At 35.1% G+C, this 72,089-nt stretch overlaps 3 protein-coding genes, 1 long non-coding RNA gene and 3 other non-coding genes across 11 annotated transcripts in view; 6 read left to right on the forward strand and 1 right to left on the reverse strand.

Annotated features, from left to right (window-relative positions):
* The first annotated feature begins 5,549 nt into the window (after positions 1 to 5,549).
* Positions 5,550 to 5,656, forward strand: LOC133792887 (small nucleolar RNA R71). The gene has a single exon (XR_009874358.1). It is a non-coding gene; the product is annotated as a small nucleolar RNA R71 (small nucleolar RNA).
* A 5,630-nt stretch (positions 5,657 to 11,286) lies between these two features.
* LOC133790133 (uncharacterized) lies at positions 11,287 to 15,880 on the reverse strand. Of its 2 annotated transcripts, none has more exons than XM_062227674.1 (7): positions 15,731 to 15,880; positions 15,299 to 15,413; positions 15,050 to 15,123; positions 14,728 to 14,837; positions 14,491 to 14,596; positions 13,215 to 13,276; positions 11,287 to 11,634 (listed from the first exon to the last, which is right to left on the reverse strand). In XM_062227674.1, exons 1-7 carry the CDS (start codon positions 15,804 to 15,806, stop codon positions 11,536 to 11,538), a joined length of 642 nt encoding a protein of 213 aa, XP_062083658.1. In that variant the 5' UTR covers positions 15,807 to 15,880; the 3' UTR covers positions 11,287 to 11,535. The 2 variants fall into 2 exon arrangements, with proteins under 2 accessions (XP_062083658.1, XP_062083659.1); XM_062227675.1 differs by having other exon boundaries at positions 15,299 to 15,410; positions 15,731 to 15,859.
* A 17,102-nt stretch (positions 15,881 to 32,982) lies between these two features.
* On the forward strand, positions 32,983 to 33,060 carry LOC133792899 (small nucleolar RNA Z199). The gene has a single exon (XR_009874369.1). It is a non-coding gene; the product is annotated as a small nucleolar RNA Z199 (small nucleolar RNA).
* A 197-nt stretch (positions 33,061 to 33,257) lies between these two features.
* LOC133792947 (small nucleolar RNA SNORD18) lies at positions 33,258 to 33,332 on the forward strand. The gene has a single exon (XR_009874407.1). It is a non-coding gene; the product is annotated as a small nucleolar RNA SNORD18 (small nucleolar RNA).
* Positions 33,333 to 35,489: 2,157 nt separating this feature from the next.
* LOC133792589 (uncharacterized) lies at positions 35,490 to 38,915 on the forward strand. The gene is made up of 6 exons (XM_062230498.1): positions 35,490 to 36,595; positions 36,749 to 37,325; positions 37,418 to 37,442; positions 37,726 to 37,870; positions 37,992 to 38,082; positions 38,166 to 38,915. The coding sequence occupies exons 1-6, from the start codon at positions 35,490 to 35,492 to the stop codon at positions 38,913 to 38,915; spliced, it is 2,694 nt and encodes an 897-aa protein (XP_062086482.1).
* A 28,487-nt stretch (positions 38,916 to 67,402) lies between these two features.
* On the forward strand, positions 67,403 to 68,280 carry LOC133790134 (uncharacterized). The gene is made up of 3 exons (XR_009873926.1): positions 67,403 to 67,573; positions 67,817 to 67,970; positions 68,054 to 68,280. It is a non-coding gene; the product is annotated as an uncharacterized LOC133790134 (long non-coding RNA).
* A 915-nt stretch (positions 68,281 to 69,195) lies between these two features.
* The window catches only part of LOC133789119 (protein MOR1-like), a 3,578-nt gene continuing 684 nt past the window's right edge, over positions 69,196 to 72,089 (forward strand). The window contains exons 1-9 of one of the 4 annotated variants that reach the window (XM_062226840.1): positions 69,196 to 69,334; positions 69,955 to 70,062; positions 70,167 to 70,272; positions 70,404 to 70,489; positions 70,572 to 70,718; positions 70,848 to 70,923; positions 71,046 to 71,127; positions 71,297 to 71,362; positions 71,445 to 71,560. In XM_062226840.1, the coding sequence (XP_062082824.1) occupies positions 70,015 to 70,062; positions 70,167 to 70,272; positions 70,404 to 70,489; positions 70,572 to 70,718; positions 70,848 to 70,923; positions 71,046 to 71,110 (528 nt within the window). In that variant the 5' untranslated portion in view covers positions 69,196 to 69,334; positions 69,955 to 70,014 and the 3' untranslated portion in view covers positions 71,111 to 71,127; positions 71,297 to 71,362; positions 71,445 to 71,560. Of the gene's footprint in view, positions 69,335 to 69,714; positions 70,063 to 70,166; positions 70,273 to 70,403; positions 70,490 to 70,571; positions 70,719 to 70,847; positions 70,924 to 71,045; positions 71,128 to 71,296; positions 71,363 to 71,444; positions 71,561 to 72,089 lie in introns of those variants that run through there. The other 3 variants (XM_062226841.1, XM_062226839.1, XM_062226842.1) reach the window with 3 other exon arrangements.

A 72,089-nucleotide genomic window follows, 5' to 3' on the forward strand; every position in this document is an offset into this window, starting at 1 on the left:
ATAGCAGAAAAGTGACATATGAATAGATATATATATAATAAAATAAAAGTAAAAGTAACCTCTATATATATATTGTTATGATTAGAGAAATATTTATATATACATATTCAGTATACCCTCAATGTGACGCTATGTCAGGTGCATTTGTGGGCTAATGTGAGGTGGATGGGTTGACTACACATGGGGGCCCAGTTGACTTACTCAGAAAGCCCAATAAAATAAGAGAGATAAATGGACCCTTTCCCATGTAAATCTGCTCGGCTTGCTGGGTCCACAAAGAGCCAAAAAGATTAAAGGCCAAATGATTGGCTGGAATACTAGGAACATGCCCAATGATTGCCCAAGTATTTTTTCTATTTCAGCACGTGCCAGCTTCTCACTTTTCGGACCAACCAGCCTCGATGAAACCCCGATACTTCTATTTTTTTTTTTTTAAGACTCATTTAGTTTCTGCCCAGTGATGCTGACTGGTTGCTATAGCAACTGAGCAGCAACTCTTTCCCTGCGACCCTGCGAAATGCTGAAGCAATGATATATCAGTCCATCATCCCAGAAAAATAACACCTCTGCCCAGACTTCTATTCTCAGCCTATTCCCAGCTTTATCAACTCTTGGCTGACCTGCTACTTGATGCTCTATTATTAATTTTTTTTTTTCAAGGGGTAATACACCCCAAACTTAGTTACATCCATTATTTATGTACAACTGTCTCTTTCACTCATGGGTTGCCCAAATGTGCCACAAGAAATGCATGGCAACCCATAGCCTTTCTCCTTCAAGCATCCTTCAGATGGACGGAGGTCTTTTCTCTGTCAACCTCCCCACCAAAATAATGTTTCAGCCGCTGTCCGTTAACTGTGAACTCCCTCCCAGACTGATCTTCGCGAATTAAAACAGCTCCAAAGGGGTAGACTTTAGTCACTGTGAAGGGGCCCGACCAACGGGATTTTAGCTTGCCAGGAAACAGTTTCAACCTGGAATTAAACAACAAAACCTTCTGGTTCTTTTCAAACACCCGCTCCTTAATTCTTTGATCATGCCACCTCTTCGTTTTCTCTTTATATAGCTTGGCGTTTTCATAAGCAAACAGCCGCATCTCATCTAATTCATTCAGTTGCAACTTTCTTGCTTCTCCAGCCACTACAAGATCCAAATTTAACTTCTTCAAAGCCCAAAACGCCTTATGCTCTAATTCTACAGGAAGATGACATGCCTTCCCATAAACTAGGCGATAAGGGGACATGCCTAGTGGAGTTTTATAAGCTGTCCAGTAAGCCCAAAGTGCATCGTCTAGGCGCTGGGACCAATCCTTTCTGCTTGGATTTACAACTTTCTCCAAAATGCCTTTAATTTCTCGATTTGATATTTCAGCTTGCCCGTTGGTCTGTGGGTGATAGGCAGTGGCAATTTTATGTTTAACACTGTACTTTGCCAAGAGAGCAGCCAATACTTTGTTCACAAAGTGTGTTCCCTCATCGCTAATTAAGGCTCTAGGTGTCCCAAACCTTGTAAACACATGATTATGAAGGAACTTCATAACCACTCTAGCATCATTTGTCGGACTAGCAATTGCCTCTACCCATTTCGATACATAATCCACCGCCACTAGAATGTAGAGATTCCCAAAAGATTGCGGGAAGGGACCCATAAAGTCGATACCCCACACGTCAAACAATTCCACCTCCAAAATGCAATTAAGAGGCATTTCATTCCTAGCGGAGATATTGCCCACTCGCTGGCAGCGATCACAATGTTGAACAAAATTATGGGCATCCTTGAAAATAGAAGGCCAATAGTATCCTGACTGAAATATTTTGGCAGCAGTTCGTTGCCCACCAAAATGACCACCATAAGGGGCTGAATGGCAGCTCTCTAGGATGCTGGAAACTTCACTTTCTGGGACACATCTTCGCATTATTCGATCTGGGCACTGTTTATATAAGTAAGGTTCATCCCAACAGTAAAATCTGACATCATGTAGGAACTTTTTGAGCTGCTGTTTGGTAAAATCTGGTGGATACACGCCCCCAACTAAAAAGTTCACGATGTCCGCATACCATGGTACTTCCTCTTGTTCCACAGCCAGCAATTGCTCATCAGGAAAGGTGTCTTGAATCTGCAATTTTTCCTCTGAATTGCTGCTGTAAGTGCTTGATTCCAGCCTTGATAAATGGTCCGCTACTTGATTTTCAGTGCCTTTCCTATCTCGGATTTCTAAATCGAATTCTTGCAGCAAGAGAACCCAACGTATAAGCCTCGGTTTAGAATCCTTTTTGGCTATCAAATACTTGATAGCGGAGTGGTCCGTGTACACAATAACTTTAGTCCCCACAAGATAGGAGCGAAATTTTTCAAAGGCAAAGATCACGGCCAGCAGCTCTTTTTCTGTTGTAGTGTAATTAATCTGGGCATCCACCAATGTTTTGCTTGCATAGTAAATAGAATGAAAAATTTTGTTCTTCCGCTGCCCAAGAACAGCCCCAATAGCGAAGTCGCTAGCATCGCACATAAGTTCAAAAGGTAGAGACCAATCAGGAGCTGTGATCACTGGTGCTGTAACAAGGGCTGACTTCAATCTCAGAAATGCCTCTTGACATTCATCAGTAAAATCAAAAGGCCTATTTTGCTCCAGCAAGCTGCATAAAGGTTTGGACACCTTCGAAAAATCCTTGATAAAACGCCTGTAAAAGCCAGCATGACCGAGGAAACTTCTAATGCCTTTTACTGTGGTAGGGGCTGGTAGTTTCTCAATAACTTCCAGTTTATCCTTGTCAACCTCTATCCCCTTGCTAGACACTTTATGCCCCAACACAATGCCTTCTTGCACCATGAAATGGCATTTTTCCCAGTTCAACACTAGATGAGTTTCTTCACACCTCTTTAAGACTTTTTCTAAATTCTCCAAGCAACCTTCAAATGAATCCCCATAGACAGAGAAATCTTCCATGAATATCTCCAAAATACTCTCAGCCATATCTGAAAAAATCGCCATCATGCACCGCTGAAATGTGGCCGGTGCATTGCACAAACCGAAGGGCATTCTTCTAAAAGCGAATGTGCCGTATGGACAGGTGAAAGTGGTCTTCTCTTGGTCCTCCGGCGCTATAGAAATCTGATTATACCCAGAATACCCGTCAAGAAAACAGAAGAACTCCTTTCCCGCCAAGCGGTCCAACATTTGGTCGATGAAGGGCAAAGGGAAATGATCCTTTCTAGTGGCCTTGTTGAGTTTTCTGTAATCCATGCAAACCCGCCATCCGGTGACTGTACGAGTGGGAATAAGCTCATTGTTGTCATTAGTAACTACTGTAACGCCCCCTTTCTTCGGAACACATTGGACAGGACTTACCCACTTGCTGTCAGAAATGGGATAAATAATCCCATAGTCAAGCCACTTAATGACTTCTTTTCTAACCACGTCCTTCATTACTGGATTCAACCTCCTTTGCTGCTCCACAGAGTGAGTACAATCAGATTCCAGCAAGATCTTGTGCATACAAAGCGCTGGACTGATCCCTTGAATGTCAGCCATTGTCCATCCAATCGCCCTTTTATGCTGCTTCAGCAATTTCAGCAATGACTCCTCAGCAACAGACTCCAGACAACTAGATATTATCACAGGTAAAGTGTCATTTTCGCCCAAGTATACATACTTTAAATGGCTTGGCAGCGGCTTTAACTCCAGCTGAGGTGGTTCTTCAACAGATGGTTTAGGGGCCTGAAAGTGCTTTTCTGGCAGATTTAGAGCTTCAAACACCTTACTAAATTTCTTGGTTGGTTGGCAAGAATCTACCCATGTAAGCATCTCCTCATCTTCACTGCTATACTCCTCCTCATCTCCAAAAATCTGAGTTTCCATAGCAGCTTTTTCCACCCTTTCATTGAACTTCTCAGCTACCAAAGCATCAACAACGTCAACTCTAGAGCATTCTTCCACTTCATCCGGGAATTTCATAGCTTTAAACACACTAAAGGTGATTTGTTGGTCATTCACCCTCATGGTAAGTTCACCATTCTGCACGTCAATAAGAGTACGCCCTGTAGCAAGAAAAGGCCTACCCAAGATTATAGGTACCTCTCTATCCGCTTCATAGTCTAAAATGATGAAATCCGCCGGGAATATAAATTTATCCACTTGAACTAACACATCTTCAATCTTGCCCTCGGGATGAGCCATAGATCTGTCTGCAAGTTGTAAAGTAACAGTAGTGGGTCGTGCCTCACCAATACCCAGCTTCTTGAAAATTGACATAGGCATAAGGTTGATACTAGCGCCTAAATCGCATAATGCTCTTCCCACATCTCTACCTCCAATAGAACACGGAATCGTGAAACTGCCAGGATCTTTTAACTTAGGAGGGATCTTGCTTTTCAACATCGCGCTACATCCTTCTGTGAGAGCCACAGTCTCAAACTCCCCCAATCGCCTTTTCTTTGTCAAAATATCCTTTAAGAACTTGACATAATTCGGCATTTGCTCCAATGCTTCGACCAAGGGGATGTTAATGTGCAACTGTTTCAGTACATCCAAAAACTTTCTGAACTGACCATCCTGTTGTTGTTTGCAAAATCGCTGCGGAAATGGAAGGGGCGGTTTAGGACCAGAATTTACTGGAGCAGTTTGCTGACCCTTTGCTGTAGCAACTGGGCCAGTTTCAGCAATTTCCTGGGCAGTTTTGTTACTTGTTTCTCCTTCACTTTGGATTGAAGTGGGCTCTCCACTACCCTGTATCTCCTCAAAATTTCCCAGATTTTTACCATTCCGCAGCTGAATAGCTTTACAGTGTTCTTTCCCATCTCTCCTTGGATTTTCTGTATCACTAGGCAAAGATCCTTGCGGCCTAGTTTTCATTTCATTGGCTAGCTGGCCGAGCTGCATCTCAAGATTACGAAGAGAAGCTGCTTGGCTCTGTATTACTGCATCATTCTTAGCCATATACTCCCTCATTAGATTCTCCAAAGAGTTCGGCTGGGAGTTTTGAACATGTTGTGAAGGTCTTGGCTGCTGTGAAAAACCTGGTGGATATGCTTGTCTTCCTTGTGCTGGTGTTGTGCTTGAACTTGCTCCTTGACCCCCCCATGACAGATTAGGATGATTCTTCCATGCTGGATTGTAAGTGTTCGAATATGGGTTGTTGTTGCGGTTGAAATTCTGATTTCCCACATAACAAACTGAGGCTGGATTTGAAGGGCAATTCTCAAAAGTATGCCCGTCCCCACAATACACGCATGACACTTCTGCACTTTGAATGGCAGCAGCTGGCTGAATACTTCCTCCCAAACTCATATTCTTCAAGATGTTGGTCATTGAGGCCATTTGAGCTGTTAGAGCCGTTAATGCATCTACTTCAAGAACTCCCGCCACCTTCCTACTTGTAGGAGCTCTAGTGTTTGACCATTGATAGTTATTACTTGCGATCCTTTCCAAAATCTCAAATGCTTCGTTGTAAGACTTGGAAAGAATGGCTCCATTGGCTGAAGCGTCCAAGACCATTCGAGAGGCTGCATTGAGACCATTGTAGAATGTCTCCATTTGTATACAGTGTGGGATACCGTGGTGTGGGCACTTCCGCAAAAGCTCCTTAAATCTCTCCCATGCATCACTGGTTGATTCATCTTCAAGCTGCTGGAATGACATGATTTCACTTCGAAATTTTGCATTTCTGGTAGGAGGGAAATATTTGCGCAGAAACTTTTCAGCAAGATCATTCCAATTTGTGACGGAATCAGGAGGCAAAGTGTTGAGCCATGATCTAGCTCGGTCTCTTAATGAGAATGGAAATAGCTTCAGCCTTAATGCTTCTTCACTCACTCCTTGAAGCTTAAAAGAATCGCTCACCTCCAAGAATGAACGAAGATGGAGATGAGGATCCTCCGTTGGCATCCCGCTGAACTGCCCCACAGTTTGGAGCATTTGAAACATCACTGGCTTGAGCTCGAATTGAGCTGCTTGTATTTCTGGCCTCACAATGCCTGGATTTAGCTCATTAAACATGGGGGCAGCGTATTCTCGTATTGCTCTGGCTCTGTCATCCGCCAAAACAATGGGATTAGTAACTTGCTGGCCATCCCCCTCATCTTCAACACGTTCAGCCATAGTGCCTCGGCTTTTAGCCTTTTGATCTTTTCTCCTTTTTCTGAAAGTGCGTTCGATCTCGGGGTCAATAGGAGCAAGTTCACTGTCCTCTTGCTGGTTCATAAACTGTAGGTACCTGAGATTGCGCAACCCGAACCAACAAGATTAAAAACAATGAAAATAAACTGTAAAATAGTTGATAAAACAGAATTTAATTTTAAAGTCCCCGGCAACGGCGCCAAAAACTTGTTGTAGAAATTAATATGATTAAAATATGCGCAAGTATACACAATCGACAACAAGTAATACAGTGATAATGTATCAAAGTTCGTCTCCACAGGGACTTTTCAACTAAAGTAATGTAAAATCAACCAAAAACAGTTTATAATACAGTAACCAAATCAAGAGAAAGGTTGTGTAATTAATTATGAAAATAAATGTAAATGAGCAAATTAATTCAAATAAAAATCAGAGATTGAAATGAAAGAATTCTGGGTGGATTTCAGATATGAGAAAAATAGATTTAGGTGGTTAATTCCCCTCGGTTCGTTCCAGTTGCTACAGCAATGGGTCAGCAATTTATGTCACAGTTAACAGATTTCGTAAAACCCAGTGAGTTTTTCCCAAAACTTACTATCTGTTGTTTATAACCCCCCTCAATACATTCCTGCATTAAAACAGACTATAAACAATCCATCAAGCACCAAATCTTGAAGTTATACAAGGCAGCAAAATAGTCCTATTCCACTACTAAAAATCACCTAAAAATAGATGAATCTCTTGCATCAATTGAATGGGTTCAGCTAGACTTCCCTTTTCCAAGTTAGATCTAACTTAATAAATGCTAAATATGGCCAGTAATTAACATTCAATTAACATTACAGCACATTCAATTGAACTATGACATAAACAACTTCACCATGCATTTAGAAATTTAGTTCATACATAAGGGTTCATAACCACCCAAATCTTTAGAGTGTTAGTTCATAGCTGAAATTGTAAACATAAAACCAGTACAGAATATTTCCATGGAGTTTGAGCAGAAATTGAGATGAGAAAATAATACAAAATTAAAGAGAAATAGAGATTAGAGAGAATTGAGTGTTGAGCTCTAGTCCCCCTTAGGCGTCTGTCTTCTTTTTCTTCTCCTATTTCGTACTCCCTTCTTCTTCTTTCTTTCTGCTTCTCTCTGTACTTTGCTTAGTGAAAAATATTCAGAATTCTCCAAAATGATCCGTCCTCTTCCATATTTCGGCTGGGCTCTCTTTAAGGGTACTTGGTTTACCCTAATTAGCAAGTCAAAGTCAATCTTGCCCCCCTGTCCTTTGCCACACCATCCAGCTGACTTAATTGTACAATATTCTCGCCACCTCAGCGCCACTTATGTCTCATTAAGTCCAACTGGCATTTGTCACGTTTTCTTCCTGGGCTCTGCCAATTGCTACGGTAGGTTTGCTACAGCATTAAGAGTACAGCAACATGCTCTTTCCAGAATTTTTCCTCTTCATGATCCAAAGTTCCCAATCACCTGTTTTAGTCTCCTTTCCTGATTAACATAAACACGAAACTACATAAATCACTAAGAAAAATATGATAATACAGATACACAGTCCCTTGATACAAATATACACTAAATGGACACAATTACACTACCTACAACTCATTACTCTTTTGTTTTGGCTTGAAAATTAAGTTTAAAGATGTGAAAATAACTCTAAATCCTAGAGTTATCATGGTGTCTCTTTTTGAAATGTTTTTTCGAATGGGTCCCGGTTTCTTGTAAGGCACACTAGAGCTTGTGGCCTGATAAACCTCTCCCCGAGACTCGACGAGGGCAGTGTAGTTAGTGAACCTAGGTTCATAACGATTACCCTTGGCTCGTTTGTTGTCGAAGGTGGAAGGCTCGTTATACGGCCGTTTCCCACCATTTTTCCCATTACCGTTGCCGTTTCCGTGGCCTTTGTCGTTGCCATTAGGTTTGGAACCATTGGCGGCTTTGGCAGGCTCGGCGGCCTTCTTACCCTTGTTCGAGGGTTTCCCATCATCAGCAATGGCTTCCTCGAGCTTGATGTAACGATCAGCTCGGTCCAAGAACTCCTGGGTCGTTTTAACTCCTTCCTTTCGGAGACTCTTACAGAGGGGAGAGCAACGCTTTACCCCTGCGGTAATGGCCATCATCTTGCCTTCGTCTCCTACCGTTTTCGCTCCAGCCGCCGCTCACATAAAGCGCTGGACGTAATCCTTCACTGACTCTCCGTCCTACTGGTGAATCTCGACCAGCTGGTTTGCTTTGGTTGGGTGCACACGACCCGCATAGAACTTCCCGTAGAACTCCCTTACGAACATTTCCCAAGATACTATGCTTGCAGGCGGGAACTTAAAAAATCACTCCTGCGCTGCTTCAGAAAGTGTTGCAGGGAAGATCCTGCACCGAGCGTCTTCGGACACTTTCTGAATGTCCATCTGAATTTCAAATTTATTTACATGCGAGACTGGGTCCCCATATCCATCAAAGTTCGGGAGCGTAGGAATTTTGAACTTGCTGGGAGTTTCGGCGTTAGCTATCCTCTGGACGAAAGGAGTACCTTTCCTCCTGTCGTGGTCGATATAAGTAGTTCTTCCTCCGACCAGCTGCTGCACAACCTGATTGAGTGCGTCTATCTGGGCTTGCACTGCGGCAGGAATTGCGGTGGCCTCTGTGGCTGGGGGGAGGTTTTCGCCGTGCCTCTCGTGACGATCGTTGAGTACATCTCTCAGGTCCTCTTCTCTTCTTCGCTGCTCGCTACCTCCGAGCCGGTTGAAGACATTATTTTGTCTGAGCTACCCCCCAGCATCTTGTCTATTTGGCTGGTCACCTTGAGGTACTTGGCTCCTGCCTTTACCTCTTTCTCCATTCTTCCCAGCAGCATTTCCCTTGCCTGAGTCGGCCTCATTGTATCGGTGGCCATCTCTGAACCTTGACTGGCTGTGGTGAGACTGACTGTTCCCCCTATTCCCGTCTCTGGCAGAAATGCCCCAAGCGTTAGAGGGTGGCCTGCGCTGGTCGCAGTGCCCCCGTGCATTATCATGCCGTGGGGGTCCACGAACCGCAGAGCCTAGCTCCGAGTCTCTCCTGTTACCAGGAGGGTAGTGACCTCTGTTCGCTTGGTTTGGCCCATCATTCTCATGGCGTCTAGGACTACGAGGCTGACGGTCGGCCCTATTCTGCCTTTGCTGCGGGGGATTACCCCGAGCAGCTTGGGATGGTGGATTTGCCTCAGGGTCCAACGGGACATCATCATGGGGTGTCTGAGGCTGCTCGGGCCTTTGAGGACTTGAAGGCTGAATTGGTGGGCTAGGATTGGGACCCCTCTGGGGTGGCCCATTCGCGGGTTGGTCAGGCTGCGAGGCAGGTGCGGCCTGATTTCTAGCCAACAGCAAGGCTGCTTCGAGGGCGACCATGGCTTCGGTCTGGCGGCGATCCACCTCCGCCTGTCTCTCGCTCAATTCCACACGCTGCCGATCAATCTCCTGCTGCTGACGCACCATAACTTCTGCGGCAGTTTCTTGATTGGCCTTCAGACTAGCCAATTCTTCCTGCAATGCACCCAGGGTGCTCTTCAGCGTCGCATCGTCCATTTCCTCCTCTTCAAAATCTAGTTGCGGCTCATCTTCCGCCATGCTTGCAGGGGGAGGAGGAGGTGGTGGATTCGACGGTGCAGCGGCGGTTGCCTGCCCAGTTTTCCTTCCTGCTTTCGCCATAGGTTTTCTTAACAGCAACAAATCAATCTCTCAATGAAATCACCAGAATGTTGACCCAAGATTTGGCCAACTGACACGGAGTCAAAACATGATTGATATGGATGAATGTATAGAGAAGAACGCAATGACAAAAGTAAAGAAAACAAAGTAATTTATAGTAGTTCGGCCCCAGGATCTGGTAATGACCTGCGTCCACTTAGAATAATATTGATATAAAATCAGAAGGGTGATCAAAGAACCAGGGTTCAATGAGTTTCACTCTTCTCTAAAGAACAATACAGATTTACTTGGAGACTTACTCTCGTTTCCTACGATTCGAAAGCTCAAAAAAAAAAAAAGGTCCCCCTCCTTTGAGCTATCTCTTCTTATTTATAGGCTCAAGGAGGGTTACAAGAGATTGTTACAGATATTCTTCCCTGAATAATCGGATATCCAGAAGATTGTATGAGATAAATTCGGGATTCATAAAGATCTTCCCATAAATGTTGCCTTGTACGCGGAACTACCGACCAGACTGGTCGCGGGTAAGACAGGCTTACCCTGCTTCTACTGTGTCTCCTGGTCGATACTCTAGTAGATGCTTCCAGGTATCAGCCACGTGTCAAGAGATTATTTGCCACGTCACCAATGCTAATTTATTGGATAACAACATTAATTTCGAATTTAGTTATTTTTTTTTTTTGCCATAATTAATGTTGTTTCCAACCAATGAGAGACACTAACTATATTTTAAAAATTGACATGCATTTAAAAAATGAAAAGTTTACAATATTATATTTTTATAATAAATACATGTTTTTCATCAGGTAACCCTTCCAAAAATTTGAAAAGATTAAATTTTATATTTAGAAATATTAATTAATAACTATAAATATGGACCATTGATTTTAATCCAATGGTTAATATTAAAGTAACCATTCATGGGTAGTAACCATTAAAAGTGCACCTATATATATATATATATATAGATATTTTTTTTTTGGATAGAAGTAGATTATGTAATCTTGATGAGCTGAGCTGAATTTGTTGTAACTGAAAAGTTGTTATACCTGTCATTTTGTTGATTCTATTTGAGTGAGTTGAGACTTAATGTAAGGACTTGATATTTTAACATTTTCAGTATAAAAAATTTGGTATATGTGTAAATAAAAGTTTACACATTATTTTTGTAAATAACGTTCAAATCACATCGAGGGATGTAATTATTCTTTTATTTATTTATTGTAGTGATTGTTCCATTAGTATTTTTATCATTTTTTTTAACTTATATCTTGTGATTATTCAATTAATTTACTGAGGGAAAGGCCAACCCTGTGTGCATCTCTACCACCACACCTAGATTCTGTGTTACATTGTATAAATATATAAAAATTTACTATACAAATATAAATTATTACTGCATATATGAAAGTATTTTGATTTCTTTCCTTCAAAAATCCAAGTTCCAAACTGCATTTCCAACATACCTATACATGAATTTGTTTTCTATTGGACAACAATGTCAAATTCTACATTACACTAAAAGTTCTACAACTTATTATTTATTTTAAAAAGAAGGATTATACTTATTCAACTTATTATTGAGACAACACTTACTAATACTTATTCATCACTCTAAAATACTTCGCCCAAGGAAAAAGAAAAATGAAAAAAGAAAAAGAAAAGTAGTGCTTAAATAAATGACAGTACATGAAGCATTACCACTTTATTTGAAATATCTACCCCAAAATTTTAACTAATGTTACATCACAAACTATGTACTTCTGCTTACTGCCAAAACCGGTCTTCGGCTTCCTTGATCCAGTCGGCCAAAGATTCTGAACAACACACCAATACATAGCTCCATTAAACATGTATATCTTTATATATATTATAAATTTGAGTTTAACATAAATTGTTAATTTCTGTTTGATTTAACACTTTTTTTTTTTTTATTGTTGTCTAATACCGTCATTTTTAAAGTAATCTAAATATAAGGTAAATAAAAATAATAATAGTCATTTAAATAAATAAATTGAAAATGAAAATAATAATAATAATAGATGAGTTGTAATAATTTCTCATCACATATTTTAAAATTTCATAGTGAAGTATTTAAATTAATCTATCAATTATATTTTCAAACCTATACCTGAAAAATATTTATGTGCTTAATTTTTTTTCTTGTATTAATTATTTATTTTGTCATTTAATGTATTTTGTTTATTCAACCATATATGTAATATTGATATAAGACATAATATACACACTTCTTATTTTTTAGTTTAGATTTTTTTTTATAATTAGAAATTACTTATTTTAATTGCTCTATATATTAATTAAATAATATATATATATATAAATTTTTGTTGGCATTAAATTGTTTTAATCAAATAATTAAAATTTGATTAAATAAACTTTTTCAATTCATGGGTTTAATTTAGATTTTTTGAATATTTTATTAAATTAAATATTTTTTCTAAAAAAGATTAGAAAAAATATTTAATTTTAAAACTAGAATCACCAGATATAATGTATTAATCAAAACATAAAAAATTCCAATTTATCACTTGTATTTGAAAAGAAAATATATTATTTTTTTATTATTTAATCTAATTTATATAAATATATATTAAATAACAACAAACATTATGAATACATTATATATAGGAGTTGTGTGTATACAAATAATATAAGAAATTAGAATAATATTATAAACTTATTTTCCAATCATTGATGTATGATTTGAATAATATTATGAATGTTTTGTATCTTAAATATGATGGTTTATGATCTAAAATGTTATCATATTATTTTTTTTTAAAAATAAACCATATATAATATTTTGGTTTAATTTTTCTTTTAACATGTCTATGTCATTCTTTTATATATAATATTGTTTATTTATTTAAAATTTATATGACAATCATAAAAATTTAATAAATATAATTAATAATTTAAAAAAAAAACTAAACAAACGTATATTGCACGTTGCTTGCACCTAGTGTATATATACATGCGTGAATAAGTGAAAATTATTATACATAAATTTAAATAAAATTAATATTAATTAATTGAGCAAAAAACGTTGTAATTATTATTCCTAGCTTACCATCATCATTGTTATTTGTTGGTAATATAGTTAGAATAGTAACAATTTGACATTAATTAATAATATTACACCTCTAATAATAATTTAATAAGTTTTGTAAAAATGACTTAATTCATTATATATACTAAATATAGTTATAAATCGATGATCAACAAATGTGATAAAGTTATACAATATCCAATATATATACTGACTTGCATATATTTTTTAGCAGAAATTTTTTTTTTCTCTTTTTTTCTAAAAAGAAACTTAAAACAGAAAAATATATTTTAAGGGAAGGGACAAAATTAAAAAAGAATTACTAACCTTATGAATGACAAATATGGCTCTTCCATTTACTCCCATATTTCGAATGGCAATGTCAAACCCTGCATGTGCAAATGTTTACTTTGCTATAAGAAACATTTACAAAATAGAAAAAGAAGAAAAAAAAATGTAATCATATAATGTTGTGCATATAATATGTAGTTTTGGATTATGCATTGAAAGTCATCCAATTTTAGAGGGTATCTAAGTATTTGTATTATAACAATTAAATTACATAGAAATGCAATCTACTTCCTATAAAATCCATATAAAAAGGGTTAATTCAGTTCAAAGGGATACTGTATACATATACATATTTATATGTATATATAAAGGACAATTTTTTTTTATAGGGGCTTCACTTTAAGCCATACCTGTAGGGCTCTCAGTGTTTTTGATCCGTGAACAGTTTTCAGTGCGATTTTTTTTCATGACCTTGTATATTGTAACTATTTAAAACTTCCTGCAAATTTTCAGAAAATTTCAAATAGTTTACAGTACCGAAAACTAAGTTCAAACATGTTGTTGCACGCGTGACTAATTTTTTTATGCGAGTGGAAAATAACATGTTTGAACCTAATTTTCGATACTGTAAACTATTTGGAATTTTCTGAAAATGTGCAGGATGTTCTAAACAACTACTATATATACGGTCATAAAAACAAATTGTATGTCAAAAACTGTTCACGGGTCGAGAACACTGAAGAGCCCTTCCAATAGGGTTTAAAGTGAAGTCGTTTATAAAAATTACATGTATATATATATAAATATATATATAAATATATATTTATGTATATGTATAGATCTTAAGGAACTATTCTGAATGTGTAGTTCATTTGACCAATTTTGCACTAGCTAGCTAGCTACACATGTAGAGTCATGAACCTAATTTAAAAACAAAATATCAAATGAAATTTGCATATGATATGAGAGACTAAATTGAATATTATATAAATCCAATGATTCCAGAAAAATTGAAGTCAACAAGAATAATAAAGAATATTGTTTATTTAAAAATAATTGTAGTAAAGTTATCAAATAGATGGCCATCCTTAATACATATATATTATGTAATTAATTTCAGGTAATTTTTTAGTTCTACTTATGACTACTGCTACTTTCCTAATATTTCAGTGGTTAATATATAGAGAATACATAAACAGTTTTATTGATCATCATAATAACTGAAGTCCCTTCCTATAAATATAAATATATATATATTAAAATATCAATAATAATTAAATTATGAAGCTTAATATTAAGTTTTCTTTTGTACCTTTACCAAGTTGATTAGTATTATCGCCCATAACAAGAGTAATTTTCTCATCCTCTGTTCCTTTCACCTCACGCCTCTCGTTATAGATTGTACAGATTACAACCACCTGCACACTCCACACAAATTAATCTCAATTTTATTTCAACTCCTTAGATATATATATTGTGCATATATTTAATTTATCACAAAGCTCATGCCTATAAATATATATATATATATTTATATAGTTACAGTTACCTTCTGATCGGTGCTTGGCCTTTGACTGCCATGACCACTATCTAGATTTTGGAAAAATAAAGTTCCATCGCTGCGAAGCTTTGTAAAATCCTTAGACAAGTGAATTTTCCCTGTGAAAAAATTAATTCAATTCACTAATAATTAATAGTATTTCGTATTTAATAGAATTTTCCAATAAATAAAGACAACAAAGATCTTTATTATACATAGTATATAAGAAAACATAAATTATAATTATTTATAATATTAAAGAGTTTATTATTATAATAACTATTAGTATTTATATAAATAATTATATAATTTGGTGTACAAATGCACCAACCGTCACTAAATGTGGGAAATGTGAAGTGAGGAGGATCTCTTGTCCTCGCCGTAATAGTAATCATCTTCTCAGTTCTGCTACCACAAAAATGAATAATAATTAAATTTAGTATCGAGCAAATTCTCCACAATATTAATCTGTTTGAAATACTATTTTACAAAGTAATATTTCATTTTTCAACAATCGCTTATATATATATAAATAAATAAATTATAATTAAATCTGCATATATAAGTTTAATTAGATCACCTCATATTATGTTGCAGAGGAGGTCCTTTGTAAAAATGCGTTGTTTGAAGCTTTTGTCCGTAGAAATTAGTGCCATTTCCCGGAAGTGTTGCTTGAAGAGTAATTAATTTGCCTGCTAATAATTTTATCATATATTTATTAATAAAGCATGAATTAACACATACATATATATATATATATATTTATATATGAAGAAGGGTGTCTGAGTATATATATGATGATCCAAACATTACTTTAAAAATCTGCCATGAAAGGTAAGTATAGATTCTTCTAAACTCATGTCAGAATAAGATATCAAGTGTTTTTGGACGGTTCAATCTGAATCGTTGTATAAAATGTTTAATACCATTATATCATATTCACCGAAAGAGACTTAATTATATATATATATATATTTATATATACGTACATGAAAAGAGTGATGAGACTTACAAGATGATATTGTTGGCTTAGGATTTGGATTGAAAGAGATCACTAGTGCAACAAAGCTGTTCATCTGGGTGGCCATCTTTTCTATACTCTGATGGGTATTTATTTCAGACTATGAATAAGTAGTATCTCTTGTGTCTATTAAAACATCTTTATAATTAAATACTCTATTTATAGGCGTCTCTGGTTTTGGATATAATAATCAGAGACAGTGTGAAAGAAAGAAATTTCCTCGATGGGATTTAAGTTTTTTTTAATTAATTATTTTTAATTAGGAGGTTTAGTATCCATGCATGCATGAATGAATGTATTGGATCAAGAGCCATGTAAATGTTTAATTAAAGAATATATAGATGAAACGTCCACCTCAACCATAACACAGTCAGTATTACGTGAAGAAGTCCACTATAATCTTTTTAATTCGAACCACCAAATTAATAATATTAATACTAAGAGAGTCAACCATTCTCATCCAACTTAGCACCAAACACATATACAAAATATAATAAAGGGTGGGTTTTATTATATGATAACCCTAAATTTACTTCCTACGTGGGATAGCCTGTAATGTCTAACTCTACCACATAATCTATAAATATAAATATATATATATATATAAATAAATACACGTATACAATTTGCGGATCGTTAGGAAAATAAATTTTCACGTTTGACCAAAGAAGGTGATTAAAAGAATCATTTCCCAACAATTTTTCTTATATATATACTAGAGGGGTTTACAAATTATATATAATTTCACACGAACATTTAACTTCAATTATATATATATATATATTTATACATTAGTTCATGATGAGACCCCACTTGATCAAAAAGAGAGAGAGAACAGTGAGATTGATGTTTAGAGGAATGGTTAAATCATTAAAATTTCTAATATTGAATGGTATAGATTTTTTTTTTCATTGCCTTTCACTATATATACTCTAATAAGTTATTAATAATACATTTTCGAATATAGTTCATTGAGGTTTTGACCTTCGGCAAACCCATTGTGATCCAATAGCATGGTGTTATATTTTATTTTTCTTCTTAATTATAAGTCTTTTACTTTTAATATATTGGAGTGGTCGAGAAGTAAGGGTGTTGAATTGGTCATGGATGCATGTGCTTTAAACATACTTTTGCCTCCTATTAATTCTCCAATTATTTCACAGTACAGTAATGGTAGATGATATATAATACAGATATTCAATTGTGTGATTTTATCAGTGTGAAACTATGAATATAATAGAGTATAGTATAGAAAAATTATTAGATATTTTATGCCGATTACCTAGTAGTACGTAATTAAAAGGAAAACTTCATTGAAAAGTCTTCTTATATGTATATAGTATTTTTAATGTAGCAGGTAGATCTAACTCATATATATAAATTACCAAAAATAAACCTCATATATATAATATATATTTAAATGCTAGCTACATACACGAAAACATGTTCTCTTTGTTTTTCAAGGTGATTTTTCTCATTATTGTTGTTATTATTATTTCAATATGATCAAGTCAACGAGCAAGATGGTGTATACGACACAACCCATTCATCCTTTTTCTTTTTTGTGTTTGACAATTAATTATAGTGTCACATATATTAAGAAAGGTACAACAATATTTGATGAATTTTAAACAAAATGTTGTTTGTTAATAACACTTTATACCCATCTCATTATCTATAAATAACAATTTATGATATGTCATTTTGGGATCATTGATACATTGCTATTATTTATAACTTTGATATTTCTATTGTTACTCTGCACAAATAAACACAATTCTAAATTAAACATCAGAGTGGCTTTCTTACAGGTACTTCCAAGAGATTCGACGATTATCGCAGATCCCACCTTGTCGGAGAAGATTGGAGAATCAAAAAGTCGTAGAGTACTTCCAGAAATAGAAAAATCAAAATTGTTGCATCAACAATTTTGCAAGTCACTCACACCAAGTTCCAACCCTTCTACCTTCTTTTTCAACTCCTTATTTCTCGCCTCCACCACATCCCTTTCCATTTGCGCATTTACAACATCACCATGCATCCCATCAACCTCCTTGATCAATTTCTCCACTTGCTCTTCATGCTTTTGACACAGTTGTTGCTTCCCCATCCAGTTATTTGTCATAGTCACCAGATCTCTCTTTAGCCTATCCCACTCTAGTTCAAGCTCAACAGATGAAACCAAATCTTCTTCAATTGCGACGGTTCTTGCTTTTGCCTCTGAAAACTCGATTTCAACTTCTTTATGGTCTCTGATAGAGCACCACACCTCTCCTCAACTTTCTTCCTCTCTCCACGCTCTATCTCCACAACAGTGCTTTGGCAGCTTTGCATTGTACACCATCGTCGTCGCATAATCCTACTTGGCCACAAATGCGCACACATAACTTTGCAACAGATAACAGAAAATTTACATAAACTATCAAACATCACAACCATACATCAACTATTTCCAATATAAATACAAACAGAACTCACCATCCAGATCTAGTCTGAGGCCTGTTGTAGCAAATCTCCTTGTGCATCTAGTGTCCCAAATGCCTCAACAGGTAAGTGTGGTCGGCTAATGTGCAACATCTCTTCCAACAACTCAGCCGAAGAAGCTGCCCCATTTTCACATGCTTCTACCCTTATTGGCGCATTTTAAGGCAACACTAGCGATTCTCTCTTTATTATTGCATCCATGCCAGCCATTCCTGCCACGGATGCAACAGGGGCAGCCAATACCTTAGTCACTGACAAGGCTACTACTATGCTTTCAAATGCAACCATGACAAGCTTGAAGTCAGGAAAACGTGGGACAGGAGGGCGAGAAATTGGCACCTCATCCCCGTCTTCACTAAGATCACTAGGAAAAAAAGATGGTGTTTGCACAACAGAAGAACCAAGGTGACCCAAAAATGTGTTTGGAGACATAAAACCTGAAATAAACGGCTCTGATAGAGCCTTAGTTTGGAGTCAAGGCTTCTGAATTAGGGACGTTCCTTCTTCTATAATTGGTCCTACCACCTTATGTGCGACAACCTATAACCCACTCGTTTTGACCTCAGAATTCGAATCCTATGGAAGCGATGGAAGCAGACAAAGAGCATGAGTGGAGGATGAAACATTTGGCCTAGAATGGTTAGCCACAACCCGCGTAGGTTATAATCTTTGGGGAGATTCACTAGATGTAGCATCAGAACCACCAGGATTCAAGTCTTGAAGAACAATGGCAATGGTTTGACTCACATTCACTAGGCAAGAGACACTACCCGTAGCGCTATCATCATCTCCAAAGGCATCATCTAAGAGATGCCTCTTATGTGAAGCAGAAGGAGAACGCCTCCCTCCAGAACCTTACGGAGTAGCCTGATGCGGATTTGTACATGTGGTAGCTATGGAAGCAACAGGCTTTGTGCCACCGAAACTCTGAGACGAGTCAGATGACTTAATTGTGGCAAGTACACCCTCTGAGGTTATGACACTAAGGGGCACCTTTGCTAGTGCTTTATTACGCTCGGGGACAAGACCTTAGATATATCATTCGAAGCATAACTTATGTCACTGAATCGCTTCGGGAGCTAGCCTACGACAATTTTATAACATTAGGGGCAACCTCTTCTGAGGATTCCTGGGAAAACGTGGATGTAATAGGCTTTCTCCGTTGAGCAAAGTACGCCTCATTCGTCGCCCCAGCATGAGGCGACAGGATTTTTCCAAATGGCGCCTTTGAGGGAACCAGAGCCAGGGTTTTGGACAAAGTCTTCAATGGATAAAAAGCGGAGGCCTTGGACATCTTAAACTTGATTGTCAGTGCTTCACCATCATTCGAATCATTGTCAAAAGAGTCTTCACAAAGCTTTTGCTTCCTCTGACCCTCTTCAGGCACTGGTACTTGTTGCAGAGGTTGTACAACCATAGCCTCTAAGGATGACAATGATCCTTTCTTCAAACGAGTTGACCTGCGTGATATTGCCAAAGATGACTAATCATGAGAGGTGTCCAAGGAATGAGATGGCCCTGAATTTCCTCTCGTTCTGAGCTCTGGAGAAGCCTAATGTCTGTCGCATGCATGGCAAGTCTCGGAACACCCCCTGTCGAACTCGGCTTCATTTAACTAAATAGTGTAACAAGAAGCAGGCCTACTAAAAAATCTATTAAATATCTTACACATATAGCCATAAGTTTGGCTTCAGGTCTATCACCCTAGAGAGCCCTGACTCGAACGACATTTCTGTCAACCTTGTTTTGAAAGCAGAGATGAGTCATAATCTGCATGCAGTAAGGATTGAGAATTCCCCTTATATTGACAGTGGAATCCTTTGATTCATGGAGAAGTCCCTTCTTTGTGAAGAAGTATAGTCATATACTTGACGAAAGAGAATGGTTAAAATTTGTATCAAGTCGTCTAAGTCCAGGGTTTCAAAAGTGCATCAAGAACAAAAAGCATGGACATTACAAATGAAGTCAAGGCATCGAACATCTCGTAGAGGAATGACTAATATAAGAGAAGATTTGGTAAGTATAATTGATATTAAAGTTTAAATAATGGTTGATATTATCGCAACATATCACTATAATTGTTGATATCGTTTTTCGTCAACTTAGAAAAGAATATCAATTAAACTTAAAATACTAGAGGAAACAGATGATATAGACGCAATATTTTACGTGGTTCAGCAGTTAAAATCTGCATAGTCTACGAGTCTGTGTTATTCGCGTGTTGGGATTCTCTGACGGCTTTCTCCAATCAATTTTACAGAGTCTTCCCAATATCAATTTCTTAGTCCCTACAAATGAATTGCTCCACTCTATTTATAGGGTGGTTCAACCAATATCTTCCCACAGAATTAAGGTTGATATAATACAAATCAATTAAATTAAATGTCATTAAATGCATTGGTTACTATGTACGTGGTTATATCCCATGATATGTGGGACTTAATAACAGATTACATCAGATCCCTTAATCATAGGAATTCTACAACAAATATGTTCACACACAACATACGATCTTAAGCATTTGACTCACACGCCTTCAAGACCAATAACCCATTGTGAGCTTGACACCTCAGTTTGCCTCTGTTGTCGACAAGCAATATAGATGAAACCATCTTCTTCGAGCTCACAATACTCGTGCTCGAACCATCTTGTCTTGTAGCAGGAAATGAATCAAGAGTTTTTATGCAAGTGTTGAACCATTGTGAGTTTCGAGCCTAGCTTATGACCTTAGCATATTTTCGAGACTATGTAGTTTACGAGCTCACCAATTCCGATGATGTCATATTTACTACTCAACGAGACTGTCTCTGACTTTCTGATTACATGACGACTATGTTTATTTCGAGCTTACACCTTACGAGCCTGAATTTCGAGATCAATATCCTCATTCTTGAAATCAGGGTGTAACAATAATTATCTTGTACATTGTAGAAAAAAGAATGAAATATCCACAATCCGGAGAGGTATTAAGTTTGGCTTAGATCGCGTGAAAAAAAATAAAGTTCTCGTGACAGAGTTGGACCGACATATATTGCCAATAAGATAGTAAGTTTTCTACGGTTTTATAATTAACATATTGGTTTTATTTATATAAACTAATTTGGCCAAATAATATCTTAAGTAGGAGGAGGTCAAAGAAAAGTTGAGTCGTGGAGAAATTACAGCTCAGAGTCAAGATGACATCTTGACTCAAGCATTAAGGACACCGGAACCCAGGTCATGTTCGAGCTGGCGGGTATGATTCTTTATAATAGTTGTTTTCTTTTAAGAATTATTTAGCTTGATTTATTGATTGAATTGGTTAATTATTTTGTAGGTTCACTGTGACCGTGTCCAAAATGTTAGGAAAAATATTGAAGAAAATGACTGCAAAAAAGGAGAGGCTTGACTAAAAGCTGAGCTTGAAGAGCTAAAAAGACATAAATCTACAACATAAGAGGCATTAGCTCAAAATGAGGAATGCAATGAGGATAACAATGAGTGGGAATACTATGATGAAGGATAATTTGAGAATCCAAATGATGAAGGACAATATTATGAGAATCCATATGATGAGTGGCAATGCTATGAGAATCCAAATGATGAAGTCTATCGACCTGCAGCCTACGCAGATGATCATTTTCATTAAGTATATTCACATGTCCCACAAACCAAAAACTATCCTATTCGTGAATTCTATCAACTTGTTCACCAAACAACAAGGAATCTTTTTGATGAAGATGACCGAACAATTTATGAGTCCCTGCCACCGCCGAGCTATGAAGTGCAATTGTGTTCCGACAATATTGACAATGTAGTGGCTAAGGGTGTAATCATTGTACCAAACATGGGTAGTCAAATTACTATCGATGGAATTATACTTGATGATTTAGTTGCAAGGGTTTGGCTTATAGATGTCTTACAAGAAGAAGCTCAGATCCCTATTCCCTTTAGTAATATACCATATGTTGGGGATGCACAAGACATATTCCTACCTTTGCCAAAAAATTTAATCGTGATTTGTCAGGTATAAAATTATTTTCTCAGATGTTTAAATTTTATTTTTACATAGGCATGCTATATTGATATGTTAAATGATATTATGTAGGGCCAATCGACATCTAAACGCAAATCCCTATCACCAAGCCCACAGTTATGATCAGCTGGATCTCACGTAGTTGTCCCCGCTGAAATAGCTCAATAAGAACCTTCAAATTGGTTACCTGATGACCAATGGAACAGAATTGATCTTAGTCTAAAATTTATAGTGAATGAGTACTATTCCATTAAAGGAATAGATGGGGTTGTACAAGTTCCCCTTGACCCGGAGTTTATAGGAGATCACGAGGTTATCTTCATCACATCGGAAGACGTTTATCAAGCAGCCTCCATGGATAATATTGCATCCTCAGCTATGCTATTTGGTATGAGGCATGTATCAATTCAAATTGAACTCGGTCTGTTATGTCATAAAAACTATTAGAGGAGTTTTAATATATTAGATATTCATCCGTAGTGAAGTAGGTTCTGAGATGAAATTGTGTGTTGCGGAGATAACAGAAGCTTGAGAACATGTGTGTCTTAGTGAAGAAGGTTCTACGAATTCTGTGTGTTGCAGTGGCTTATTGTTGAGAACATGCATGTTGTTTGTTGTATGTTTTGTTTGAATTGAATTTATAGGTACTAATAATTTTGGGTATACTATAGAAACAGAGGAAACTCGACCTAATATTTTTGATGATATTAGTTGAAAATGATATTAACTCATTAATTGAAAATGTAATGTGCATTATTGATTCTACAGATGCATTTGGGAAAGCATACACCCAAATTCATGACAGCTATACAAATTTTTGACATCGAACATCTTTCTATTGGCAATGATTAAAGTAAAAATTATACGGTGGATCTTATAGCCAAATTGATGATGACTATGGATAGACGAGGTCAAATATATTTAATTCCTTGGATTGTTGAGTATGAACAAACTACTTAAATATTATCACTACTATGGTTGGATTTTAATCTTATAATAATTATAATTTATTATTGTTTTAGTCAACATTGGATGTTGGTGCTCGTGATGATGCGAAGGATAACCATAATTTTGGACTCTTTGAAAAATCATAAATCTCCACCAATAATTAAGAAGGTTATGGAAAAGTAAAATTTTCAATTTTAATGTATGCATTGTTAATTTTTAAGAGTTGAGAGTATAATATGTATTTAATTAATTTTAATTTTTGTTAAGCATACGCACAATTTTTGGAAAATGAATACATTAGCATATTTACAAAATTGTTAAGAGGTTCTTGTCCAAAATAGCCCGAAAATCATGAATGCGGTTATTATGTATTAAAATACATTTATAATATTGTAAATGCACTGAATCCGGCTGAAGTTATCAAGAAGAACGTATGTTATATTTTATACTTGTTTTTGCTTAAGAAAAGCTAGATATAGTATTTAATCATCTAATCTATATTAACCTTTCAAGTTTGACAAAAAGCAATACAATATGAAAGACGATATACTCCCACTACAAAGCAATTGGTTAGCAAGATTAATATCATTTATTTATGAAGTCTAATTTTTCATATGTATGTAACTTGCTAAATTATATGTTAAATGATATTTGTTTGTTCTTATTATGTATATACAAACTACTTGTATGATATGTGAATGTATATAATAATATGTTATCTTTTAATTAGATAATAATTTATCAAATTATGTATTTTATATTATTATATAAAATTTCGGTATATAAACGGATTTGAAAATTAAGTAATTAATAAAATTAGGTAATATAAACAATTTTGAAAATTTTAAAATATTTGGGTATATAATAATAATTAATAAAATTAGCTAATATAAACAGAATAGAAAATATATATAAAGAGAACGTCTAAAAATTTTAAAAATAAAACAACACATTTCTCCGCGGTTTTGTTATTACCTTTCTTTGCGGTCTCAAACACTGCGATTCCTGGTACTCTCAAAAACTGCAGTTTATTAAGAAAAAAAACCGCCGAAAAAAGTCTTTTTTGTGTAGTAGTGATATAAGATATCGCCAGTAATAATATCATAAATTAAAAACTTAACTGAGATAATTATGAGAGTGATAAAAACATATCGCCACAATCCATCACTTTCATTCCCAAATAAAATGAGTATTTATATAAAATACCCCAAAACTCAGTCGTTTTTAGAACCAAATAAACGACATATTAAATGAAAACTAACAGAAACAACAACAGCAACAGCAACATGGCCTTAAAGGCACAATCATAACTGAGTGAACCAGCTGCTGCTTCAAAATCCCTATATTTTGTAGAAGTAATTATTCAAAAAATCGAAATTATTAACAAAAAAAAAAAAAAAATTGTTTCATAAATCCAAGTCTCAAACTGCATATATATGCAACATATACATTGGTTGTAGTTATATATAACTACAACCAATAAGTTGTACAACTTATTTTTGAGACAACACTTACTAATATACTTATTATTTATCACTCCACGTACAACTTCCCCAAAAACAGAAAATAAAAAAGCAGTGCTTAATTAAAAAAAAAAGAAGACACTAATTATTAAATAAATCATTATTTAACTTGGGCTAAGTACCACTTTATTTTTCATCATTTTGAAATATCTACTGCATCTCAAATACTTTTACATCACAAACCATGTAATTCTGTTTACTCCAGAACGATGATGAGGTCCATCCTCTTGGCCAAAAATTCTGAAGACACTATTAATTAGATATATAACTTGTTTAAATATACACACATATGAATGCATATAAATGATAAACTATTAAACAAAATGTTGAAATAAAATGATTATTAATTAACAAAAAACACAAGTTATGGACACCCTAAATTATATATTTTCATTATCAATCCAAGTTTGATAGAATTATAAGAATTTGACATTAGCACTATTGCCCCATTTTTAATGTCTAATAATTTATGTTTTATAAAAATGAATTATTTCTTTACTATATTTTTATAATTTTTTTGAAGGGAACTATTTATATATGTATAATTATAAATCATTGTGTTATTAGTTGTAATTACGGTACATATATAAAGCCATGATAAATAGATGTGAATATATGTGCCATTCTCTAACTTGGAATATATTGTTTAGCAGAAAAGAAAAAAACAATTATTTTTTCCAAAAATAAATTAAAAATACAAAAGTATTAAGGAAATGGACAAAATTAGATCAGAATTACTAACCTTATGAAGGATTATTATTGCTCGTTCATTTAATTTCATTTCTTCAAGAGCTAAGTCAAACCCTGCATGTGGAAATGTTTACTTAGCTAGCTATAAGAAACATAGTTACAGATTACAAAACAAAATCTTATAATAATGTTGTGCAAATGGATAATTTGGGAATATGCACTCAAAAGTGGTTCCAAAAAAAAAAAAAAAGAAACTGTATAAGTTTAGTTATTTTTAACAAATATATTATTTTATTATTCATTGTTTAACAATATATATATTGGGGAATTCTCCTATAGGGGTTTCACTTTAAGCTCTACCGGTAGGGCTCTCAGTGTTTACAACTCGTGAACAGTTTTCGGCGCGATTTTTTTTATGACCATGTATATTGTAGCTATTTAGAGCATCTTGCAAATTTTCAGAAAATTCCGAATAGTTTACAGTACCGAAAACTAGGTTCAAAGATGTTTTTGCACGCGTGACTAGTTTTTTTTATGCACATGGAAAACAACATATTTGAACCTAGTTTTCGGTACTGTAAACTATTCGAAATTTTTTGAAAATTTGCAGGATGCTCTAAATAGCTACAATATACACTGTCATAAAAAAAAGTCGCGCTGAAAACTGTTCACAGTTCGAGAAACCCTGACAGCTCTACCGGTAGGGCTTAAAGTGAAGCCCCTATAAAAAAATTGTCATATATATATATATATATATATTGCTTTAGAAAACAATTCTATTTTCTTTTAAAAAAAAACAATTCTATTTTATCAATTTTTCTGGCATATGTTAGTATTATTACTTAAAAAAAAAAGTCTTATACAGATAAGTAGGTTTTTTCTTCTCTAGATAAAGTTTGACGTCAAATTTTGTAAGATTGTCCTAAGTTATGAAGTTTCTCATAGATTAGTTGTTTGTGCATATTCTTTGGTGGATGACAAACTTATTTAGTTAGAAAACTTTTTTTCTATGATTTAGTACATAACGATTATTTTCAATAAAATATTTATTGCAAATAATGTTGTGCATTCAAAAGTGTAGTTCAAGGAATATTAAATATAGATATTGAGTGTGTAATATAGTAAATACTACATTTGACCAATTTTCGCACTAGCTACACTTGTAAGTTAGAAGAAGGCAAATTCGTGCTATAACTTGTGTTATCCTAATTTTAGAGATAATAGTGAAATTTCGAATATATGCTAGTTTAGGAAAACAAAAGCAAAAAAGTAATGATAATATATCAATATATTCATCTAGAGAGTAGAGTGTCATGTACCAAATATTTTTTTAGGTTATGCACCAAGTATCTAGAAAATAGAGAATACATATCAAGTGAAATTATAATATGATATCAAAATCAATAATATATTAATTTATATGGTGACTCCACACAAAGTGAAATAAAGTCAACAATCATTAATTAAGAATATTTTTCAATAATAATTAAACAGAAAAAAATTGTAGGAAACCACTCATGACTGCAATAATAATAAATCTAGCTCTACTAGCTATTATATAATGATTTATAATTTTTTAGACGTTTGTTTTGTCTTATTAGCTATTTAGACTTTGTGTTTTGATAAATTATTTTTTGGATCTTATATTTTGTAAAATAGTTCAAATAGACTCTTAAATTCGATTTTTGTCGAAATTTTTTGAACTAAAATCACAAATAATTCACTAAATTAACAACTCATAAAAAAATGACAATTAATTATTTCGTCTAATAACTGTGTTGTTATATTCAATTTTTTCTTCATCAAAATTTGGTTAAGGAAATCTATTTGAACAATTTTGATAAAACATAAGGACCAAAAAATCATTCGTAAAAATATAGAATCCAAACAGATAATAAAACAAAACACAGAGTCAAAAAATGTATAAACTAATTATAAAACCATCGTTTAACTAATGTACTTAAGACAAAATATATCTATTAATTAATTAGAAGAGCATTCATATATATCCACACTATATCTTTTATCATAAATGAATCAATTTAATATTTTAAATTATTATAAAATTACTAAGTTTTGATTTAAATTCAACTACTTAGTTTTAATTAATAAATGTTGAAATATATAAGGTAAATTTTGTAAATAAGTTAAAGCAGTTTTAATGACCCTCATATTAATTGAAGTCAGTTCTTATTAAAATGTCAATTAATAATAAATATGATCAAATTATACAGCGATTAAACAATGTAAAAATTCATTATATGTAATCAAGGCTACTAATTTTTTACCTGGACCAAGTTCATTTCTGCGCCGTGAAAGTGTAATGCTCTTATCTTCATTTCCTATAACCACATCTTGTTTCTGGTCATACAATGTATAGATTACCCCCACCTGCAGAAACAAAAATATAGTAATCTTCAATTTAATATTTATATATAGAGGGAAAACTTACGATGTTGAAAAAAGTTGGTTTCGGCACATAGATAGTTATAAATTCTAATTTTTTACTATGATAGTATATATTGTAGTCATTTAAAACATCTCATAAATTTTCAAGAAATTTTGAATAATTTAGGTACCGAAAACATAGATCAAACAGTCGAATTTTCCACCTATGTCTGTGTTTTGAGTGCACGCGTGCAATACACTATTTGAACTTTATTTTTGGCACTGTAAATTATTTAAAATTTTTTGAAAATTTGTGGGATGTTCTAAATGACTACAATATAGACTGTCACAATGAAAAATTAGAATTTAAAACTATCTACATTCCAAAACCAATTTTTATCAATACTGATATATTGACAAAAAACTGTCAACACAATAATCATTCCATATATATATATATATGATGGGGTTATTATGCTAAGGAATATATTTTGTACTTATGAGTAGAAACTTTTTTGTTTTTTGTTTTTACCATATGTAGAAAATTTAACCCCAATTTTTTTTATAAGAGGGTATATACATTGTAGCTAAGGCACCTCTCGTAAATTTTCAAGAGATAATTGAGAGTACATAAATTATAATTTAAATAAAAAAATATTATTTGAATTCTTATTTCAACACTCTAAATTATTCAGAATTTTCTAAAAATCTGTAACAATATATTATAACTTTGATATCTATGGTCACATTAAAAAAATGTAATTATAACTTTTAGTTTTTCAAAAACTAGAAGAAAAAAAAACATCAAGGTTACTACATTATAAAAGTTATCACATATATATAAATGATTAAGCTAATGATTCACAGCTACCTTCCGATACCGAGTGTGTTTTAGCTGTTGACCTTGACCACTCTCCAAAGATTGATACAGCACATTTTTCTTGTCACTGGAAAGATCTATAAATAATGGAGAAGGGATCACCTTGCCTGTGAATTTTTTATTTTTTTTAGTCAATAAACTTGCTAGTACAATATTTAGTTAAACAATATATGCACTGTAAAAAAAATAACAATGAAGTTTAAGATTTTTAGACATCAATTGCCCTTGCTCTCCCTCCAATATATGTTATATATATATATATATATATATGTATGGGTATCATTACGGTAGTGATTAAAAATGTAATAGTATTTTTTTGTATATAAATAAGATACAACTCTAAATTCTTTTTACATGATTATAAAAAAATTTCAAAAAATTCTGAATAATTTAGGATACTGAAATTAATATTCAAACAGTTTGTTACACGTATATTTGTTTCAATATATATTACACAAGTACTAAATTATTCAGACGTATATCTTGTAACTACATTATATACGGTATGTAAAAAAGTAGAGTTACACCTTATTTATATACAAAAAATACTAAAAATACCTATAGGATTAAAAACAATCATTACCAAAACATTTTCCATATATATATTTATATAGTGATCAGTGCTAAAAATATCAAGAGAATTTTGGAATAAAATGTCGAAGATGACATGAGAACTAATATGTCTATAAATAATAAAGGAAAGAAAGATTTTTCTTATATACAAGATAGTAAGAAAAAAAATATTATATCAATATTATTACTTATAGTGATTTAATTATAAATTATAATGAAAACCGAAATAAAGATTTTATTATTAGTAGTACTATTATATGCCGATTTAATTTTAAAAACCACGCCAATAATGACATAAAGAACAATTAATTTGTTGAATTAATGCACCAATTACCTTTATTAAATTTTGGAAATGCTGAGTAAAAATCATCAGTCGACCTCGCCGAAATAGTAATAATCTTCTTCTCTTCTCTGCCATCCAAAAATAAACAAATCAAATTTAATTATTTTTTGAGCTAAATATAAATAGTTTTATATATATATATACTATTATAAAAACCACCTCATATTATTTTTCTGAGAACGTGTTTTGTAAAATTGTGTTGTCTGAAGCTTCTGTCCGTAAAAATTTGTTCCATTTCCCGGAATCAGTATTGCTTGAACAGTTATTTTGTCTGCTATTATTTTCATATATTTATAAAATATAAATTTCAATTATTGATTAGTAAAGCATGAAAATCAATACTCATATATATATTTATATATATGCATGATTCAACACTACTATGAAGATTTTTAAAGTATGTTTTCTTTGCTGTGAAAATTCAAGTTATTGTATTTTCTCTTATGAAATACTACTAGTGTATTTTTGTTTTCTTATATATGACAATTATTCTATAGGACTACGAGTCGAGAATATTGAAGAGTCATACTGATAAGTGAAGCTCCTATATATATATTATTCTATTATTGCATATCTTGTATATTGACCAAACGAAACCTTGGTATGCACATACATGGCAAAGAGAGATGAGACTTACAAGATGAGATTGTTGGCTTAGGATTGAAAGAGAGTAGAGCAACGAAATCGTTCATCTTAGTGGCCATCTTTTCTATATTCTGATAATTTAGGCTTTAATTATCTCTCGTGTCTACTAAAGCATATTTTTATAGAAGCTATTTATATATATATATAGGAGTTTGGTTAGGATAACCTAATTTAGAGTCATTAATTAAAGATAGGGTAAATACCCATTAGGTACCATGTGTTTTTATCAAAATACAAGTTTGGTACCATATGTTTTCAATAATGCTCATCTGATATCATGTAATTTGAAATCATACATATTTGGTACCTTGGTACCAAACTTCGTCAATAAAATTTTATCAATATAACTAAATTGTCTTCAATTATATGAATTTTAAATTCAAATTTAATTATTTAATTATATATAGTTGAAGGCAGTTTGGTCACATTGATAAAATTTTACTAATTAAATTTGAGTATAGAGTACCAAGTATATACGATTTTAAATTACAAAGTACCATATATCATAATTATTGAAAATATAAGATATTAAATTTGTATTTTAATAAAATATAAAGTATGAAATAAGTATATACTCTTAAATAATAATTTTACAGTGTGAAAGGAGGAAATAAGCTAATTAATAAGAAATTTTCTGAATCGATTGAAAGGTCTGTAATTAATTAGGATATATAGTATCCATGCATGTATGATTCTATTGGATCAAGAACTTGTAAAAATTATTAAGTCATCATTGACGGAGTCAGGAGACTGTGGTTGGCCATGACTCTTTAATTTTTTATTTTATATACATATTTTAAAAATATATATATTATATATAGGGTGAAAAAAGACATGTTACGGTAAAACAAAGTCCTGTTTCAGACACTTAAATCAATTTTTATTTTAATTTTTTTCTATGACAATGTTTATTTTAGTTAGAGCAAGTTTTTAGCAAAATTTTGAATAGCTAATGGTTCAGAAAATAAGATTTAAATAGTATGTTGCATGCACGTGTGTATTTTTTTTTATACGTATGTGAAAACAGACTTTAAATTCTGTTTTTGGAATTTTAAATTATTTGAATTTTTTTTGTCAAAATTTTGCTATGACTATAACAAATATCATCGTAAAAAATAAATAAAATAAGCCAAAAGTAAAAGTTGATTTATGTGTCTAAACGAGGATCGTGCATTTTACAGTGCCTTACCATAGCATGTTTTACGTTAGAATTTCTCTCTATAAATATTAATATAATCTTTATTAAAAACATTTTAGCCCTTTTATATATTAGTTCTGACTTCATCACTAAAACTTATCCTTATAACATCGAACATCATTACAATCCTAACATAGTCAATACATAATGCACAAGTCCACGATATATAATTTTTAATTCGAAGCAAATAATAATATTATTATAGGGGCGACAATGCAACTTCGCACCAAACATACAATAAAAAATAAAAAAAAATGGCTGGCTTTGTGATAAATACTGATTAATTCTTTTATAAAAAAGATAATCATAAAATACTAGATATGATACATAACGCGAAGAAGTCCACTATAATTTTTTAACTCAAAACAAATAATATTAATTAAGAGTGTCAACGATGTAACTTAACACCAAACACACACACACACATATATATATATATATATTTATATATATCCTTACTCAACAATAAATGGTGGGTTCTCATCTTGATAACCCTAAATTTACTTCGTACGTGTAATGTGTTATTCTAGTATATATATATATATATATACATATATAATTAACAAGATCAAAAATGTTTTAGGCTTGATATAATCGTTAGTGAATAAAGAATAATACACTAGTTTATTAGTAGTTAAATCCACTTAGTTTACACGTTAATATTATTTCTAAATACTCTTCAAGAATTATTTAGGATAATTTCTCCAGATTTTTGGTATGTCTTGTTTAGGTGACATATACAAATTCAATTAACTACCCATAATTACAATACAATTCCTTAAAGGTAGCTAAATGCTTACATTTGATGCACAAAATTATATATGTCATAAGCAAATCTTGGATCTTCAGGAATATGTCTTCGTGTCATTATATTCCTGACAATCCCAGCACTCGAGCAGTTCACGACATCATACAGACTAAATCGTGCAAACTAACACTACAACAAAAATGTTATTTACTGGTGGAACAATTGCCGGTGGAAATAGTCCGCCGGTAATAATACGTTCTTTACCGGCGGAAAACGAAGTCCGCCGGTATTAAGCTTATTTTTATTTTTTTTAAATTTGATAATTAATACCGGCGGGAAATTTATTATTACCGGCGGACAACCCGCCGGTAATAAGTAAAATTCATTACCGCGGCAACGTTGCCGCCCATTTATTATTTTCAGTATTACCGGCGGAGTATTACCGGCGGGCTCCGCCGGTAATAATAAATAAAATATTACCGTTATTGTGCTATTGCCGGCGGAGTTATTATTGCCGGCGGACCTCCGCCGGAAATAATAATCTATATATGCGGACCTTCCATCTTCTTCGCGTCCGTTCGGCCAAGTCTCCCAAAACACAACTCAGGCGATTTTTCTTCTCCCGTTCGTCCTTCCGTTCGTCCGGAGCAATAACTAGAGCGTTTTTCTTCTCCCGTTCTTCCTTCCGTTCGTCTGGACATTTAGAAGCACGCCCTCAACTATCATCCTCCAGATCTCAGTGATTCCCAACTCGGTTCGTCCCCGTCGATTACTTGCTCTTTTTTTCTTTCTTTCGTTTGAGATTAGCAATCAACTGATGAGAATATAACTGCAACAATATGATGGATTTATTCCATGATTCTTAGTACTTAAGTCTCTGATGATTCTTATATTTTGTTCTTATAATTTTAGAAAATATATACTGTTTTGATTGTTTTGATCAATTTTGTTTTGAATCTATTGATATCAAATATTTCTATGTGGTTACTGTCCTTGGGCTGAACAAACTTTTATTTTTTCTTCGATTTATTTGGTGTTTGTTTTTAGCTTAAAGTATTTTTCCTTTTTATAAAATTGTGGTGTTAGATATGATGAGTAACCATTGGTCCGTGTTTCTGATTTTACCGTGACCGACAACCCTTAACCACTTCTGATCTTTCACTTAAATTTATATCAATTTTGTTTTGAATTAAAAAATACTGTTATATCTAATATATATATATATATATTTCAAGGCTTCATTGAGAGTATTGCATCTTGCATCTTGTTATTGTTGTACTGCAGGTAATTAATTTTCTATTTCACACATTTTTATTTTGTTCATTTAGTTTTAAAGAATATTAAAATATTGTTAGATATTATTAATGAATAATTTTTTATTATTGTTAAATTGTTATTATATTGTTAGATTGTTGTAATGTATTTTTGTTATAGTTTAATTAAAATTATTTTAATATTGTGAAGTTTAGATTTTAATAAATTTGTTATTAATTATTAAAAAAATAGTTTAATGGTAGAGAAATAAAATATTAATAAACAATAAAATAAATATTAAATTAAAGAAAAAAGTTATTTTAATAACTTAGATAGTAATTGATATGAGAATAATAAAAATTAAATAATTAAAAATTTATTTATTAAAAAGTAAGTATTAAATAATATATATAAATAATTATATAAAAGAGTAATTATAGGATTAATTAAATAAAAATAATTTCAATTAATTACATATTAATTATTAATTTTTTAGAATAGATATGTTAAATAACTAAATAAATAATTTAATTTATTATTAATTAATAATTAATTAAATAATTAGGAAAGATTTGAATTAATAATATGATAAATAAATAATTAAATGAATATTAAATAAATAAATAATTAAGTATGAATTAAATAATTAATTTTTTAGTAAAGGAATAATTAGATAATAGATAATTAATTAAATAAATAAATAAATAATTAATTAATTAATTAAGTATAAATTAAATAATTAGTAAACATTAGATAATAATAATTTATTTAAATAAAGGAAAAATTAGATAATAATTAACTAATTAATTAAATAATAAGTAAACATTTAAATTAATAATATGATTAATAAATTGATAAATAATTAATTAATTAATTAATTAAATAATTAGTAAACATTAGATAATAATAATTTATTTAAATAAAGGAAAAATTAGATAATAATTAACTAATTAATTAAATAATAAGTAAACATTTAAATTAATAATATGATTAATAAATTGATAAATAAATAAATAATGAAGTATTAATTAAATAATTATTTTTTTAGTATAGGAAAAATTAGATAATAGATAACTAATTAAATAAATAAATAATTATTAAACATTAGATAATAATAATTTATTTAAATAAAGGAAATATTAGATAATAATTAACTAATTAATTAAATAATAAGTAAACATTTAAATTAATAATATGATTAATAAATTGATAAATAATTAATTAATTAAATAATTAGTAAACATTAGATAATAATAATTTATTTAAATAAAGGAAAAGTTAGATAATAATTAACTAATTAATTAAATAATAAGTAAACATTTAAATTAATAATATGATTAATAAATTGATAAATAAATAAATAATGAAGTATTAATTAAATAATTATTTTTTTAGTATAGGAAAAATTAGATAGAAGATAACTAATTAAATAAATAAATAATTAGTAAACATTAGATAATAATAATTTATTTAAATAAAGGAAAAATTAGATAATAATTAACTAATTAATGAAATAATAAGTAAACATTTAAATTAATAATATGATTAATAAATTAAATAAACAATTAAGTATTAATTAAATAATTAATTTTTTAGTAAAGGAAAAATTAGATGATAGATAATTAATTAATTATTTACTAATTAAAGAAATAAATAATTTTAGGATAAAATAGCATAAAATATTATGATAAAACATAAAATAGCATAAAATTATTAAATGTGTTATAATATAATATAAAATTATTAAATGTTTTATAATATAATATAACAATTATATTATAAAAGCATTACAAAGTAGCATAAAACTATTAAATGTTTTATAATATAATATAACAATTATAATTGTTTATATTATAAAACATTTTAAAGTAGTTTAAAACTATTAAATGTTTATAATAGACTATTATAATCATTTTATAACACTTTAAAATATAAGACAATTCGCATATCGTATACTTATATATTTTTATAACACTTTAGATGGCGATCGACAAGACTTGGACGACATTGAGAAATCGTGCTTGTCGAGAATATTGGAACGGTCTACAAGCTTTTTTGACGATGGCGTCGGAATATAAGGATTCCTCTGGTAGAATTAGGTGTCCGTGTGTTAGATGCATAAATAATAGGCTTGAAACTATACCTATGGTGAAAGCACACGTATTCGATTGGGGTTTTCATCGAGGTTACGAGAAGTGGATATATCACGGTGAAGCGGAAGCAGATGTTGCCAATGTGGTGGACGCCAATGACGATGATGTTGATGAGATGATTCCAATGGTCGAAGACTTCCTTTTACCTACAACCGAAGATGTAGAAAATAACCCTGCGGCGGGACAATTTTATGACGATCTGTTTGACGAGATTGAGGCTGAGTTATATCCTGGTTGTAATTGGATATCTTCTCTTAACTTTTTAGCAAAATTATTGCATTTGAAAGTTAGAGGCAAGATTCCCAATAAAATCTTCGATGAATTACTGAAATTACTAAAGCTTGCATTTCCGAAGGGAAATAAAATTCCATCAACATACTACGAGGCTAAAAAAAGATTACAGAAATTAGGGTTCGGGTACGAGTCAATTCATGTATGTGAACATGATTATTGTTTGTTTTACAAAGAGCATTCAACTAAAGAGACTTGTCCAATTTGCGGAAGTAGTAGATGGATTTCTCCTGAAAAAACTGATGGAAAAAAGGTACCACATAAGGTGATGCGTTACTTTCCATTAACTCCTCGATTAAAAAGAATGTACAGTTCAAGACTTACAGCGAAGCAAATGTTATGGCACTATACTGGGAAATCAAAAGACGATGGGATAATGAGACACCCAGTGGATGGGTTAGTGTGGAAGGATTTCGATGCCAAACATCCTGATTTTGCTAGTGAACCTCGAAATGTTCGTTTAGGTTTAGCTGCAGATGGTTTCAATCCGTTTGGCAACATGAGTCAAGCATATAGTATGTGGCCTGTGGTGTTGGCTAACTACAATCTTCCACCTTGGATGTGTATGAAAGATAATAATTTCATATTATCCATTCTTATTCCTGGACCAAAATCACCGGGAAAGGACATGGATATATTCTTGAGACCATTGGTGGATGAGTTAAAGGAGTTGTGGGTTAATGGTGTCGATACAAGAGATAGCATAACCAACACTATGTTCAAGTTGCGTGCAGCCTTATTGTGGACAGTTAAGGATTTTCCTGCTCGTAGCTATTTATCTAGATGGAGTGGTCAGGGATACAAAGCTTGTCCGACGTGTAATGAAGACACAACTTCTGTTCGAGTGATCGGTAAGACATCCTACATTGGTCACAGAAGATTCCTTCCAAGTAACCATCGAATGAGAAGAGACACTCAGTTTGACGAACAAATCGAGAGAAGGCGTCCACCAAGACGTTTTACTTGTGAGGAAATATTAGAACAAGTAAACAAACTTGTACCACAAGTTCCTGGAAAACACGAGATGTTTGGAGGTGTCAAACGTAGGCGTATTGCAGAAGATCAAAATTGGAGGAAGAAAAGCATATTTTATGAGCTTGATTATTGGTCTTCGAACACTTTAAAACACAACATTGATGTCATGCATGTGGAGAAGAATGTGTGTGATAGTTTGTTAGGCACAATCTTCGATAATGATAAATCCAAGGACACCACTAATGCAAGACATGGTTTGAAAAAGTTTGGAGTAAGGGAATCGTTGTGGATATATGAAGATGACAGCGGAAAGTTAATGAAGCCTCATGCCCCTTATGTTCTCACATCTGATCAAAGAATGCAGTTTTGTAAATTTATTCGAGATGTGAAATTTCCAGATAATTTTTGTTCCAATTTAAAGAAGAAAGTAAATGCTGATTTAACAAATATCAGCGGTTTAAAGTCCCACGACAGTCATGTAATAATGCAACGATTACTATCAGTGGGTGTTCGCAAGTTTCTTTCAAAGAGTATATCGACTACCATTTCTGAGTTATGTAACTTTTTCAGGCAAATTTGTGCAAGAACTATAAAGGTTAGCGATATGGAGGAAGCACAAAAAGATCTTATTCTAATATTATGTAAAATGGAACTCATATTTCCTCCAGCCTTTTTTGATATAATGGTGCATTTGATTTTACATTTGCCTGAAGAAGCAATTCTGGGTGGACCGGTATTTATGCATTGGATGTATCCTTTTGAAAGATACATGAAAAAATTAAAGAATTACGTTGGAAATAAAGCCCGTCCTGAAGGGTCGATAGCCGAGGGTTATGTTGCAGATGAGGCTTTGACATTTTGTTCGATGTATTTCAAAGGTGTTGAAACAAGATTTAATCGTCTTGATCGCAATGAAGATGAGGTGACACCAAGAAATCTTTTTGTATTTCAATCGCAATGTCGACCTATAACAAAAGAAACTCTAAAGCCTCTTGATCATGCGACTCGTGAACAAGCAGAGTGGTACATATACAACAATTCACCTGAAATTCAGAAATATTTGGAGTAAGTTTCTTCCCAAAAGTTGCTTTTATTTCATTGAAAATGCTTTCAACTGATTCAAAATTTTTGTTCTTATTTATAGTGAACACTTAGAAGAAATCAAACAGAAATATCGGGATGGAGATCATAACATTTTACATAAGAAATATTTTCAGCGATGGTTTCACAAGAAGGTGAAAAAAAAAACCTACCCTATATTCTTTCATCCTTTTAAGTGTTGTTTTCAATTCTCTAATAATTTTATTTATTCTTTTAGATATACGACTTACAAAAGCTTGGATCGTTAGATAATGGTGACGAGTTGCTAGCTTTAGCATCTGGATCAGATCATTTAGGAGCTTATTACGAAGGTTGTATAGTGAATGGTGTTCGATTTATGTCAACCAAACGAGATTTAAAGAGGAGCACTCAAAACAGTGGAGTATTTGTTGCTGGAACAGAAGATTTTAACTATTATGGAATACTTGAAGAAGTATTAAAGTTAACATTTACTGGCACATATTCTGTGACATTGTTCAAGTGTAAGTGGTTTAATACAGATCCAAGAAGGAAAAAAATAATTATAGAGAATAATATTACTAGTATAAACACTAGCGGGGAATGGTACAAGGATGACCCATATATACTTGCAAATCAAGCGAAGCAAGTATTTTATCTCGATGATTTACTTAGAGGAAATCAGTGGAAAGTTGTTGAGGGTGTAAACCATCGACAAATTTGGGACGTCGAGAACTGTGAAGCTAATTCAGACATTGATGTGGTACATGATATTAGCTCATCAAATTTTGTGTTGACTGTGGATCTCGGCGAGTTGGTTATGCTACCTACTCAAAATTCGATTGACATTAGTATAGTACAAAATTTAAATGTTAGTCAAGAGGATCACGAGTTAGGCGATGAAGAAGCAGATGAAGAATTAGATGAAGAAGATGATTTATTAATTGATTTTTGTGAAGATGATGTTAATGCTAATTTAGTTAATGAGGGAAGTGATAGTGATTATTAGTTTTATGTAATGATTACCTTTGTAACAAACACAAAAATTTGAATTTGATTTGTATTTTCCAATTTATGTTGATATTGATTTTGTTTAATGTTATTTCATTACTTAATTAAATTTGATGATATTAAATCTTAAATTTGATTTCTATTTTTATTATTAAATCTTAAATATTTATGAATACAAGAGACATGTCAGCTGATATAGTATCCCATCACGGTGGAGATGGTGGTGGTCAAGACCCCACAGATCCTAGCAGGATACCCTCAACTTGCGAGTCAGGTTAATATCTAAATTTTAGTTATGTGATATATTATAATCTGTTTAAAAGTTTAAGATTTACTAATATTTTTATTTTTATGTATTAAACAAATTAATAGATCGTCCTGCAAGAAGGAGTTGACGTGGCCCTGCCAGTAATGTTAATATTGAAAAACGAAGGCGGGATGCTGGCAAACCACTTGAATTGCAACTTGATCCAGCGACAGACAAAGTGGTTGGTACTGAGCACCAAGCTTTTGTTCGTCAATTGAGTACTGAAGTTACATTACTATTGCCGGGACATTATTTAGATTTTAAAGATGTTCCTCAGCAATATAAAGACCAGGTCGTTCAAAAGATGAAGGTAAAAAAAAATATATAATTTTTTTATATTATACATTTTAGTCTATAAAACTTTAAACTAACAATTTTTTTTTTTAGTATTACTATAATATCGATGGGCATCCAGAACCTGAAAGAGTTATGGGAACTCTGTATACGGAGATGCGCAAAAGATATTCAGAGAGAAAGAATATTAGGCATTCTCATTTCCAAAAATATTATTCTGGAAATCCGAATGATTTGGATAGTGCTCTCAATGCTATTCCTGACTTGTGCTCGAAGGAGAGCTGGAAAGAAATCGTCGATTTGTTTCTGAGCCCAAAGTTTGTAGCGCGATCCACGCAGAACAAGAAAAATAGAAAGGAAATGAAGTATTTGTCGATGCAAGGCTCTAAATCAATGGCAGCGATCCGTAACGAATATGTAAGTAAAATACTTAACTTTATTTGATATTATTATATTATTAATTAAACTAACACTATTATTTTGTAGGATGAACCTGCTGATCATGCTATTGATGCTTGGAGAGATACTCATATAAAAAAAATCTACGAAGACTTGGGTTAGCGAAACTTGCAAAGAACTACATGTAAGTTAAAGTTTTTTCTTTCTTTATTGATCTTAAATTATAGTAATATTGGTTTTTTAACATTTTCTTTTGGCAGGAACAAATGACCCAAGAGATGGAGAGGCAAAATATTCAAAGTAGTCGGTCAGGTTCGGAATCTGCTTCTAGTGAAGGTTCTACTGCTAAATCAATACAGTATCAGGTTATGGATAAAGTCCTTGGCTCGAGGTCTGATTATCAAATAGGAGTGGGATACAGGCCTAGAGGCAAAGGGAAGAAATCAGCATCTAGCTCCACAAGTCAAAGTTCAAGCCAAACTCAGTCACAAGTTCCTACTAATGTGACTCCAGAGATGATGGGAGTTTTGGCTGAGATGTGGGTTAAGATGCGTGATAAGGTCGAGTCAGGAAATTTGCAGACTGATTCTTCCCTCCATGACCCACGCTATGAAAGTTTATTGCAGCAGTTCTTACCTTCTCAACAACAAGGTAGTACATCTAATCAAAGCCCGGGGACGTCGTCAATGCCACAGCAACCACAAAAAAATTCTCCAAATATATCTGGTGGTTCCTCTCAGTCGCCACTTTTTAATTATATGTTTGGACTTTCTTCCCAGTTTCCTCAGACACAACCTATGGGAAGTCAGTTTGGAGGATTACCACAGCAGCAGCAACAGCAACAACAACCTATGTATGGTCAATTTGGGCCGTTCATGCAGCAGCAGCCGGTATATCCTCATTATGGAGGATCGACACAGCAGCCCGTTTATAATCAGCAGTACTACACTTCTCTGAATCAACAACAGCAGCAGTCTCCTTTGATTCGCCCACAGCCTCGGCCATATTATCCTACGCCACCAGCACCACAGTCTCATGAAGGTTTGAGTCGAAGCACGAATGTTGAAGATTTTCTAAATGAAACTTTTGATGAAGACAATAATAATTAGTTTAGGTTTTATTATTTATTATTTATTATTAAATTTAAGTGTATGTTTTTTTATTTTGAAAAACAATTTTAGTATTTTAAAGTTGTATTTTTAATTTGGATATTAATTTAAATAATATTGATTTTATTTCTAAAATTTTTTAATTATAAATTTAGTTATTTAATATTAATTATATTATAATTTATAAAAATTAATTATATTATAATTTATAAAAATTAATTATTTTTTTTTAAATATATTTTATAATTACCGGCGGATTATTACCGGCAGAAACCGCTGGTAATAATGTGTCAGACGTGAATTCTGACCAAATTATTGCCGGCGGGATCCGCCGGTAATTATATTATTACCGGCGGGAGGCTAATTCCGCCGGTAATAACGGCTTTTACCGACCGGTTTTTACCGGCGGATTTTTGCCGGCGGAGACCGCCGGTAAAAGTATTCCCGGCGGTTTTTCTGACTATTGCCGGCGGTTTTCTACGCCGGTAATAGTGTGTTTTCCTATAGTGTAAGGAGCCATCAACACGATCGATCTACTTTCCTAGTGATAATTCAGTTTGGACTAGATTGAAGTACTTAAAAGATAAAACCATAGACTTGGATCTAAGGAATCCTTACTGTTCATCATGCAATAAATAACTTTCCTCACAATTTCCTTGTTATTAAGGTTCCATGCTACGAAAAACACTCACTACTACAAAAAAGGGCAATTGTGTCAGTCAAACGCGTCAATCATCGCAATTGACTGACGCTGTTGACCAAAAATTAGCATTTGTGACAGTTGGACACTGCCACAAATGAGGGTCCAATTGCGTCATAACGTACACTGGCGCTGTTTAATGGGACCGTTTGCGTCAGTGGGGCACTGACGCAAACGGTCCGTTAACGGCGTTAGTGGCCCACTGACGGTAACAGAGTGTTTGCGTCAGTGCCCCACTGACGCAAAAGCCCATTACCGTCAGTGGGCCACTGACGCAACTGGGCCTCCATTTCATAAAACCCTCTTCGTCCCCAGCCGAGCCTCATTTCACTCAAATCATTTCAAGAGCTTTTTCTTCAAAAACCAGCGGCGCCCAACCGAAGTTCTACACATTAAGGTACGTTTTTAGCCTTTTTTTCAATTTTAATGTCAAAATAATTATTTATATATGTTTATGAAACTTATATATAGTTTTTTTTTAATTTTTTGTATAGATTTTGTTTTTTGAAGATTATAGTTTGAAAACCCATAATTTTTATTGGGTTTTTGGGGTTTTCTACATCAAGAACCCACATTGCTCAATTACCATAAGTAAGTGTAATTTTATTAATTTTTATGATTTAAATTTAATTTTTGTGATTTTTTTTTTTTATAAATTAACTATATTTCGGATTTTTAATTTTTAGATAGTTTTATATTAATGATTATGAAATTGTTTTAGGTTTAAACTTTGCATTTTAATATTTTATTTCTTTAGAATTTTTTTTATTATAATTTATTTATTTTTTATTAACTTTTTTTTAAAATTTAATTAAATTTCGAATTTACTATGTAAACGAGTATATATATATATATTAATGTATATATTTTGTATAAGTTTCATTTTATTAATTGTTTAGTTTGATTATTATTAGTAAATTTTTGTTTATATTTTGTTAACTTTTTAAAATTATTTTTAAATTTTGGGTTTAATTGGTTAAATAGGAATATATTAAAATTGTTTGTTTTTTTAAGTTATATTTTATTATTGATTTAGTTAGGATATTTATAGTTGATTTTTATTTATGTGAGTTGTTAACTTTAAAAAAAAAAAATTGTGTTTAAGTAAACAAATGAGTACATATAACAAATTATTTGTTTTCTTTAAGCATTTTATTGTTTATTTAGTTACAATATAGCTTTATGATATTTTTCTTTATATTTTGTTAACTATTTTTTTTTTTTTTTTGTATATTGTTATATTTGAGTAGGTATTTTGTTAACAACTTTGTTGGTGAGATCAAGCTTTGGAGGATTTTATATTAGAGGTAATATTTTAAACCTTAATGTATAATTAATATATTGAACTTAGTAGCATGTATTAATTATAAAATAGTGGAGATAGGATCTGGGACTGTGTGTTGCGGTGATATAAGGTTGTAATTGTGCATGTTTGATTGATTACTTGATTTGTTGTATTTATGTGATGAATATATGTTTATTTAAATTTTGGGAAATATGATAGAAATAGGGGAAATGCTGCCCAATTTTTTGTAAGATTTAGTAATTTGATAATTATGCATGTTTGATTGATTAATTGGTTTGTTGTGTTTATGTGATGAATATATGTTTAATTAAATTTTGGGCAATATGATAGAAATAGGGGAAATGCTGGTCAATTTTGTTTAGGATTTAGTAATTTGAGAATTATGCATGTTTGATTGATTAGTTGGATATTTTTGTGTATACCATGTGCTATATAAATGCACATTTTAAATTTGGGAAATGTGATAGAAATAGGGGAAATGCTGCCCAATTTTTTTTTAACATATTGTTTCCTTTATTTACTTGTCGATTAAGTAATCCACGAACTTAATTGTTAATGTTTGTTGCTTTGTTTGTTTTTTTTTTTTTGTTGTGTGAAGTTTGACAATGGATAGAAATTGGATGTCAGCGGATAGGTTATCCATGAAATATAGGAATGGAGTTGAGTTTTTCTTTGAATTTTGTGCAAGAAATACTCAATCTCCTAATAGTATTCATTGTCCATGTGTTAAGTGGGGTAACGTTGTGAGGATGCCAATTTTTAAAATAAAAGACCACTTATTTAGGAATGGAATCGACAAAAGTTATGAAGTATGGTTTTTGCACGGTGAAATAATGAAAGGGACTGATGAGGGACCATCTAAGAATAATAAGTATTTTGATGTTGTTTATCCATAAATCAGTTGCTGATGACGTAGATTACGAAGTTGATGATGTTGCAGAGATGATTGATGATGCACAATATGAATCACATGTGGATCCAATTAAATTTCAGTCAATCTTAGAAGATACTGAGAAACCTATTTTCCCTAATTGTACAAGGGTCACTAAATTAGTAGCACTACTTAGGTTGTATAACTTAAAAGCCAAACATGGGTGGAGTGATAAGGGAATGACAGAGCTGTTAACATTTTTAGGAGAATTATTACACGAAGGTAATGAAATGTCGTCTTCATTTTATGAAGCGAAGAAGACATTGCATTCGTTAGGTATGCAATATGAAAAAATACATGCTTGTCCTAACGATTGCATCTTATATCGAAAGAGATTTTTTGATGCAATTGCATGTCCGACATGTGGCGAGTCTAGATGGCAAAAGAAAAAAAATTCAGATGCAATTAGAAAAGGTGTCCCTGCAAAGGTTTTATGGTATCTACCACCGATACCTCGTTTGGTTAGGTTGTACCGAAATGATGATCATGCTAAAAATTGAATTTGGCATGCTAAAGATAGAGTAAAGGATGGCAAGCTAAGACATCCAGCTGACTCGCTAGCTTGGAAAACAGTAGATGTTAAAGGCCAGAATTTGGGAATGAACCGAGGAATATTCGTTTGGGTCTTTCTGCTGACGGAATTAATCCAGACAATTCCCTTAGTAGTAAATATAGTTGTTGGCCTGTAATGCTAGTCATCTATAATCTACCGCCATGGTTGTGTATGAAGAGGAAGTTTACCATGTTGACCTTGTTGATATCTGGTCCTAAACAACCTGGAAATAATATTGATGTATACCTAGCTCCTTTAATTGATGATTTGAGCATATTGTGGTATGAGGGGGTTAATGCTTACGATGATTATAAGAAAGAAAATTTTAATCTTAAAGCAGTGTTGTTGTGGACTATTAATGATTTTCCAGCCTTAGGTAATATTTCTGGATTTAGTGTGAAAGGGTACAAGGCATGTCCCATTTGTGATGAAGGGACTAATTCTGAATATTTAAAACATTCTAGAAAGATTTGTTATATGGGACACCGAAAGTTCTTATCCAAAAAACATAAATTTCGAAGCTTGACAGATGCCTTTAATGGTGAACATGAATTTGGAAAGGCTCCACCACCTTTACTTGGAGGACAATTGTTAACAAAGTTGAACAAAGACCAATGCAAGTTCTGAAAACCTAGAAATTTTACAAATAAGAGAAAAAATGTTAGACGTGAAAAAACAAAGGAGGTTGTAGATGGTGCGACAGGATGTTGGAAGAAGAAATCTATTTTTTTGAGCTTGAGTATTGGGAGCATTTGGTTTTGCGGCACAACTTGGATGTAATGCACATTGAGAAAAACGTATCGGATAGCCTAATTAGTACATTGCTGAATATTCTTGGTCGGAGTAAGGATGGAATCAAAGCTTGGTTGGATTTAAAAGTAATGGGTATACACAGTAAGTTACAACCAGAGGTTGGTGAGAGACGAACCTATTTACCACCTGCATGTTATACCCTGTCGAAAGAAGAAAAACGAATTGTATGTCATTCTTTGTCGAATGTGAAAGTACCGGAAGGTTATTCTTCAAATATTTCTTTTCTGGTAGATATGAAAATTTTGAATTTAGTTGGAATTAAGTCTCATGACCATCATACACTACTTGAACATCTTCTACCGGTAGCAATCCGTTCTGTGTTACCCAAAAAAGTTAGATGTGCAATTACCAAACTATGCTTTTTCTTAAAATCCATTTGTTGTAAAATGGTAGATGTGTCGAAGTTGGACAATCTTCAAACAAATATTGTGATAACTATGTGTGAGTTGGAGCAATATTTCCCACCTTCATTTTTTGACATAATGGTTCATTTAATAGTTCATTTGGTGAGAGAAGTAAAATTGTATGGACCAGTATACTTGAGATGGATGTACCCATTTGAACGGTATATGAAGGTTTTAAAAGATTATGTTAGGAATAAAAGTATACCTGAGGGTTTCATAGTTGAATCCTACATCATTGAAGAAATAATGGAGTTCTGCTCAGAATACTTATCAGGTGTTGCGAGCATTGGACTATGTTTTTCTAAAAATGAGTTTGAAATAAGTAAAGGTGGTAGAGGTGGTGTTGTTTCTGAAGTAAATAAACTCGATAGAGATGAAGCACATCGCCTAGTCTTACAAAATATTGATGATGTTCAACCATACATCGAGTAAGTTCTCATACATATGCATGATCAACCTTATTTTTCTCTTTCATTATATTGACAATGATATAAATAATTTTTCTTGAAGAGAACATTTCAATTGGATCAAGACTACTTATCCCAATAAGTCTCGGAATAAAAAATGGGTACAAGATGAACATTATCGAAATTTCAGCACTTGGTTCGAGAATGAGGTAAAATACTTGTGTTGTCCTTGTTTGAGTGTTATTTACGTATGTTAGCTTGTTAGAATTTAATATACTTTGTTTAATTTTTATTGTATTCTAGGTTCTGAATAACACCACAAACAAAGTGTATGAAACACTAAAATGGATTGCACGAGGTCCTTCAATGAGTGTAATTAAGTATCAATCCTATTATATTCACGTTATTCAATTCAACACCATGGAACGTGATAATATTAGAAAGACACAAAATAGTGGTGTTACTATTATCGCCCAGACTTTTCAAATATCTAGTTCCAAAGATAAAAATCCCATAAATTGTGATATGACATTTTATGGGGTGATCAAAGAAATTTGGGAACTAGATTATGTGACTATTTGAATTCCTGTCTTCTTGTGTGATTGGGTGAAAAGTGATAATGGGGTCAAAACAGATGACTTAGGATTCACACTGGTGGACTTAAACCGAATAGGACATAAATTTGACCACTTTATAATGGCGTCACAAGCCAAGCAAGTGTTTTATGTGAGTGATCCAGTAGATGCTTAATGGTCAGTTGTTCTAACAAGTCAACCGAAAGATTATCTAATCAAAGAGTCTGGGAGCGATGACATTATACTTGAACAAGAAACATTTACCATTGCTTCACCGCCTATTTATGTCACTATTGATAATGATGATGACTATATACGCAAGAATGGTGAAGGGTTGTGGGTAGATAATTAAAGGTATATATATTAATTTTGTGATTTTGTTTTTATGTATTTTTTGAAGTTTATACTAGATAATATTTTTGTTTACTTAATTGCAGACTTATTGATTATGGATCCATCACATGCTGATGAGGGCGATCCGTTTGTTGATGATGATGGTAATGGTCTGGAGGGGATTAATGCTACCACACCAACAAATACACAAGATAAGAAGTATAGGGGCAATTCAACTTGCAGTGATGTATTCAAAGCAAGAAGTGAGGGGCGTAATTATGAGGTCAAGTACAATCGTTTTGGTCGAGCGATGGGAAAAGGGGGGATCAAGATGAACAGTACCATCGGCCTTCTATCACGCACAACCCTTCCTTTAGATATCGACAATTGGAAACAAATTCCGAAGGATAAAAAGGAGACTTTATGGGGTCAAATATAGGTAAGTTATGGTGTTAACTATTAAATTTATCCTAACAAATTAATATATTGAAAAAAGTTTAATATTTTTTGGTTCGTTTGTGCAGATTACGTTCAAACTTCCAAATTCTGCTAAAACAAACGTACTAAAAAAGGTAGGAAAAACATGGAGAAATTGGAAAACAAGACTAACAAAAGATCTTATTTACGTATCTAAGGATGTAGCTCCTGAGCTTCTTGCCAATCCGCCACTAAAGTACATCGAATATTACGACCCTGAAGATTGGAAAAAATTTGTTGCAAAAAGACTAACTCCAAATTGGGAAGAAATGAGAAAACAAAAACAAGATGCTCGGTCTCATAACAAGTATCCACATCACTCAGGGCGTGGCGGTTATGCACTGGTAGAGCAACAAATGGAAGATGAATTAGGTCATGAGTTGACCGAATATGACAGAGATGAGATGTGGACACGGGCACGAATGAATAAGAAAGGAGAAGTTATAAGTGAAGAAGCTCGAGAGGTGGTGTAGAGTCCAAGAACTTTACTTAGCTAGTTAGATAGTAGTGGTAATAGTAATAGCTAGTAGTAGTTATAGTATTGTTATTACTGTGGATTTTGGTTCAAGCCGGGATTTAGTTGGAAACTCCTAGCAATAGTTATAGATTTTATAAGTTTAACCTATAGTTTAAGAATATTAATTTTAACATAAGGTTTGGTTAATATTGATGGTTATTAATATGATGATTATTATAACCTAAGGTTTAGATAGAGCCAATAAAAATATGACACTTCTCATATGCATTGTTATTAAGGAATTATTATTTAAATGATAAAATAAGGGAAATATAAGAATTAGTCTTCATCAAAATCTGTTAGGAGCATGATATTTATTTAGATATTCAGATATTTAGACTCACAATTTTATTTATTTTTGGATTAGGTTATTTAGATAAGTAAATAGATCTTTTTTTTCGTAACTTTAAGGTACTGTAACTTCCAACCTATTTTTGACCCAGTTAGGTTATGAATTTTGAAAAATAGTATTTCTAAAAAGTTGTAGATAATTTAATTATCTTTCTAACAGTATAAATATATTTTAAATCGGATTCCTAAAAATCTAGATGTTGATTTTACTGTAGGTTAGTTTAGAGTTACGGGATTTAGAAAGTTAGAAGATTTTTATTCCTTAGGATTCTATTTTAAATTTAAATTTAAATTTGAATTATAATTAAAAGATTTTTACTCCTAGAACTCTATAAATAGGACCTAGCACCAAGCATTTTTTTTTTCATTCATTCATCAAGCTAAGTTCAAAGGCTGCAAGTTGCTAGGTTATTGTGAGAGTGTAAACACTTGGGTTGGGGATTATAAGCTTAATCATTTTTTAAGCTTACCAAACACTTGGGAAGTAAGGTTTATAACACATTTCGGTTCAAGGTTTAGATTGGTCATAAAGCATTCAAGGTATTCCAAAACTCTAGTTCATTTGGTATTATTTTCTTCAAGTTCTTATAGTTTTCTACTCAACCCCTAACTTTATTCTTGGATAGGAAATCTAAGTTCTTGAACATAAGGTTTTTGGTAAGTATATTCTTAATGGTATAGTTCTTCCATTCTTTTCATCTCATTCTCTTTAGTATACTCACCCTTCCATTTATGGTTTTTAGGAGTGTTCCAAAGTCCCAAAACTGTTCTCATATCCTGGTATTTTTGGTAAGGAAAATAGGATAGTTTTATATGCTTATATGTTATGTTGATATGTTATGATAAGTTATGCCATAGTATATTATGTTATGTTTTCTTATGTTTCATGGTTATGATTTACCCTACCTCAGATATTAGACAGGGGATGTAGATGGGTTATCATAAACCTACCATGTGATCTAACCTACCTCAGATATTAGAAAGGGGATGTAGATGGTTTATCACATGTCATAATGGCCATTATTAGTATAGTCTTATATAGTATATGTTATGATATATTTTTAGTATATGTTGTGATATGATTTTATGTGTATGTTTATGTTGATTAGTAGTTTTTCCTTGCTGGGCATTAGGCTCACTCCTTTTCTTTTAGTATGATGCAGGAAAATAGATGCAGAGGTGGAAGGATTCTTGGAAGCTTGGTGTGTGTATGGAGGTGAATGGAGTGGATGGGCTGCGTGTCGATTCGAGGACAACGTTTTTTTTTAGTTTCTTTAAAATTATGTTTTTATGTTTTTTTTCCGCATGTAGCTTTGTAAATTTTTTTATTTAAAGTTATGTTTTATTTTAAAACAATGAGCTCATTAATGTGTTACAAATATTGTTTCTTTAAGGTTTTCAATAAAGTTATGAATTTTCTTATGTATGTTCATTTCAAAGTTGAGTTTATGTTTAGCAGGTTTAATGATCTAAGTTTCATAGATAGTTGGGTCGTTACAGGTGGTGAAGAAGATTGTAAGTGTTCTTCGATTTTTTGAAATAATTTTAATGATTAATGTGTGTGTTAAATTCTAATTGATTTATTTACTATGTATATAGGCGGAATACAGGCAAAAAGTAACAGAAGGTGAGTTGGTGGAGGAAGGTTCAAACAATATACTAACAATGGCATTAGGCACTCCGGAGCATGGGGGACATGTTAGGGGGGACGTGTTAGGGGGGTCAGGGAAACCAAAATCCCCGGACTGTACTACGAGGTGAAAAAAAGATTAAAAAAATTAGGGTTGGAATACAAGTCCATTCATGTGTGTCAATATGATTGCTGCTTATTTTACAATGAGCATGCATCTAAAGAGACATGCCCAGTATGCGATAGTAGTAGATGGATTACTTCTGAAATGACGAAAGGAAAAAAAAGTGACACACAAGGTGATGCGTTACTTTCCCTTGACACCTCAATTGAAAAGATTATACAGTTCAAGGATTACAGCGAAACACATGATATGGCATCACGCCAGAAAATCAAAAGATGAAGGGTTGATGCGACACCCGGTGGACGGCTCTACGTGGAAGGACTTTGATGCCAAGCATCCTAATTTTTCAAGGGATCCCAGAAATGTTCGTCTGGGCTTAGCTGCTGATGGATTTAATCCATTTGGCAACATGAACCTTGCATACAGTATGTGGCTTGTGGTGTTGGCAAAATATAATCTGCCACCTTGGTTGTGTATGAAAGACAATGATTTCATGTTGACCCTCCTTATTCCTGGGCCAAAATCACCAGGTAAGGACATGGATGTATTTCTGAGACCATGGGTGGATGAGTTGAAGGATCTATGGGTTAACGGAGTTGACACAAGAGATAGTACGACCAACAGGATGTTCAAGAAGTGAGCAGCCCTTTTGTGGACAGTGAACGATTTTCCAGCTCGCAGCAGTTTGTCTGGATGGAGTGGTCAGGAATACAAAGCTTGTCCTACGTGTAATGAAGACACAACTTCCATCTGATTAATCGGTAAGACATCTTATGTTGGTCACAGAAGATTCTTGCCAAGTACTCATCGAATGAGAAGGGACACCGAGTTCGATGGAGAAGTTGAGAGAAGACGTCCTCCGAGACAATTTACTTGTGAGGATATACTAGAACAAGTTAATGCTTTTGCAGTGCAAGTTCCAGGAAAACATGTCCAGTTTGGGGGTGTGAAACGTAAAAGAGGTGTAGATGAAGGTAATTGGAGGAAAAAAAGTATCTTTTACGAGCTTGAGTATTGGTGTACAAACAAATTAAAACACAATATTGATGTCATGCATGTTGAGAAGAATGTGTGTGATAGTCTCCTTGGCACCATCTTAGACAATGATAAATCTAAGGACACCACTAATGCAAGACATGATTTGAAAAAGATGGGTGTGAGAGAATCATTGTGGATTTATGAAGATGAGAACGGGAAGTTGATAAATTCGCACGCTCCTTCTGTGTTAACTCTAGCGCAGAGGTAACAGTTTTGTCAGTTTATAAAAGGAGTTAGATTTCCAGATGACTTTTGTTCAAATTTAAAGAAGAAAGTGTTCAAGAATGATACAAATATTCTTAGGTTGAAGTCACACGATTGTCATGTGATAATGCAACGATTACTTTCTCTCGGCGTTCGAAAGTTTCTTCCAAAATCTATATCGACCACTATTGCAGAATTGTGCAATTTGTTGAGGCAAATATGTTCGAGGACTTTAAATGTCAAAAATATGGAGGAAGTACAAAATGATCTTATTCAAATATTGTGCAAGAAGGAGTTGATTTTTCCTCCAGTTTTTTTTGACATAATGATTTATTTGGTATTACATTTGCCAAAAGAAGCTATATTGGGTGGTCCGGGATTTATGAGGTGGATGTATCCTTTTGAAAGGTACATGAAAAAATTGAAGAATTACGTGAGAAATAAAGTTCACCTTGAAGGGTCGATCGCCAAAGGCTATGTTGCAGATGAGGCTTTGACCTTTTATTCAATGTATTTCAAAGACATTGAAACAAGATTTAATCGTCTTGATCGAAATGAAGATACAACTTATATCCCACGAAACCTTACAATTTTCCAATCTCAATGTCTTCCACTCACAAAGGGAACTTTGAAGCCCCTAAATCATAACACTCGTGAAATAGCTTAGTGGTTCATACTTGAGAATTCTCCTGAAATTGAGCCTTATTTAGAGTAAATTTATTTCCTTTTAAATTAGAACATGTGTGGTTATTATAAGTTTTTTGTTATCAAGAATCATAACACTATTCTAATTAACAGCGAACACCTACAAGAGATTAGACAACAATACCTGGATGGTGATCATGATCGTTTGCATAAGAAAATTTTTCGTTCGTGGTTTCATAAGAAGGTAGCTTTGAACTTTGAACTTTCATTTTATTAATGATATATTTTGTGAATCTAATACCGTTTTATGTATTTAGATATATGACTTGTACAAGCTTGGGTCTTTACAAAATGGTGATGAATTGCTAGCTTTAGCATCTGGGTTAGATCATATGGCAACCTTTTACCAAGGTTGTATAGTCAATGGTGTTCGATTTATTGCACACGACCGAGATAAAAAGTGAACCACACAGAATAGTGGAGTGTCTGTTGCCGAAACAGAAGGTTTTAATTATTACGGCACGCTTGAAGAAGTAGTGACACTATCTTTCACATATTTAGTGGCATAATTTCGATGCAAATGGTTTAATACAAACCCAAGAATGAAGAAAACAATCATTGAATGGTACAAAGATGAGTCGTATATACTTGCTAGTCAAGCTAAGCAAATTTTCTATCTCGATGATCTACTTAGAGGACGTGATTGGAAAGTTGTAGAAGATGTGAATCATCGACAAATTTGGGACATTAAGGACAATTCTAATGAGGTTAATGATGTTATTGATGTTGTACATGAAACAAGTTCATCAAATTTTGTGTTGACTGTGGACCTAGGAGAGTTGATTATGCAATCTGTTCAACCTGCTGCATATGTTGGGCTAATGAAGAGGGTGACGACGAAGCTGATATGTCAGAACATGAGGAAGTCGCAGATGCAGAAGATGAATTGTTAGTTGAGCTTTGTGAAGATGAAAATGTGTCTTCGATTACTGGTGGAAATGATAGTGATTACTCTGTTTAGTTTTTCTATTTGTGTAATAGAACTATATATTGAAATATAATAAAGTTTTTTTTGTAATTATTATTATTATTATGAATTGAATGTGATATACTTCTAATTTAATTTAATCCTAATTACTAACTAATAAATTTTAAACTGAAGTATAATGTCAGTTGATATAGCAACCTATCACGGTGGAGATAGTGGGGGTCGAGACCCGCCAGATCTTTCTAGGGTACCATCATCTTGCGAGTTAGGTTAAATATTTCATATCAAAATTATTTTTAGAAATTATATTGTTAGAGAAATATAACAACAATACTAATACTGGTTATTGTTAATAAATTTCAAAGCTCCGCTGACGAGAAGAAAATGTCGTAGCCTTGCTAGTAATAATGTTCTTGAAGAACAAAGGAAAAAAGTCGGGAAACCATTGGATCTAGAGCTTGATCCTGTGATGAACAAAGTGGTTGGGCAAGAGGATCAAACTTTTATTCGCATGTTGGGCACTCTAGTTACCATTTTGTGTTCGGGACATTACTTGGATTTTATTGATTTACCTCAACAGTTTAAGGATCAAGTGCTTGATCGTATGAGGGTAAAAAAATTACAAATCTTGTTCTTTTCATTATTTACAAAGTCATCTAATTTTTTTTCTTAATACAGTATTACTATAATATAGACGGTCATCCACAACGTGAGTCTGCTTTGACAACTGTCTATAAAGAGATGGGAAAAAGATATCGCGAGAGAAAGAACAATAGACATAGACACTTCAAAAATCATTATGCTGGACCAGAAGATTGGGAAAATGTCCTCTCTAATCCACCTGACCATTGGACTAAGGAGGTTTGGAAGAATATTTGTGAATTATTTTTTAGCAAAATATTTTTTTCTCATTCCGCTAAAAATCAAGCAAACAGAAAACAAATGAAGTATGTAACAACACAAGGCACAAAGTCGTTGGCAGCTAAGCGTCACGAATATGTAAGTGAAGATGTTAATTTAATTTTATAAAATAACACATTTTAAAACATTTTGTTTACATTTGTATAGGAGAACCCAGATGCGCATGTTGTTGATACTTGGAGGGATGCTCATATGAAAAAATCGACAAAATTTTGTCAATGAGGCAGCTCAACAAGATTATGTAAGTGAATAGTATTGTTTTTTTTGTTTCTAATGTTTCTAACGTTTCTAATTTTTTGTATAATGTTATCTTTACACAGGAAAAAATGGCAGCAGAGGTTCAGAGGTCACAGCTTGAGAGGCAGAGTCAACAACAGAGTGAGGGATCTCTTAATGTATCTGGCGTTGATTCGTCCCCAATCGATCAATACGAGATACTAAGTACAGTACTCGGGGAGAGATCTGACTACCAAAGAGGAGTGGGTTATAGGGCGAAAGGGAAGGCAAGAAAGACAACCTCCATCTCTACAGATCAAAGTCAGTCCCAAGCAAATACTGCTGCTACGCCTAATGAAGATATGACTACTATGGCTCTAATGATGAAGGCAATGCTTTAGACGATTCAGAAGGTGGTACCTAAGCAACCCAGTAATCTGTATGACCCATGGTTTGATAGTTTTCTGAAGAGATATTTGCCACCACAATCTGAAGGTGGTTCGTCTTCTCAGAGTAACACTGCCCATCCTGACCTTCATACACCGCCATAACAGCAGTACCAGCCTCCTTCACAGTATCTGCCACAGCAGCAGTACCAGCCTCCTCCATCGTATCCGCCACAACAACAGTACCAGCCTCATCCACCATATCTGCCACATGTACTGTCGCAACAACCTCCTCAGTATCAAAACCAATACATTTTTGGACGCTCTTCCCAGTCTCCTCCACTATATTTTAGCTTTACTGATTTTCAAGGAGGGTTGATGCAGCATCCGCTACCTAATGTTAGGTATGGGGAGGTTCGAGGTTCGTCACAGCAGCCATATGTGATATATGGTGAGTTTGGGGGTGAGTCGCAGCCACAACCTCGAGATCAGTTTGGGAACCTCACGCTCGGACGATCTTCACAGCAGCCTTATATTCCTTCACCGCACAGCCACAACCACAGCCGTCGCCCTCACAGCCACACCAAAATGTTGAAGATGAGGATAATTTCAATATTAATCTTAATGATTTTATTTACTTATTAGTTTATGTATTTTGATTAAATTAATACTGTATTTATTTTTAATGACAATAGCAATATTAGCTAGTTTGATAAATATTAAAACTATTCACATTAATTTTAATGTTAGTTATGTTTAAATTAATTCAATAGTTATTTTGTTAAATTTTATTATGAATTATTTTTAAAAATAATTAAATTTAATAAATATTAATTAATTTCAAATTATTTTTTAAATTATATTATAAAAAATTTATTAGCGATGGACTCCGCAGCTAATAATAATGCATCTGACACAGGTATTAGCGGCGGGATCCGCCGCTAATATCCACCGCTAATAATATGCTATCAGCGGCGGGTGCGTCAGTTCATCGCTAATAATCTTTAATAGCGACAAATAAATTGAGGTGGGTCATTAGTGGCGGATCGCCACCACTAATAAGTATTAGTAGCAGGTATAATACTTATTAGCGGCGAAAGAACTGCCTCTAATGACCTCAATTCTTGTAGTGTGTATCTAGTATATAAATATATATATTTGTATAAAGCCCTTTTCTAATAACTTGGCAATGTAAGTAAAAATATCCAAAAGAAAAGGAGAGGTATAATAACATTATACATATGGGGAGTCATGCACCAAATATTTAAAAAACTTAAATAAAATATATCAAATTAAATTACAACGTGTTATCCCCAAAATTTGAAAATGATGATGTGGCATTAGAAATGACAAGTGGCAAGGAATGGTTGGGTGATCTGGCTTAAAAGTAGACCAATACATCAATAAAGAGTTTTGACTGCTTGAGAGGTGTCATTACCGACCGGGTAATTTGCACCCGACTAGGAATGACTTTGCTACCAAGTAGTGACTTTGTTGCCAACCATTGGCATGTCAAAGCCAAGTGCACCTGAGGAGCCCGATGTGTGTCCGGTCGGGCACCATGCATCTGAGAAGCATCCAAGCGTGTGCGTGCCTATGTGCATGCCTGAGTGCGTGCTTATCCATCTGCGTCCGAGCCTAGCGTCCAAAGAGGAGCTAAGGGGCGTGTCCAGTCAGACACCTTAGGCCTGAAGAGATGCAAGGCCAGCCGCATGCATCCAGGCATTTACTTGGGCTAAAGGCGTGTCCGAGGAGATGCGTGGCCAGCGTGTGCGAGGAGTTATGAGGTATCTAATCGGATACCATGTGTCCGAGGAGGAGAGGTGCGAGTTTGGGCTTGGCATGGTGCTATCCATTTGTGTCAGAACTAAGTGCACCCGAGGAGCCCAATGCGTGTCCGGTCGAACACGATACATCCAAGAAGCAATCCAAGTGTCCGGTCAAACACTCTATGCTCGAGGAGAGGCATCCGAGGAGAATGTTATTCCGAGGAGAACGATCGAGAGGGTGAATGCCTTGTGTCCGCGAAGAGGCGTGGATTGGTCCGAGCGGACCATGGTTGACATGGTACCAAGCTGAGCGTGTCCGGTCGGACACCCTGCGTCTGAGGAATGACAAAGGCCTAGTCCGTGTGCATATGTCCAGCATGCACATGTACGACCAGTACTGCCATGTCCTACCAGCATGCACATGTCCGACCAGTACTGGCATGTCCTACCAGCATGCATATGCCCGACCAGCCCCTACATGTCCTACCAGCAAGTGCATGACTGTAGCATGCTAGATCAGAGTGCCATGTTAGATGAGAGATGATATTCATCAACCAGATAGAACAGACTACGTCAAGATTCCCAGAAATGGCTTCAACAAGAATCGGTCTAGGCGTACGCGAGAATCTCTCATTCTTCACACAAATTGGGGGTCCTATTACATTTTGAATATTTTTGTAATTTAAATATAATAAGAATAATAAAATAACCCGATTCTAGGGGATATCAGATGTATGATCCTAAGCCTATAAATATATGGCTTATGGGATCAGAAATGGATTTTTTTGGGGAATTTTTGGGGTTTGGATTTTCTAGAGAGAGAAAGAGCTTTTTCGGGAGAGAACTTTTGTATTCGGAGAATTCACACTGAAGAAACTCAGTTGACACAGGTTCATCTGATCTTGAGTGTGAATATATAATCAAATCTCTAAGTGGATTAGGCTATTACCAACATATTGGGGCTGAACCACTATAAAAATTGCGTGTTTTATTTATTTTCTGTTAAAAACTGTATGTGTCGTTTTATTTCTCTTGAAGGCTGTATCGTTTTTGACGTTCTCACGTCGTTGGCCAAAAACATGGTCAACATTTTGGTGCTTTCATTGAGAGCCTAAGAGAAAAACAGATAGTCCATGAGGCATTATGGCACCTAAGAACACCAATGTGGCCTCTAAGAAGACGGGCTCCTCTAAAGAGCCTGCCAGATCAGAAGGTCCTAGCCTTCAAGATCGTGAAACTGAGCCTAGAGTTGTGGTCGAAGACGTAGCCCCAAAGGTTGAAGAGCTCCAGGAAGCCATGCGCGCCTTCCAAGATGAGATGGCACAGTTCAATGCCAGGTAGGAGGCGTTCGCTGAAGAAATAGCTAGACAGAATGCTACGTTCGAGCAACAAAGACGGGAAATGGATGCCAGGAGTGAGGAGATCCGACGACAACAGTAGGAGGCCGACAGACGACATCGCGAGGCTGCACTCGCTCTGGAGGCAGCTACATAGCTGACCTGGGCCAATGCCCAAGCTGCACCTGGAGTGGCTGTCACCCCAAGAGCAAGGACCACAGAAGATGGTCATAAGAACAATGATAGACCAAGGAGGGGTGGTAATAACCCACCTGGTCATGAGGAAGATGGAGTTCGATCGCATACTGCCTCAACTCAAAGGGGGAACTCAAGAACCCCCTCAAGGAGCCACCGATCAGAGACCTCCAGATCAGGAAGTCGCAAGTCAGGAAGCAAGAAAACACCTCCTGAGCAGGAGCACAATAAAGTTCCTCGTGGCAATGAGACTACTCACTTCAAAGATGGGCATGGACATGATGAAGGTGATAGTCATCACACTGACCATTCGAAGGAGAAAAATAATGATAACCATCGAGGAGGAGGAAATCGCCCAGCTCAGACAGGAAGACCACCACTGCATCCCAACCAGCGCAGTGACAAGGAGCATGTTCCACCCAGCAAACCTTCCGAAAAGACTCGGAGTACGGTATTCGATTGGTTGGAAAAGCACACTACCCAGAAATCTGAGGGACATTATTGATGATAGAAGAAGGACCGTCCCGGTCGAAGGGCAAGAACCAATTCGTCCTACCAGTCGAGTAGAAGTACTCGATGATGGTGTGCCGAATAGGAACGCCCGACCAGGTGGTCCCGAAAATGAGTCCCTAGCAGCGGCCCCAGGCATTCAAGCCCAACTTGATGCTTTGACAGCAGCAGTTCAGAGTTTGTCAAAACAACCAGCTACGATTGATCCAGTAGACCACATAAGTGGCAGCCCTTTTTGTGCTCGAATTAGAGCAGCTCAACCACCAGCGAAATACAAAGCACTGGTACTGCCAGTTTATACAGAAAAGGCAGACCCGATAAGACACGTTGGAAAGTTCGAAGATCAGATGGAGCTGCTTGGGGTGAGTGATGACTATCGCTGCAGAGTCTTCCCCACTTCTTGGGAAAGTTTTAGGAAGGAGTTTTGCAGGCAGTTTAGTACTGCTCGAACCCCTCCTGTTTATGCCAATCACTTGGTGGATATTAGGCAGGGAAAAGATGAGTCTCTCAAGAACTACATTCAAAGGTTCATGAGAGAAGCTAACCGAGCTACTGCGGTTGGATATGAGGGGAAGATGGTGGCGATCTCTTCCGGCATTATCTATCAAAGTCCTTTGTGGGACAGCATCCATCGCCATCCAATTTCAACATTACAACAGTTTTTAGACCGGGTGGAAAAGTATATGAAGTTAGATGATGCAATTGAGAAGGGAGAAAATGGATTGAACAATCCGAGCGGGTCGAATGATCCCCCCAAGAATGGTGGAAATGATCAGAATGGTGGTAAGAAACGTGGGAATAACGGGTCTGACCGCCACTATGAGAAAAAGGCTAAGTCGGGATCAAACGACAAGCCAACTAAGTATGAACCTCGATTCACCAACTACACCACTCTTTCAGCGAGTCGAGCAGAGATCTACTTGGCCAGTCATCAAGAGGTCCCTTACCGGAAACCCCCACCTATCAAGAAGGAGATGAGTAAGAGAGATGTGAACAAGTTCTGTCGCTTCCATGGAGATTATGGTCATGACACGAATGAGTGTAATCATCTCAAAGATGAGATAGAGTTTCTCCTCCGGTCGGGAAAGCTAAAAAAGTATCGAGCAGAGAAGACCCAAGGAGATGGGAGTAACAACAATCCTGGGTTCAAGCGGCAACGATCCCCGCCTTTGCAACCTGAACCTCTGGACTTCACACTAGATACCATATGTGGAGGACCACATCTTGCTGGAGATATCAATAAGGCGAGGGAGAGGTATGCTCGCACCCTTCATCATGAGTCAGGTGCAGCATCCACCTCCAAAGTTATGACAGTGGAGGAAGGACCACCAAAGAACCCAAGATACGAAAGTGAGTCCCTCACTTTCACTGAAGAAGATGCTCGACACGTGAGGTATCCTCACAATGACCCTCTTGTTATGACAGTCCAAATTGCCAATATGAAAGTGAAGAGATGTCTGGTCGATACAGGGAGCTTTGTGAACATTATTTATAAGTCATCCTTCGAGAGGATGAAGCTATCTATCAATGACTTGAAGTCGTGCTCTCAAGTCATTTATGGGTTTACTGGAGAAGGATTGTCACCAGCTGGAACAATTAAGTTTCCAGTCACAACAGGGGAGGCTCCCAAACATGAAACAGTAATGGCCGAGTTTTTGATTGTTGACTGCCCGTCCGCCTACAATGTGGTTATTGGTCGACCACTGCTCACAAACTTACATGCAGTAGTTTCAATCTGGCACCTTTCCATGAAGTTCCCGACCAATGCTAGCATAGGCTGTGTCCAAGGCGACCAGAGGGAGGCTAGGGAGTGCTATAATGCCTCGGTAGCTAAGGCAAGAAAGGGGGCCAAGGAGAGCAACATGATTGTATGTGTTAAGAGAGAGGAGGTAGACGAGATGGATGTCGACCGAAGTGTTGCAGCTGTAACTGATCAGGAAGAGATGTTAGAGGAGTTTGGCCAAGAGAGCACTCTTGGTTTAAGAGAGCAGAAGACCCCATTCGGTGATGAAGTCACCAAATAGGGCGTTTCCCAAAGCGAGGGAAGGGATTTTGATCCTCGCTTTGGGGATTATGAAAGTGTGTGGGACCGTCCGAGGAGTTAGAGGAGGTCCCGATAGATGAGAATGACCCGACCAGAGGGGTCAAGATTGGAAAAAAGTTGAAAGGAGAGGTGAGAGCACAGCTGATAGAATTCTTGGGAAGGAATCAAGATGTCTTCGCCTGGTCTCACAAGGATATGGTGGGTTTCTCACCAACTGTGATCAACCACGTGCTCAATGTGGATGAAAGCTATCCAGCAGTACAGCAGAAGAGGAGATTGCTTGACAAGGATCGAGCAAAAGCTCTTAAGGAGGAGGTAGAGTGATTAAAGGAGAATGGGTTTATAAGGGAAGCATATTACCCTGCCTGGGTTTCAAACCCAGTGTTGGTGCCCAAACCCAATGGAAAGTGAAGGACTTGTGTAGATTTTACTGATCTGAACAAAGCATGCCCAAAGGATTGCTTTCCTTTGCCGAGAATAGACCAGTTGGTAGATGCAACTTCTGGTCATGAAACATTGTCCTTCATGGATGCATATTCGGGGTACAACCAGATTAGCATGTATCCTCCTGATGAAGAGCATACCAGCTTCCGAACAGATATAGGGCTATACTGCTATAAGGTCATGCCCTTCGGATTGAAGAATGCAGGAGCTACCTATCAGTGTTTGGTGAATGATATGTTTCGCGACTTAATCGGCAAGAGCATGGAGGTGTACGTAGATGATATGCTATTGAAGTCAAAGGAAGCTGAAGGGCACGTATGATACTTAGAGGAGTGCTTCGCAATACTGAGAAAGTACAACATGAAGTTAAACCCCCTCAAGTGCTCATTTGGAGTGGGTTCTGGAAAATTTCTTGGGTTTATTGTGAATTCCCGAGGAATGGAGGCAAACCCAGAAAAGATAAAGGCTCTCATAGAAATGAAATCTTCGGCCAGAATAAAAGATGTACAAAGCTTGACTGGGCGGATTGCAGCTCTAAGCAGGTTTGTTTCTAAATCAATGGACAAGTGTGTCCAGTTTTTTAACCTGCTTAGAGGAGGCAAGAAGTTTGAGTGGACAGCAGAATGTGAGCAAGCTTTCCAGGCCATAAAGGAGCATTTGGCCCAACCTCCTGCTCTTTCTAAGCCAGTTGATGGAGAAGACCTCTTTTTGTACCTAGCGGTCACGGAGCATGTTGTTAGTGCTACCTTAGTACGAGAGGAGGATAGAGTGCAGCACTCAGTGTACTATGTTAGTAAGCGACTAATAGGAGCAGAGTCTCGATATCCAATGATCAAGAAATTGGCTTATTGCTTGGTACTCGCATCTCGAAAATTGCGGCCATACTTCCAAGCACACCCCATTAAGGTCCTTACTGACCAGCCTCTACGCCAAGTCCTATAAAAGCTGAAGTCATCTGGTCGGTTGCTTAAATGGGCAGTTGAGTTAGGCCAATTCGAAATCAAGTACCAGCCGAGGACTGCTATTAAGGGTCAAGCTTTGGCAGATTTCATCGCTGAATGTACCGGGATTGCTGATGTCCCGGACCAGCGAGAGAGTGTCACTGGGCAAAAAGGTGAACTTCCTACTTGGCAACTTTTCGTTGATGGGTCATCGAATAACCATCATTCATGAGCTGGAATTATATTAGTCACACCGGAGAAGCACCGAATTCATTGTGCATTGAGGTTCAGATTCAATGCTTCTAATAATGAGGCGGAGTATGAAGCCCTCCTAGCAGGCTTGTGACTGGCTAGAGATGTACGTGCCCGGTCGGTGGAAGTAAATAGCGATTCCCAATTGGTGGTCTACCAAGTCTTGGGAGAATACCAGGCAAGGGGCCTACGCATGGTGGCATACTTAAATAAGACCAAAGATCTGCTAGCACAATTCGAGGAGTATACCATCAAGCTAGTACCACGAGAGCAGAACTCTAATGCAGATGCTCTAGCAAAGTTAGCTAGTGCAAAAGATGCTGAAACTCTGAATATAGTACCGATAGAATACTTGGAGGAGCTGAGCATTGATGAACAGGAGGCCATGCCGATCACGATAGCTGACATCTGGATGATTCCCATCTTTGCTTATCTTGAGCAAGGAACCCTCCCAGACGATCGTAATGAGGCAAGGAAGATTATGAGGCAAGCTGCTAGGTACACCATGATGGATGGAGTGTTGTATAGAAGAGGGTATTCCCTACCTTTACTCAGGTGCATAATGCTCGACTAGTCAAAGAATTTATTAGCTGAAGTGCATGAATGGTTCTGTGGAGATCATGCTGGGGGGTAGAGTCTATCTAAAAAGATCTTGCGGCAATGATTTTTCTGGCCTACAATGAACGAGGAATCTATGGAATACATGAAGAGGTGTGACAAATGCCAAAGATTTTCTAATGTGCCCAGAGCACCCCCAAATGTCTTGAAGCAAATGCAAAGTCCATGGCCTTTTGCAGTGTGGGGGATTGATCTGATCAGGAAATTTCCCAAAGGGAAAGGAGGAGTGCAATTTGCGGTGGTTGCAATAGATTATTTCACTAAGTGGACTGAGGCCGAGCCATTAGCCACGATCACATCAAAGAAAGTGTTGGACTTTGTGGTTAAGAACGTAATTTGTCACTATGGTCTGCCTAAGAAGATAGTGTTTGACAACGGCACCCAATTTTACAGCGACATATTTACCGATTTTTTCACTTGGCATGGCATCACAAAAAGTTTCTCCTCGGTAGCCCATCCACAAGCCAATGGGCAGGTTGAAGCCATAAACAAGACACTGTAGGACACTCTGAAAAAGCGCCTGGAGCGAGCTAAGGGTGCTTGGGCGGAAGAATTACCAGAAGTCCTTTGGTCATATAGGACTACTGCCCGGACAGCAACTGGACATACCCCATTTTCTTTGGCATATGGGTATGAAGCTATGTTACCTGTGGAGATAGACCCACCATCTCATAGAAGGACCATGTACAACTAGGAGGAAAATCATCAACTGCTAGCAGAATCCTTGGACTTCCTCAAGGAGAGAAGAGAGGAGGCGAACCTGAGAGTTGCTGCTCACCAGCAAAAAGTGGCGCACCACTTCAATTCCAAAGTCCGAGATCGAAAGTTCCAGGTCGGAGATTTGGTCCTCAGAAAGGTGTTTGTCAGAGATCCTGCAGCTGGTGTACTAGGACCAAACTGGGAAGGACCATATCAAATTGAGCAAGTCTTGCCCCCTGACACCTACAAGCTTGCTCGGTTAAATGGAGAGCTGATCAGGAATTACTGGAATGGCGAGCACTTGAGGAAATATTATCAATAAATACTGCTTACAGAGTAGTAGCTTTGTATCAAGTGCTCCACTTGTTATTTAAGTTTTTGTTTGTGAACTGGCTATTTGCTAACCAATCGTGTTATTTTGAACAATGTTATTTTTTTTTAAACTCGTTGTTAGACACGTTTTGTCATTTATTATTACGAGTAATAAAAGAGATCACGCGCAGCGTAGTCAAATCTTGCTACAGATTTTGCATATGTGTTGATTATTCTTGCTTGGCAGTGTTCAACTGTCATTACAATTTAAACAAAACAGGTCTTCTAAAAGTACATATACATATATACCGGATAGTGTTTAACTGGTCGGTATCCATGAGATGAATGACCAACATTTAAATAGTTGCATGTTTTTGTAGTGATCAACTACTTAAATATGTTTGTATATTCTATGTGTTTCACGAGTAGTCACTGCTCGAACAAATTCGGTCAAGTAGCAAGTGATCAAGGATTTTTCAACCCTCAATCACTTGGGGGCACATAAGGTATACTGGCGTGCACTTCAACACAGGCAATACGAGCACGAGCAAAGATATCTGTTTTTAGGCTGACTTGTAAATTTTTGAAGTCTAAAAAAGCCATTAAGCTAACTTGTTTGACAAAGCTTAAGTAACTTGGAATTTTTTATTAATTTTTTTTTAAGTTAGAAGCAGATATTCGTGTGATAATAAACGTTATGCTCATAAAATGTTAGAGCAATAAGAGCCCGAGGAAGTATATTTAGTATGGACTTATGAAATGTTTAGAATTTCTAAGTTAGAAAACTAAGTACTCATGTGAAAATTGAGGGCATATAGAAACTCTACTATTCATAATAAACTTGCAATGTCATAAGTATGAGAAAACTTAAATGTTTCAAGCTAGTTAAAAAAGAAAAGTAGAGTGCAAGTGCCAAACAGCTCAGTAATACGAGTAAAGGTATAAAGAACAAAACAAACTATGATAAGACTGGTAAGACAGCGACTGGTCGTGCAAGGCTGGTAGGATAGGGGATCACTAGTCGGTTGCTCTAATAGGCTGATCAACCCCCTCCTCGGCATCAGCTGTTCCCCCCGGTCGAAATGATAGTGTAGAGGAGGCAGGTTTAGCGCCAGTAGGATTTGCAGCTTCCTCAGCAGCCTTTGCTTCACATCTGGCAAGCTCCTCTGCCTGAACCTCATCGGTGAAAAAATCGAGCTTGAGAGGTTTATTCAGCTTCCATAGCTGATAAAAGCAGTTGAAGCAAACCTCCTCGTAACGGGTTATATCGGCTTCCTTCTCTTGCTTCAACTCTTCATTCTCGCTGATTAGCCCCTCATTCTCGCGAGCTAACTCCTCGTTCTCATGGGTCAGCTTCTCTAGTTGAGCGGTTAAGGACTTGTTGGTTTGAACTTGCTGTTGATTCTCATCAGATAGTCTCCTAAGAGACTCATCCCGTTCAGCCACGGTCCTGTCTGCCTGCTCCAACTTGGATTTGGAGTTTTTCTCCGAAGCAGTTAGAGTCTCCACTTTAGCTTGGGCGTCCACTAGTTGATCATTTAGGACCTTGATCAACTCTTTACAATCAATTGCTCGGAGCTGAGCGTGACTGATGGTAACAAGCGACTGCATAAAAATGGGAGGTTATTACAAGTAAAAATATTAATAACAAATTGTCTTAAGATAAGACACTTACATTCATCAATTGAGCAAGCCCTCTTCTTAAGACGACTTCAACGCTAAGCCGAGGAAGGGATTCGAAGCTTTGAAGCATTGAAGTATCATGGTCAATCTCCTCGAGTAGTTCTTTTCTGAGGCCACTAACAGCCGGAGAACCTCACTCGAGCTAGCCGAGCGAGTAGGAGTTAAGCTCGCAGAGGGAGGAAGCGAGGAAGGAGTCAACGGCGGGAGTGTAGTCGACCCCTCGGGTTTTCTCCCTTGGCTGGGCGACACTACCCTTGGAACCTTCCTCGGGGGCGTGGAGCCACTTCCATCGCCAGCTTTCCTCTTTGGAGCAGAAGGAGCGATGCACTGCCTGAACATATCTGGATCTGCAAAAGAAGAAAACACAAAAGTGTTAGAAATGTAAATATAATAAAATGTAGATAAGTATATTACTACTACAATTTTATTAGTTCCAAATTACCAAGTTATCAAACATATTCCTATGACTACCAGACCTGAGTTGAGAATCTGATCAAGGAAGTCATCCTCATCATCTGAGGATGAACTGAGGTCCCTCTCAGTCTGGATGGCTTTTCCTTTCCCGGACTGAGCAGGAATAGCAGATCTGTCTTGAGGCTCAGGCTGAGGCTCTCTAATGACAAGCTTGCCAGGTCTATGGGAAAGTGGAGATGGCCCAGGAGAAAACTGGTCAGTCTCCACCTCAGTGCCCACATTGGACTGATCAGTCGTGTTGTTCTCCTCAGTAGTACTTTCCACCGTGATATTTTGGTTACACGGTATCAGACCCACCATCTGAAGGTAATCTACAGTGACCAAACATTTCACGTCTTTCTCCTCGTTACTCATTTTAGCCAACGCCTTCGCTCGCTTGAACATCCCTTGAGTAGGCAAGGGTTGCTCGAACGGACCCGCATGTGTAAAGGTCAAGTTGTTGGCTTTAATGTATGATGTGAGGAAATACTCTGTATAGTATTTCCTGAGGTTCGACTTGTGCGCAATACCGCAGAGGTATTTAATCCCCTGTTTCCTATGAAAGAGGTGAAAGAAGCCCGTGTTCTTGTGGCTGGGGTTAGTCCTGAAGTTGAACAAATAGTGTATCTCATGAGGAGTGGACTCGTCCCAACCTTGCAGAAAGTAGAGAATATACAGCGCGGGCAATGCCTGGATCCCATTCGGTTCGATCTGGAATGGGGAGACGTTGAAATAATCCGCTATAGACCAGAAATAGGAGTGTAGTGGGAGTGTCGCTTCTGCGTGGATATGGTGCCTGGACCAGGCGCAGTATGCTCCGCCGGGCCTATTGGCTCTCTGATGAGGGCCCTGGCATGTCACGTTCACCCCACTCAAACCCAAAGCTTGGATGTGTTTGTGGAACGTCGCGGAATTGCGTTTTGAAGGCTGGGCAGTGAACCAGGAAGGTGATTCTTCTTGTCCCTTCCATGGTTTTTGGATGGCCAAGCGCTGGACCTCGGTGGCAAACTCCTGAGTAATTCGTCTCCGAGTGTTACTTGATTTCGACACCTGAAGAGGTGATCTCGAAGGAGCTGCAGTGTGGGCCTCACTACGTTCTACCACCTTTTGCATCGCTCTGCGGGCAACTTGTGGATCTTGGTCCTGGGGGAGTCTATTAGATTTCTTCACCCTCATCGTCGATTATGCAGCTTGTTGAAGAAACTGTTCCTCGTGAAGGAAGTACAATGTTGAACGAGGGAAGATTTGCTTGAAGCGGCGTAGGCGATCCTCAGGAGTATGACTGATCGAAGATTCGGATGAGGAATCGCTGTTTTGAGGGGTCTCGATAGACTGCGGGATGGAAGTATCGGAGTCCGTATGGTTGTCACCTCCCCTATATTCAAAGCGATTCATCTACAAAAATAAATAAAAAATGGGGAGGTGACACTACACCAAACACCCATTACCATAACACACTATTATAATAGTATTTAAAAAGAGTTATTGTACATGTGAAAAATTTCGGGCGGCAAAGTAAAATAAAATACCGCCAACCAAAATGACTAAGTTTTTCCTAGTTTCCCGTGTACCCATTTCCCCTTACCCGTTTCTTCTTCTTCAATCTTTCTCTTCACGACTAGCTCTCTCGGTCTCTCACTCCCCTTCACGAAAGACAAATCTGAGAAGGGCTTCACCGCATTCGAGTCAAGGGTTTCTCTGATTCAAGACGAAATTTCTACAGTTGAAATTTCTTGTTTCAATCCGCGAAGAACAACGAAGGAGCTTTACGGTACAGTCTCTGATTCTAATTGTTCATCACTCTAAGTTTTTACTGTAATTTCGTTTTTGGTTGTTTCATCATTGATTTAATTATTCATCAATCATATTTCTCTTTGTTAATCAATTTATATAAATTAAACTCATATATATATTCATTTTTTGGTGTGTTTTCGGATAAGAAAAAAAGTTTACATATAAGTTAAACTCATATATATATATCTGTATATAAATATATATACGTATGTGTGTGCAGCTATCGTCCTTCGTACAATGTTTCCCCGGGATCAAACATACCCGTTATCTGCAGAGAAGACGGCTCTGATGGTGCAGTGGTCCTCCAATGCATGAAATGGGGACTTATTCCCAGTTTCACTAAGAAAACTGAGAAACCTGATCACTATAAGATGGTAAAATCTTAACTTTGGCTTTGTTCAAGATGGTTTCTTTTTTTATAGATATTATAATTTTTTTTTGGTTCCTAAAATTTCAGTTTAATGCTCGATCTGAGTCCATCAGTGAAAAGGCTTCTTTTCGTTGTCTTATTCCTAAAAATTGGTGCCTTGTTTCAGTAGAAGGGTATGAGTACATCTTTTGTTAACTGTCAGCTTCTCCTAATTTATGCAGCTGTTTTCACTTGATAATTCATTGAAGTGGTTTCAGTTGACAATAAACATGACCCCTCTTACAAATTTTGACATTTTTCAGATATTCTATGAATTTGGACTCTGTTCTGCACAAATGAAGTGTCAATATTTTATAAAAAATGATGCTTTATATGGGAGTGACCGTTCACTGAGTTTTTTCTAGTATATATATATATATAGAAAGAGAGAGAAAGAGTGAATATAGGACGTATCTGGACTTGCTTGTTGTTTTAAAGTATATATTACTAAGCTTTAAATAATGCATTAAAGGTGTTTGACAGAATGCTTCAATGAGATATATGAGTAATTGCTTGTAAATGAGTAAATGGGATTCTTGGCCTTGAATCCTTTCTTAATTTGACTTTGTATGCTTCTTAATTTGGCATTGAATTGTGAGATATACGACACTTGTTTTTGTTAAAAATGATGTTTAAATACATGGTTGAAGACACTTGTTTCTTCCATGAAGGGTCTTCTAGTACTGTTATAGCCAACAAAACCCATGAAAATAACTAGTAGCTGCTCTGTCCATAAGTATAATGTCTCCGAATAACCCAACACTATATTTACAACACTGCTCTGTTTACTATTCCCTATGTCTTGTTTGGTCAGTAGATAAAAGGACCCCATATATTTCTTGTTTTGCAATTAAGAGAAGAAAAGTAATTTGTGTGCTGCGGTATGAGAAACTAGTACACAGATAATTACATATATACACACACATACATGCTCTAAGCAGGCATGTAAGTGAGTTTATTCCCCACAATAATTCTGGTGGATGAGTTGGCACATTGATTATAATATTTTCATTAACCTATAAACTATTTTTCTTTCAAGATAACAAATGAAAGTGGTGGCAAGAACTTTTACTCTATTCTGGGATAGATTTAGTACCAAAACCAATATAAATGTCTGCTTCTATGTTGGTTTTCTGCTAGCATGAACTGAAGTCTTTATAAAGCATATGTAGGGATTTGACAATTGTTATTTAACATTTGAAATTGCAGACAACCTGCTGGCTGGGTTTGAATATGCAGGGATTTGACTATTTATTTAATGACTTGGTGCAGGATCTAAATAGATTTATTGATGAGAAGAGTGAAAGCAGAGGAGAAAAAAATTAGCGGGTATCCCTCTATTTTTTCTCTTATTTTTCTTTTCTCTTTATTTTTTCATTTTATCAAACAACTCATTTTCTTTCTCTTTATTTTTATGCATCGATTTCTTTAGTAATTTATCAACAAACAATGAGTACATTGACATAATAGATTTTGAACTTGTAGTAACATATTCTTGAGAAATTTCTCTTGCCAAATTCCTATTTAAATAAAAATAAATCATTATGATTGATAATCTGAAATGATTGCTATTGAAACTGAAAGCTGAAACAACCTTAAATCATGTTGCCAACAGTAAAAACATAGGAGAAACTGTAATTGAAACCAGCTTTAATCATGTTGCCAACAGTAAAATCATAAAAGAATTCATATTAAACAGATTTAAAACTTGTTACACAACAGTGAACACTTTTTGTGAAGCTGTAGGTCCTGGATTTATTTTTGAAAGAGTAAGTCTTACATTTAAATAATTTCTGTAGAGAAGTTTGTTTGCACTTCTCTTGTGAACTTCTGAAGCAGGGATGAAACATATTAGGTTCTAAATTGATTGGAACTTGTATTTCTTTTCTTTGATTGCTTTTTTTATTTTTTATAATCCAATAAAAGTCAAGGAATTCTTTGTATTGTAGCTTTACAAGATACTGAAAGAGCACAAGAATCCCAAGGTTCTTAGCGAGGGGCTACTGTGGATGGTTTCAGCAGTGGACGATTTTGGCATCTCACATTTGAAACTTAAGGTTTGGAGTTATATTTGGGCCCTTTTTTTTTTGGCTTTGTCTAACTGTTAGTTAATAATTACCATATTTCGCTATTAAAGGAATTGATATATTTTTTTTTACAGGATTTAATTGATTTTTGTAAAGATACTGGACTGCAGTCAAGTGTAGCTGCTACTAGAATTTTTTCTGTCAAGCTTTTGGGTGTTTTGCATAAATTTGTCGGCCCAGGTTGATACTCATTTTATTTGAATTGTCCACACACCTCAATTTCCTTTTAAATATTTAGTTGAACTGCTCCCAACATTGATTTTTTTTTTATAATTAATTTGTAACTCCCTCCCACCCCTTTTCTTTTGTAGATATTAAAGGGTTTCTTTCTGATGTTAAACCTGCACTTCTTAGTGCACTGGATACGGATACGGAGTATGAGAAGAATCCATTTGCGGTGCTCCAACTTAATCATTCAAGATGCATGTATTGTTCGTTTTTGTTTATTTGTTACTGATGTATTCCCATATCTTATCTAGGGTGCAGCAGCAGCTCCAAAGAGAACTATTAAATCAGCAGAACCTACATCTGCATCTTCTGGTGGACTAGATGGCCTGCCACGGGAAGATATTAGTGGGAATATTACACCTACCCTGCTTAAAGGCTTAGAAAGTACTGATTGGAAGGTAATATTTTGATCATAATTAATGTTTTTAGGGATGGAGCCTGACACCTGCCTGTTGCTGGAAGGTCCAAAGGGGAGATATTTAGCAGCCATTGTAGTGTTTTGATGTTTTGTATTTTCTGCTTTCTAGGCTCGCTTGGAGTCAATTGAAGCTGTGAATAAAGTTTTGGAAGAGGCTAACAAGCGCGTCCAACCCAATGGAACTGGTACATTCTATCATGTGTTTAAATTCTCTCTCCCTCTATTGTTATTATTTATTATTGTACATGCTATTCAGCCTCCTTTATATCCTCCCATTTGTTAATTATTGTTTAATGTTTATTTTCAGCTGAATTGTTTGGTGCTCTAAGGGGTCGTCTAGGTGACAGCAACAAAAATTTAGTCATCGTTTAAGGATACCCTTTTGAAAGGTAAGGCATCGTTGATTAATATATATCATTTTATAAATGAGTGTTCTTCTATCAATTCTTCAGCATCAATCAATTACAGATCTTCATTAAAAAAGAAAATATTGGAAACTAGGCCCCCTTATATGTTAGATTGTTATGACTTCAATTTTTTTTAATGAAAATTATTCAGGGAGAAATGCAATATTACAAGGTGTTTGTCCACACATTTTTGGACTCTTCACTGTAAAGCTTGCAGGTACATAGCTTTTTCATATAAATTCATGATTTGTTTATCTTAAGTTAAAGATTTTGAATGACTGTTAAACATTCACTACCAGCACCTTCTCTTTTTTCAACTTAGTTGCATTAACACTTATTGGAGGTGTGCAACATGTTGATGCTTCTGGAACCAAGGTACGAGGAGAGTCTCATTTACTTTTGGTTGGAGACCCAGGTACCTTTTCGATTTTCATTGCATACTTATAGGGTTCATTACTTAAATAAAATTCTATCAATTCAAGACTACTGCATTTATGCTATGCTTCAGTTGAAGAAGCTTTCTTTTCTTCAAAATTCTGATAGGAAATTAACAATCACTTAAATCTAGAAAAATAAGAACACCATTGTATTTTGTCTAACTGATTCATGATATTTTATGAGTGTCTAAAGCCTATAACCTATATGAATTTTCCTGTACAATACAATTAGGGTTATTACAAACAAGTTATCCATAGTATTGTATTGAGTGGTCCTTTAATGCAAATAATAGGTAGGGTAACTAATGTAAATAGTCTAAGGGTGGGAAAATATAAATTTTAGAGAGAAATTTTGAGAGCAAGAAAGTATAGAAGAAAGCTCCAGGACTGGACTTAAATAGTTCAAAACTTCAGGGTTTTATTTTCTCAATAGAAGACATTTCTTTGCTTGTTGGATCCATGGACAAATGCAATATTTTCCAAACCATGTTAAATATTGGTATTGAT

Source organism: Humulus lupulus, chromosome 7 (genome assembly GCF_963169125.1).
Source record: "Humulus lupulus chromosome 7, drHumLupu1.1, whole genome shotgun sequence".
Taxonomy (NCBI): domain Eukaryota; kingdom Viridiplantae; phylum Streptophyta; class Magnoliopsida; order Rosales; family Cannabaceae; genus Humulus; species Humulus lupulus.

Excerpts from the sequence above, each read along its gene's own strand:
- LOC133790133 (XM_062227674.1), bottom strand. The coding sequence starts at position 15,806 with ATGGCCACCCAGATGAACAGCTTTGTTGCACTAGTGATCTCTTTCAAT. Across the intron at positions 14,597-14,727 it reads GGCCAAGCACCGATCAGAAG|GTGGTTGTAATCTGTACAAT; the intron begins GTAACTGTAACT and ends TGGAGTGTGCAG. Across the intron at positions 13,277-14,490 it reads TACTAATCAACTTGGTAAAG|GGTTTGACATTGCCATTCGA; the intron begins GTACAAAAGAAA and ends TTGCACATGCAG.
- LOC133792589 (XM_062230498.1), top strand. The coding sequence starts at position 35,490 with ATGGCGTCGGAATATAAGGATTCCTCTGGTAGAATTAGGTGTCCGTGT. Across the intron at positions 37,326-37,417 it reads TAAAGTCCCACGACAGTCAT|GCAAATTTGTGCAAGAACTA; the intron begins GTAATAATGCAA and ends TAACTTTTTCAG. Across the intron at positions 38,083-38,165 it reads AGCGATGGTTTCACAAGAAG|ATATACGACTTACAAAAGCT; the intron begins GTGAAAAAAAAA and ends TTATTCTTTTAG.